Source organism: Gordionus sp. m RMFG-2023, chromosome 1 (genome assembly GCF_954871325.1).
Source record: "Gordionus sp. m RMFG-2023 chromosome 1, tfGorSpeb1-WG-v2, whole genome shotgun sequence".
Lineage (NCBI taxonomy): Eukaryota > Metazoa > Nematomorpha > Gordioida > Chordodea > Parachordodidae > Gordionus > Gordionus sp. m RMFG-2023.
The window spans coordinates 85,688,726-85,760,814 of record NC_088775.1 but is presented as its reverse complement, the minus strand read 5'-3'; the positions used below and the strand labels follow the sequence as shown (position 1 = coordinate 85,760,814).

The following is a 72,089-nucleotide window of genomic DNA, read 5'->3' as shown; positions in this document are numbered from 1 at the left end:
GATAATGTCTCAACTGTTAGTGAATGACAGATCATTAACCTATTATTTAAAAAAAAAACAAAAAAATTTTAAATTATGATGCACATAGCGAGTGAGTGGTGTGATGTTTTTTATAAAAATAAACCAATTCAATGACCTGAAGAGATAGAATTTCTAGGCGCTGTCAAGCTTTTATTTTTTTCTCTCATTTTTCGAGTCTGACCGGTTTTCATTTTATCCCGGACCGGATATTTCACTCGACGTGGATTCGATTTTTAAAATTATAGTCAATTTTATGACCTGATCCTTGGCACAGACACATCGAAAAATTAAATATTTGGGGTCGGCCAAGCTCGCTGTCATAAATGAATATATATAATTTTTTGGTTATAATAAGATGTGATTACTTATTGTCATTACCGAAGACTTTTTTTTTGTTAGAATGGGGGAAATTTAAATAATCCCTATTTTCATCACCTTACACCTATAAGTTATCCACTTTTTGAAGCCCTTTGGCTTTGATTTTTATAAAATTAATTTTGGGTTTTACAAGAATTAAAATCGTTATTTTAAAAAAATTAATTAACTTGCACTCATTTCTCTAAAAAATATTGCTTCTAATGACATATTCTGTTTATTCCTTGGGAGATGGAAGAAGCAGGGATCCAAACCGAAGCGAATACGGTTTGCTTCATGTTCAGATAGAAATAATGATTCCGGATTCAGGGTTTGGTTCGTAAAAAATGATGATATCGGTTTAGTTTGAACATCTAAAACCCGGGTTAAACTCTTTTATCTTCATACTTACATTATAATTATGTACAGGATTTTTTCAAATTTCATTTTAAATGACCTTATTTTAATATTAACATCACATTAATATATAGAAATTAATTTTTATAAATAACTCAAAACAAACGATATATGTTATATGGCGTCTAGTTTCTATAAATAAAATAAAATATATATGTTTTACATAAAAAATTCAACATAAAATTCATAAACTAGATATATTTAAAAAAACTTCTAAGGCCCGACCCAACTCGGCCCGAATTTTCTTAAAAAACATAGGCCCGACCCAGCCCGAACCTGATTTTTTTTTAAAATAAACCCGGACCCTGCTCGAAGTCCGGTCGGGCTGGGTACGGGCTGGGAATACTGTTGCAGATCTCTAGATCAATTGCTCTAATTGTGCCAATAGTCTAAGATATTAATTTCTTTATTTAGGAGTGATTCCTTAGATAAATTAAATAAAATATTTCTTATATTCTCTGATCTTCCTAATAGATTTTGCTTCTTACCATGTTTGTTCTCTAAATTATCCTTCAAGAGTCTGTTGGCTTAAACACATCTTCTTAATTTCTTTTGGCTTTAGTTGTAATATTTTGTTATTTTTAGGGAGTTCTAAAAGATGATTTCTTTTAACGTGAAGAAAGATTTGCACCATGATAGTCTTTCATAACTGTATTCTAACCTTTCATATGGATGTAGCAATTATAATACTCCACGTAAATTATTAATATATTGGATTTAAAGGTTTAAACTGGTTCACAAACATTTTTAGCGGGTTTTATAAAAAAATATGGTTTTCCGGTTTAAAGATTCGGGTTGATTCCTGAGGAAGAATTTTTCTTTATAAGAGGTTCATCCCAATATTATGAAATTTCCCCAGACCATAGTTCCTTTTTTGTTATATATCGTCGCTTGAGAATTAGATTATTCAATGTACACTTTTTGTAATTGAGCAATTTTATAAATTAAGTTATAATTTTCAATATGATTGCATAGCTTTGTATTGGTTATAATATAATTTATGTTATAAATTTTTTCTTATTTTTTTATATGTAGATAGAATAGTAAATTGATAAAAATTTATGTAAAATGTTTATTTTGACAAAATGTAGTTATAGAATAAACTAATTCTCATTGAACGATATTCTGCAGGGAATGAGTTGTCAGACCAACCAAGCCTATGCAGGCTTCTACTGGACAGTATTTTATAAGGATTATAAAAAAAAATATATCGTAGGCTGAGTATTATGCATTTGGACAAATGCTTATCGTGTTGAGAAATATGAGCACTTTTTTCGTCAGGTTATATATTAATAAGTTTAAAAAAGATTTACGATTCAAAATAATTTTGCCAGATATATATATATTTATATACATTTGAACAAAGGTAATATCATGCATTTATAATGTAATCTTGAGAGTGGTGACACAAAATTAAATAATTTATTCCTATTTTTATAAAATTACATTTTTATTTTAGTAATATAGATTTATTTGGTTTATCTCCAATACAAGATCAAATTAAAATACTATAAGACACTATAAAAATTTTTTAAAAAAAACAATATAATTAAAAATACAATTTTATAATTGAGTTCCCAGAAAAAAAAACAACTGAAAAGTCTAATAGTGAGTTACAATATTGTTGTCAAAATAAAATGCAGGAGGAGATTCTAAGAACATTTAGATTGTACAAAGGGTTGAAATGACTATGCCAGCATTGGATTAATATGTTGGTAATATATTTGTTAAATATTTTTATTCATGTATCAATAAAATTCAAAGAAATTTTGTAAATGCACCTTATACAGAATACAGATATAGCCTTACCCTTTTAGCTTTAGACGAATGTTGCCCTAATGCTTCATTTTATTTACCCTTGAAAAATATTAATAATTATTTTAAGCTTCCTAATTTTTTTGAAAATAATAATAATTACAATAAAATATCAAATAGCTTTCATGAAATTGTAATATTATCCAATAATGATAAAATTACTGAAATCGAATTAATGACATTAGAGGGTGCTGAAGATTTATCTAAGGATATATACAATAAAGCCATTTTAATTTAAGAAACAAAACTATTTTATCATAAATTCTTACTTAATTTGAGCATTATTTTTTTAAATAAAAAAAAAGTAATATCGAAAGGGATCAAAGATCCATGTCCAACCTACATGTTTGGGTAGAAGAAAAAAATGTAAAACACAAATATAATATTGGCTAATCTTTTATAAATGTAAATATCCATGTGTTTATTCCAGCAATGGGTTAATTTTTCAACCTTAAATCATTTTTTGGGCGCTGTTTTTAAAATTTAAAAATTTGATTTTACCTTAAATACATTCCATCATGTTTGGAATATCTATTTTAGGAATTGCAGACAATTTTGCTGTTAATCTTTGAGTCATTTATTATAAATATAAATATTTATGGAAAATCTAATATAAATTTTATTAAGTTTAAAAGTTCATGACAAAATTGTCTGAAATTTATAGGGTAGGTATTCCAAACATGATGAAATACATTTCCGGTAAAATCAGATTTTAAATTTAAAAAAAACGCGCTCAAAAAATGATTTAAAGTTGAAAAAATAACATATTGCCGGAAAAAATCATTAACGCTAATATATATTATTTACATGACTATTTTTTTTAATAATATTTTTGGTATTTTTATAGTTTATCTTTATACATTATATATTTTTTATACATTTTATATAATTGAATAAATTTATTTTATAAATCTTATAAAATTTAATTCAAAAAAAGTTACTTCATTTATTGCAAATTAAGTTGTGATTATTTTAATTTTAATGCAAGATATTAAATTTGAGTCAAGTTGCTAAAGAACTTGGATTCTTTAGTTATTAATCCAATTTGATAACTTAATCCAAATATCTATATTGGTTTTATACAGGGACCCGAACCGTTATTTATAACGGTTCAGTTTTACAGTTCAGTTTTACGGTTCAGTATGTAAAATATTATAATGTTTACGTTTTGGTTACGGTTCTTAAGAAAAAATTTATAAAGGTTCAGTTCGGTTCAGCAAATTGTAAAGGTTTATAATGGTTCATTACGGTTAAAAAAAAATTTTTTTATTGAAGAAACCCATCGTCTAATTTATTTTTATTATAAACATTTATGAGTTATTTATAAAAAAATATATAAGATTCAAAATAACTCATCTTTAAATATATTATTTGAACGCATAAGTAATATATTTTCTAATATAAATGGATTCATGAGGATAACACAAATTTTAGTCCCGAAAAGGCCTTTTCTACAGAAACTTGTGTTGCGGGAACCGCCAGTACTATAAGAGCAAGTGTATATAATTCTGTATTCAAATTATTTCAATTTCTAAAATATAAAATCTTTTTACTCCTTCAAAAAATAATTATATCGGTTCGGTTACAGTTAAGGTTCAGATATTTATAACGGTTTATAATGGTTTAACGGTTCGTTACGGTTCACTTCGGGTCCCTGGTTTTATATAATATATATAAAGTTTCCCAACTTCTTAAAAGAACATATCAAAATGTATACAGAGGAAATCTCAATCTTTGTATACCTAATATATAACAAGAAAATATAAGCCTAAATTAAAATTATGAAGTATGAAAATGTACTAAAAACATTTTACTTATCTTCTATTTTTATTTTAATATAATTTCATCCATTATATGAGGAATCAAAGAAACTAGTCAATTTACTTTTATAATCAAAATGTTGTTAGAATAAAAGTTAAATAAATGTCATAAAATATAAAATATTTTAACGATAGTGTGAATTAAGTTATTTTAGCAGTCTTCTTCCTTAAATTATATACAAATCAGTCACTTTCAAAAGAACACTTTTATATTATATTAAAAAATAAATAAACAATGCAAAATATTATATGAAAGTGTATAAAATTTTTTTTTTAGGAAACTATAAGGAAAGGTAAAATTTTTCCACAAAATGCAATAACTTTGACAAATTTAATATATATAATAAAACATGCATATGTAATAACAAATTAAGTGACATTATAGTACAATTGAACAAAAATTAAGGGAGAATGAGTAATAAAGCAATGGAAATTTGATTTAGTGACTTGGACTGCAAGGACCAAAAGTGGTCATAATGACTGGTAAAAATTGTATTGATAAGAAATGTCGATGTACTGATATTTCAATTTTTCTGTAGCTATTCTATATTTAGGTTTGACGAAGCCTTACTGTTTTAATATAAATGCTAGCTACAATCCAGTGGTATCACTAGGGAGAGGCGCGCAGGGGCTCGAGCCCGAAAAATTTGAATAGATCCCTGAAGCAAGATTTTTTTATTGGCTCCTTAATATCCACTTTAACTTAAAATAAATTGTTTTGATTGCCCCCAGAACGATTTCTTTTATAATTCTATTACGTAATATATAGATTTAATTTTATTTTTTAAAAATAATAAGACTATCTAAATTTATTAAATGAATACTATTTTAATTATTAGATTAGATTAATACATATAAATTATATTTTCACTATGTCAGCTTGCAATCAAATTCTGTGTTAAAAATAGAATATCAATATCACTGACTAAATATTAATTTAGCATTAACAGTTGAAGCTTAATTGACTTTTATTTAAATTATTATATGACCCTACTAGCCAAATAAATATAATCATTTATTAATTTAAAATTAACAAATAATACTGTTATAGCCGAGTTCAAAATCACTAATCAACTATATTATGCATTTGTAAAATTAATTACCATGCCTCTTACTAATCATATTTACAAGGTCCAAATAAGTATAGGAGATTTCTTTATAAAAAAGTAGACATATATTTTATAATCCCCTATTATATATAATTGATTATAAAATATTAGAAAAAATGCCACTTTTGCAGATGTATTTGACAGTTATATAATATATTACATCTAATATATTAATAAATTTTACTAATAAATGCTTTTGATAATAAATATAAGTTAGAATTTGCAATAAATTTTTTAACGCCATCTATTTATATTTAAAAATATTAGAAATTAAACATCTTATTTTTATCCACAATGGATGTAATAAATTATATATCTTTTCTTCTCTTTTTTTACGTGTTTTTGGGAAAGCTATTTTTTTCTTATTTACAGTTTCGAGTTAAATTTTTAATACTAGTATATTTTTGTATTATTACTAACTACTATTATTTTAAGATATAATATACCAATACCAACTCTAGGTGGTGCTACAATAATATATAAAATCTTAATTGATTTCATCATATCACTCTGGTTAAAATGTTTCCATCCTTGCCATGTAAATAACTTAAGGCTTCAATATATTTACATAATTTCTTCTAAAAAATTTTAGTGTTTTTGTTTTATTTTTTTATCTAAAATAATAAATTCTGATATAGTTAACATTGAGAGTGACATGGCTATGACTGCATAACTAACATCTATTATTTATGTGGTAATGTAAGTTAAGATTATTACTACAGCTGCTGACATATTATTGCATATTTTAGATAATCAACAATGGTCAACAGTCTTTTATATATTATTAAAAATGTAAAATAATCTTTTAGAAATTTAATATCTCACAATAATTTTCTCGATTACTTATCTAGCTTCCATCATATCATTTAAGAGGAAGCTCTAACCACCATATAGTTTTATGATTTGGATAGGTCGCTTATAATCTTTTCTTCAAGAATTGTTGATTTGGTTAGGTCTATAAATTTTTTTCTTATTAGTTCATTCTATAAAACGTTGTACAAAATGGTAACAGAGAGTTATGTTAGTTTCACGACAATGTAAGTTGCTAAGAATTATATTATATTATGTGGGTTTTAAAAACCATTATCAATTGAAGCATATGTATAAACTAATTAACCTTTTTTATCACTTGTAATTCTTTAGACGCAATTTTTTTTATATCAGCAATCGAAAATATTTTATTCTATAATAAATAGATTTTGTATAAAAAATATTATTTTTAGAAATGTCTTGTATTGTTTTAATTATTTATATGCTAGTTTATCTTGTATGCATAATATAATAAATGACAAAATATGAAATTCAGAATAATTGTTCAAAGTGAGCAAATTTTAAAAATAATATATTAATATAAAACCCGGGCCGGGCAAAAGCGGGCCGAAGACCCACAAATTAAGGGGTATGGGGGCTTTGCCCCCCTCCCCGATATAACTTTTTTTAGTTGGGCTCCCTGAGATTATAAAAGCTAGCGAAGCTCCTGCTACAATCAAAATTTAGAAAAAATATAAGATGATGATTATTATGTCATTGAAATTTATTTAATGATTATAATAATCTAATTATATTAATTAAAATAAATGATCTGTATTAGTCTCGGCATTTTCATTGTTATACCATTTTATAAAATTTTTTAATATTTGTCTATCTAATATTTAAAATAAAATATTAAGCCATGCTAGAATTTATATCAATATAAGTTTAAATTAAAATTGTGAAGAATAGAAAAGATTACCCTTCTTGTACCTTAAATTTAAATTAATGCTAAAAAAAATACTAGTAATTTACATTGAAAAGAAAAACAACGAAAAAAGCAGAGTTGTACAAAAGATCTTCTTTGAAGATTTTTGAGCGAGATCTAGCTCAAAAATTTGAGCAAGATCTTTGAAGATCGTAAAATTTGAAGATCTTTTATTTTTTAAAAATTTTGTGTAACGATCTTCAAAGTAGATCTTTGAAGATCGCTGCGATCAACGATCTTCAAAAATCTTCATGATATTTATTTTTTTACCCCTTTATTAAAAGCCCAGATGTTTTTCAATTTTCATCAAGGCAGGAGGAGAGGTATAAAACATAAAAGAAATATTATATTAATAAAATTGAAAAACATCTGGGCTTTTAATAAAGGGGTAAAAAAATAAATATCATGAAGATCTTTGAAGATCGTTACACAAAATTTTTAAAAAATAAAAGATCTTCAAATTTTACGATCTTCATTGAGCAAATGTACAACTCTGGAAAAAAGTACTCTATTTATTTCAACACGATGAGCTCATGTCCAAATGAGAGTATTATAGTGTTCTATATCAAATTTTTTTGCAAAATGTATTTTTTTCTGATAAAATTAATCAGTTAGTTTTGTATTCTTCCTTATCTAATAAAATTGAAAATATAATATAGAATAATTATTTGTTTGAATTACGACGTGTTCTCCTATACTAAAATATAAGGAATATATATTATTTTAAATGTCTCCTGAAAAATTATAAAAAAGGGATATAACTTCATTTATTTTTCCGGTCAAAGATAAATTACGCTAGGTCTAGCAAATTAAATATTTGAATTAAAATTTTTTATTTTTATTTATATGAAATTTTGAAAGATTTTAACTAATTAGAAAAAATGAAATATGTTATTGTTTTGATATATGAATTACCCATTTTTTAATATAAAAAATATGAAATTAAAGTGCCGTGTAAATCTATTTTTTGCTATTTGCTTAATATTTAAGTTGTCTGGGTTACTAGTTATATACCTTTAAATAGATTATTCTGTTCTGTCTGGGAAGGGCAGAAAAATTTAAGTCCCCAAGATTTAACCTCAAAATTAGTTTCTAATAGCTTGTTATAGAATAAAAACAACTAAAATAAAATATATTGCCACCCCCTCCCCCAGATACACTTTTGACCTATCAGCTGAAACCATGTTATGGGCCTATAATAAACTCAAGAAACAATCAAATATCTATCGAAATAATATTTATATTCTATGATAGTTAACCTTGGCTCTATTTCCAAAAATTCTAGTTCTAGTGCGTTCTATAAGCTTTTGCAATAAACCCTCTTAAGCTACTTCACTTAAACCAAAGGCCCTAAATAAAAATTCTAAAAGTTAATTTCATATGTATATCTTCCCTCTATATTTTCTTTCATTAGTGTAAATTAAATATATTTCGTTTTTAATATTTTATTTAATTTTTATACAAATTCATATTGGTTTTTAATGTTTTTATTGATGCAAAATAACAAAGTTTATCTATGTATTTTAAATAATGGATTATTATTTTTTTATCTTGTTATTTTTTAATCATTCGATATAAGGTTGTTAGTATTATTCTTTATATACAGGGTTTAGTACTAGACAAAAATTTTTTTTTATTTGTAATAATATAAACATAATTTCATCTATTAATGTCAACATTAGGTAGGATTGCAAAGCCTCTAAAATTGAAGGGGTTGGCCGCTTCATATTACAAAGCTATGGTTTCTATTGGACTCGTTTTATCCGGAGTGTCAGGTTGCGTATATTGGTATTACACTGGCCACAAAGCAAAATTGGAATATTCTGCATTTTATGAGTTTATTATTCTATTTTAACATATAATATTTATATAATTAGAAATTATAATCCAGATAGGGATTACATTAGAATGAGAGAAGCTGGTGTATTTCGAAGCGTACCCCCTCAAGGACATTTTAAAATGAAGATTGAAGAATAATTGAGTTAAAAATTTGTCAACAATAATTTAAATTAATATATATTTTTGGATGGTCATGTTTAAATACTGTAAAATTAAAAACTTGATGTCAATTTTATCTTATATTTTGGCACTTCTGTATAAGAATAGTATTTTGCCTATCTATAAAACAGTATTTATTCTTTAAGGTTATATGATCATATAATTTATTTAACTCTTATTCTTGCAAAATGGGCTGAAACTATATATGTACTTTTATTTAGATTATAACTTAAAGTTCAATGGTAATATACAACAAATAATGATAATATTTTAATTACAAGAGGGCATATTGATTTCTTTAATGAATATCTAAATCATTACTACACAAAATTTTATAAAATAATTCATAAGAATTGGGGAAAATTATGCTAACTATTATCTTTTTGAATAATTAAATTAATATAATATACTAACCTTTTATTCATGTTTATGAAAAAGGTTTGGACCTCTATTTGCCAAATCTTGAGGGTTGCATAATATTGGCTAAAATCTTAATTGGGCTATTTAATTAAGTAATCGTGATTATCAAACAGTGACAGTTTACTTTGAGCCTACTAATGATGCAAATCATAATCTTAGTGATAGGCAGTTATTATAATCTCAGGCAACCATGGAGCATGAATTATATGGTGAAAGTCTTGGTAAAACATAAAATCATCTAAAAATAAAAAGGCTAAATTAATATATATAAACTGAATGTAAATAATTTAATTCCACAATATTCTCTTTCTTCAGAAGCAACTAAATTTATCTTATCCAGTACAAATAATAAATAATGGAATTTACTATTTTGATTTGTATAATGATGATTATTCGTGTGAAGTAGTAGTGTCAATAGGAGGCACAGGGCCTAGAGCCCCCTAAAAAATTTGAAAATTTTTTAATGCCCAAAATGTTAACTAAAAGGTACTTTTGAAAATAATTTTTTAATATTTTTTTTGAGCCCTCTGATATTCTAAAGGCTAGTGAAGACCTTGGATTAAAAGCACATAAATTGAAGTTTAATATTTTATTTTGTAAAAAGCATTCAGAAGGGGGGGGGGTGGCAAAATCTCTAATATATGAGTTTAGTACAGAGAATGCAATATGATAGATTATTTCATTGTAATATTATATCAGAAAGCCAATTTGTTGTGCATTATGCAAAAAAATACATATGAAAGGAATGCAAAAAGATATGGTGCAAATTAGAGGTCCGCAATGAGTGAGTTTTTAGCCAAAAAGGCCGCCCAATCATTCTTTTAAATTTTTTAACCCGCCCACCCGTTTATAGCTTGAACCCACTTAATAGTTATTTTAAAAATATTCACCCATCCACTATAAATTTGTTTAACCCGCTTAATGTTTAAAAATTATTTTAATGACTGGTATGCCTCTTTATTCATTTTAATGTATTTTTCATTAAACATATAATATGCCAAATAAGACTATCATTTTTAATAAATTTGAAGTCAGCTATGTTTTCACCTGCAAAATATTAAAAATTTGCCCCAAACCTGCTCATTACTTAAAATTTTTTCTAACCCATCTGCCTCACCAAATGCACCTGACCACACTCGCTCAAAATATGAGCCGTCTAAAAACCCGCCCATTGTAGACCTCTGTGAATCCACGTGAAACTTGCTTTTAATAGTTAAAAAAAATTATATAATTAACATTTTATTTAATATTGTTTGAATTTTTTTTCAATCCTGTGTAATTGTAACATGTTTTGGTGTTCCTATAAAGGTACAATTATTTTCTAGAGCACTAATACTAAAAATATTTAAAAAAAATACGATTAAGAAATTTTTTTAATAAGTTCGATAAAAACGGGTTAAGGCATGATTGCCCTAAATTTACTAAAGCTTTACTACATAAGTTTTTTAGTAATTTTTAAGAATTAAGGTACAACAAAAAAAAATACCGTTGCAACAGCTGATTTATTAAAAATTTTTATTCGTCTATTTATAATCACAGATTTGACAAGTTATAACTAAGAGAGATTAATTTTTATTAAAAATCATTTTTAAAATTAATCCTAACCCATATCTCTGATCTTTATTCCAACTGTTTATTTTCAGATACTGGCTTTAAATAAAATTACATCCAGTTAAAAAAATTTCCTTCAGCTAAACATCCCTTGAGTTAAACTATCATCATTTATTTTATAAAAAAAATTCAAGTGATTGCCAGCCATAGAATGGCAATTATTTTAAACCTGATTTAACCTTTTTATTAAATTTAGATTCTCCCATATCTGTAATAACACATGGATTTGACCTCCAAAAGTGAAAATATCCCCTTCCCGTAACCCCGAATGTTTACTTAAATGTTTTATATAGCCAGCCAATGCTATACGTTAACTATTTATGTAATGTAGTAATCGTTATAGTAGTTAAATAATTATCTTTTTTATTATATGACAAAATAGGGTATTGCAGAGATAATTATTAATTACATTCTTTTTTTAAAATAAATATTATATAAAAAAATATATATGTGCACATAAAAGATAAAATTTTTTCTAAATATAAATGTTTTGTTTCCCTTGGTTTCCTCGAATTAAACTCTTAAAAAGTTCAACCTCTTTGAGCAAATCATCCATTATTTTGGAAGGGTTCAAAATTTTGATCAGTTTAAGTTGGGAGGATAAATAATATACGAAGGTAAACCTCGTTTATCCAAAAATTCATTGTCAGTTATCGTTTTGCCATGTTGGTGAATAATAATATAAATATATTGCCCATAATAAAATCATTATTATGTATAAGGATTTGTGATCATTAAAATATATTAAATTTTTTTTATCATTGAGTATAAATACGCGTTGTGCTGTGACTCGTGAAAAAAAGGAGTAATATATTCGTTTCAAAAAAAAGCTATGCAATTTGTTCAAGGTTTGTCAAGGTTCTAAACATTGGCTTATAGCTTCGTTGAAAATGTTATTCCAATATGCAGCTAAAACGGGATTCTTAAATTTGAGGCTGCACATGGGCCCGTAATAAGTTGAAGCATTTGGCGCGTTTCTTAAATAGTTTTTCAACCATACCGACGAAGCATCGTATTTTAGAGTACGCTTGAATAATATAAATTTTTTTTTTAAAAAAATGCATCATTTATGGTTCGTGAAGTGAATTAGATTCATTTTATAAATTTTCTTGTTATACTTTCTAAATTCATACTTTCCCCTTTCTTGCTTGTAGTTAAATTATATCTAGTTACACTCCTTACTTCATTTATTCCTAAAAAAGGAGAAGAATTTTTTTTTACCAAGATAGAATCTCGTTGATCTCCATCTTCATAACTATTGAGATCTTTCAAAAAAGCGTTCTCGTCGAAGGCGGATATAGAAACTATCGAACCCGGTTCATCTAAACACTCGGATTTGAGCTCGTACAAATGAAACACTTTGAATGGTAGGATACCGGGTTGGGGCAATTTAAAAAGGTAAAAATTTCCGGACGTCTCAAATCTACCAGATTTTTTAGGGAACTGATGATGACAACTCGAATGTGACGAGGAGAAGGCTGAGGGTAAAGTAAGAAGAACGAAGTAGTAGCCAATGAGATTTTGGGATCCGTGATTGGAGTTGCTCTGGGCACCGAATGCCGGTGGATCTTGGTCCGAATATAAGAAATCGCTGACTAGCTGGCATTTTTCTGGATCTAATTGGCAACCATTGCTGTTAAAATATAGAGATATATGCCGTTATTTCTTAATCGTTTTTTTTCTTTCTTGCAAGAGATTACTCCAAAAGAAAAGAATCAAATATATATTTAAAAAAAATCATTCTTACATTTCCAACCAGTGTTGTGCGATATCAAGGTTATTCTCGACATCACATTCGATCATATAAATGATAGGATTTCTCAAGAGAGTTTCCAAAGTATCACCCCCTATCAAACTTAGTATACCTTTAGGAGAGTATAAATGATATGAAAAAAATATATTAATTATGATCATAGGAGCTTGTTTTTAACCTTCCTCTCCATTGCCCACTCCATTCCCATTATTTAAAATTATTCCGGAATTTATTATATATAAACTTTGCGCGGAGGAAGCGAGAAATTCCGAAAATCCACCCAATGGCTTTATGATCGCCCCTATCAGACCCTTACCAACTCCGGTTACTAAAGATTTAGCGATTGGGGTTATAGTGCGGTTGTTATTGCCAATAATGTGTTGATGAATCAAGTACGGATCAGTATACGTGGCGGGACTTGATGATAAATCGAGTGTAGATTGCGCATAATTTGTTAAAGAGTTTGTTTTTAAAATGGATTGGAGTTCCTTGAACGGAACGTCAATTATACCCGCCAAGGCCGCTTTTATTGGATGGATAAACGTTTAAGATGGATGCAGTTCAGATATTTAAATTAAAAAATATTTGCCATTTAGATTAATTAATCAAAATAAGTTTATTTTCCATTCAATTTTTTTTCTTTCTTTTTTCCCTTTCTTTTTTTCTTTAAATAAATAAACCTATTATGCTGAACCCCAGCCCAGTAAACCCGTGGATTAAATCCCTCTTAGCTTTTCCCACCGACGTGGTGCCCAAATTAGAAAAGCCTTCCGGGTCTAGATTCGTAAGATGCCTGGAATATTTGGAGGAATTCTGGAAATTTGGCGTATGAGAAGAGAGATGATTAGGGGTCAAAATGCATTCTGACATTCTCCTATTGAGCCTCCTTTGGGTTTGGTATTCAATGTGATCCGAATCGAAGGATATGATGTCGAGGTTACGGCTTAAGCTTTGGCAAAAATTGACCATGGAAACAAGTAGGGCTTTACCAAAGGCATTTTTTTAAAAAAAATTAGAAAAAGAAAAAAATGAAATTTTTCGATTTAAAAATAAAGTTATTAATTAAATTAGTTTTTATTAAAAAATATATTTAAAAAAATCCATGTAAGATATAAAAACTGGACGGGGTATAAATGCTCCTATCAAAAATATTATCTTGTATTGTTGGATTTAAGTAAACAAATGTTATGCATCATTTCGAAGAATTTTGTTACACGTTGTTAAAGCCCTGATTATTTTAGTAGGAACGTTATCCGTCAATAACGAAACTTGATTTTGGTTTTTGGGCTGGTTGAATTCGCGACTAAAAGCGTCCTTTAAAGAGGTTACCAAGAAAGCTGGACTTCCTATCAAATCCAATGAACCTATTATCCATGCTATAAAAGAAAATAAAATAATTCACTATAGAGATGTGAAATGAGCTACCCGAAAGTACGTGGGCAAATTGGACAAAATATTTTTTCGAAACGGACCACTTGCGCAAAATACTTTTACGGGTCTGGTTAGAATTTCGTAAATTATTTTTTAAAGCGTAAGAATTCGGCAAAATTATATCTTTTAACTTGATAAAAAAAATATATGACGGGACAGGATAACAACTTATACAAAATTAGTTTTGCCGAAAAAACTTATCCGAAAATCTAGTGGTAAGTTCTGACCGATATCTAATTCATATCTTAAATCGTATATAAAACGACTTTTCAGATTTCTTTCTTTCATTATAAAAATATGCCATAATTAAAAATACCTGCATTTCCGTATAAATCTCGAGCGTAGCGTTTTGCGATCTGTTTTAAAACATCACGCGCGCACTCCCCCACATCTTTCCCACCGACGCTTCCGTAAACAAATTTGGTTAAAGAGAAAGGGGCATCTCTCGAGGAAGATAAATACAACCCGCCCAAGTGAAGGCGGAGCGTCAGCTCCAGGTATAGACGAGACACTTCAAAGCGTGAGATGATGGAGTAAGAAGTTGGGTCAAATAAATTACGCTTAAAAGAATGGTTATATAATTTATCAAAGTCAGGGTGATCACCACGGGAATAATTGGCGGGTATTTTGGATGGATAATCAGATAGATCATTTTCGAAATTCAAAAGATTCCTGGAACAATCCGTTGTTTTTCCAGTTTGATCGTTCGTTGGAAGGCGAAAATGGAACACTTGATGTTCAAGAGGAAATCGATCGTATTGCGAGAGGTAGGAGTTTGTGAAAGTTAGCCAAAATTTATCTTCCCAGGCTATGCTCAGTACGCCTGGAACATTTATGGTCACGAATTCGAAGGCCGTTACGTTAGAAGTGATGTTATCGACATTTTTAATGGTATCGCCATCTTCTGACCTTCGAGTAGGAAAGAAGTAATCGTAGCGGCAAAAGCTGCACTCCAAGGAGACATCAAAGTCGTTTTCAATATCATTCGCGTGAATCATATTCGTCTCCCCATCTTTGCCACGTCGGTCGGTTAAGTTATATTGCCTAGGGACGCTTTTCAAAATAACGGGAAACTCGAAGCCGTTAATATTTGAGCTATGACTCATTCCCTTATCGTCGGTCTCGAATAATTTATCCATTAAAACCGGTTTGCTATCTGGATCAATCATCGTCGCGCACAGGTTCAGGCAGGTGATGCTGTTGACTAGCAGTTTACCGCATAGTAGGCCATTTTGAACTATAAGACCCGACAGATTTATTTTTCCTCTTCGATGGGAACGGTCGACATCATATAAACTGCTAAGATTTCCGACACGTAGCACCAGAACTTCTCTCAAATTGTAATAACAATAAGGGGAATAAGTACCAATAGTATTTAATCTGATGGGAGGTTGTTGCTCTACCAAACACAACTCGAGAGAGTTCGCTTTAAATGAAACACTGTAGGAAGGGCGTGAATCGGAAAATTTAGTTCCTAACTCTTTGGATAAATTAGGAAAAGGAGGCTCAACGTTGGGAGAGATGTATGATACGTAAAGGCGGGAACATGGAAAAGAAAAGTCTAAGTTGACGGCAACGGAACCGATAGAACGAGGTGATAAGTGCAAAAGGTCGAATGTTTTCGGAACAGGTAATGTTTCGCGTCTAGCGGGTGATAGGATCAATGGATCTTCGTTTAAAAAAAATTGATATTTTATTATACGCATATGCGACCTTAGTTAATTTTAAGTTTGATCGTAAAATGTTTCATGAGGGAAACTTAGATTATTTAAAAAATAATAACTAAAGCATTTTCTAGCTAAGATAAAAAATATGTTGATCATAAGCTACTAAGTTCATAAATAGGTCAAAAATGTTTATATAGTAACTTTGGATTAGAGAGAAAGTCAGTCACTTAAGGAGTCCTCTGATATCATCTTCATTCCATTATCTAAGTTGAGTGGCATGTCTACGTATCATCTTGTTTTCCATTTGCCTATCATACGATATGGCTGTTTCCGCATTTCTTTCTTTACATTAATTCAGCAGATCTTAATGACACAATATAAAATACATCGTACTACAAATCACCAACAGAGATAATTTTTGGTAGAAAACTATGAAGCATCGGAAGTAGATTATTAAGATATAATTCAAAAAGAAGAGTTGGAGATCAGAGTATATTATCATGATAGGAAAGACATGATACGAGTTAGTTATTTTATCAAGAAATCCGTATCAGGATAGATTACAGGGCACGAAACAGCTTACGACGTTAGAATGGGAGACAGGACTATAGGTAGACATGTCGCCTAAGAGAACGGATTGAAGACGATATCAAAGGTACGAAAAGGGGATCGCCATCCCTAAAGATTGACAATCAGGTGAGTGAAATGGAAACTTCAGATCGTTTCATTCATATAATCCTATATAAGTATTTAATATATTATGTGTTAAACTTTTTATTATTTTCTTAAAACATTATTTCCATGTCTATTTCTTCATTTTATTCTAATTTTCCTCGAATAATAAGATTACATTATTCGGTTCGGAACTTTTGAATACGAATAATTCATTAATCGCGATTGAAAAACCTGATGTCCAGCTCCATTTACCAGTATCGTTAATAGTTGCCTCGTTTTTGTGTTGTCGCACTTGCTGAAAACCGAACCAAAAAAAGTGTCGAGTATCGCGTAGCAACGTAGCCTCATTTTGTTGGGTCAAGGAGGAGAGATGAGAAGATAGGGGTTCGTAGCTCAAATAAGAAAAAGGAGTCACGTGAAAAATCTCATAAGCCATCTCTCCTCTCTTGGGTTTATTCGTTTCGAATGAATCAAGACTAGTGAAAAGGTTGAAAAGTAACTTGTTTAAGTTCGATGCTTTGTTTTTTATTTCCAAACAAAGAACAATAATTTGTTTTGTATAATATAATAATAAAACAATGTTGGTAGGGAATGTGAATGTTTACAAAATATTAATCCATTTATTATACCATTAGTGATCTGCATCGGGCCTAATTTTTCAAGCCCGGCTAGGCCCAAAATTTTTTTTATAAAGTTTTGCCCGGTCCGGCCCGAAATTTATTTTTTAAAATTTTACCGGCCCGACTCGGCCCAAACCCAAGTTTTTTTAAAAAATTTTTGCCGGCCAGACCCGGCCCGAATTTATTTAAATATAGAAATTAATTCTTACAAATTACTCAAAATAAACGATATATGTTATATGGCGTCTACTTTCTATAAATAAAATCACATATTTTTATTTTACATAAAAAATTCAACATAAAATTGATAAATTTAGATATATTTTAAAAAATTTTAAGGCCCGACCAGGCCAGGCCCGAATTTTCTTAAAAAATATGGGCCGGGCCTACTTTTGCAGATCTCTATACCAAATTATAATATCTTACATATATACTTTAGTATTGCTAAAAGTTAGTATAATATATATTATTTATTTTTTTTACCCTGCCTGAAAGGGTTAACATCTAAATTCAGGCTATGAAACACCATCAAACCCCAGTTGTTTTGGTTAAAAATTGTGTAAGGAATCAGAGGATCCCTAACGAGCGTAAAATATTGAACCGCACCCTTAAAAAGTCGCGACTTTGAAGAATTTTTTTTAGAATGAACAAGATGGGAGTTGAGAGGAGGTATGTCAGTAGAGATAATACATAAACCATGTCCCGCTAAATCGTCATCATTTAGCTCACCTAAAATGCGCTCTATTGAGCCGTCAGAGGTATCACTTAGATCGTCGGAAGGTTTAGATGAAATAGGTATAGGAAAGCTCACCCTTTTTCTAACCACGCGAGGTACATCGTCATCGATACAAAACGGTTCATCCAGATTGTAGGATTTGGTTAAATCGAATATTCTCACAGCTATCGCTCTGCCCATAAATATGGGTGCTAAATGGTTTACGCCGTTTCCTTCATTATCCAAGAATTTCGTGAGTTTTATCAACAAATCTACGCAGTTAATAAATCCGTGGCTGGAGTCGGTTGAATTTAGACCGTTATCTATCGAGTCGATTATTCCTAACTGGGCAGTAGCGTTGGGATATTTAAGATTCTATATATGTATTTTTTTTTAAATAGAGGTTTATACAATTGTTAAATAAGGCATAAGTATTTAGTATTTTTTATAATATTTAGATAAGTAAATGATTAGAAAATATTCTGTTGTAGTATGTGGTTAGTATACGGATATTAATAAATGTAAATACATAATCTCTAATTTCCCCCCAAAACTAACATATAATTCAACTATAAAAATGTTTTATAACTTTATCCCCCTGATGTGTGGTTAAAGCTACGTAAGAAACGGCCTCTATTTTAGTGTTGTCCAATAACTGGAAAGCGTTTTGCGTAATTAGGTGGGGTTTAATCAGAGCGCATTGCAATCCCAATAAATCGCTGGTTAGGTTATCCCTAAAATCATCGTGATTGTCGATAGTATTCGCCGACGGTGAATTCGAGCATTTTCGGGGTAAATCAGGATTACGAAAGAGGGGAACACCGAGCGTTAAGTTGAAGCGGTATTTACATTTTAAAGATATTAAACGAGTACCGCGGGATAATCGAGTCGAAACAAGCGTTAAATGATATACCTTTTATATTAATTAATGATTTGATAAAATCCTATCTCTTCTCTTCTCTCTTCTCTTCTCTTCTCTTCTCTTCTCTTCCTCTTCTCTTCTCTTCTCTTCTCTTCTCTTCTCTTCTCTTCTCCTCTATTCTCTTCTCTTTTTTTCTTTCATTCTTTCTTCCTATATATATTTTTTAAAAAAGCTTTGAAATAACCGCGTATACCTTATCCCCGTTCAAAAGAATTTCGAGGTGAGTAAATCCGTTGTTCCTCAAAACCCCCTTCACATTTTCGGACCCGCCCAAAGTTATTTTGCCTCCAATCTCCGACTCCTCTTCCTCGTTATCATTTAAACAAAGCATCAGGGAACCAGAAAAGTAGATGTGATCAGCTGATGGATCGGTGTGGGAGTCCCTATATCCGATTTTGAAGAAAGCACAATCCTATATATGCGGGCGATAAGTTATAAGGTTATAGGTAACTACGGAAGATTATTAAGATCAAGGTCTTACAAGCCCGGAACCCAAATAAAAAAAAATCCGGGCAGATCGGATTTCAAAAAATAAATTTTACTGCGGATGGGTACAATCTGACATTTTTTATAGTAATAATCGCGTCCTTTCAAAAATATAAATAATATTCGATATTTAAGCAAAATGGATTCAAAATTTTTTTGTGTTTTGGTTAGTATACCATTCCGGTTTCGGTTTCCCCGTCGACGACAATCGATAAGCACCGTTTCGCGGGAAGCTTCCGCATCGATCCAGAATAAGCGGAAAGAACGAACAAATCGGTGTCGGTATCGTTAATCATCAAGGTATCCGGACTCAAACGTAAATAAAGGAGGGGGAAAGGAAGAGAATAATCGCTTTTCACGTTGGCTTTCAAAATCAACTTGTGATCATTTTCCAACATGCTTTTAGCGCGTTCCATTCCAGAATTCAAGGAAAAAGGGTTTACGCCATTGTTGCTATACGAACTTTCCTTAGATGTTTCGTTGTTATTTCCGCTTCTCGAATCGTTACGAAGGATATCTTTGATCAGTATTTCGCTGCTGGCTTCCTTTTTGCCAATTCTCTCGTCGAAGCTTTGGATTTTATCGAAATAGAGGGAATGGCTCATCGAACATTGATAGGGTTCTGAAATCATGGAAAGAGACGACGGGGATGTGTACAGGGGGTAGCTTCGAGCCAAATCTCTTTTATCGTAGGTAAAAACGTATTAAATAATATATATATATAAAATAATTTAAATCAGAGCTATCACATCCAGAACCCAAAGAATTATCATCTTAAAATATAATTATGCTGGTTTTTTTGGCGAAAACTTGTAGGTCCATTTCTATTTCCGTTTTTATATTTTATTTATTAAATGATTATAAATAAAATATTTTGAAAAATTACTATCTATAACAATTGTCAATAACTTAAATTCAAAGTGGCGGGTTATAACTCTTAAACTAACCTATTAAGAAATTTGATAGTTCTTAAAAGTTACTTTAAAAAAATAAAATAAAACGTATTTACTTTGAAAATGAATAAATGTGCAAAATAAGACAAACCCTGATCGTGCGATCAAATCGTGAGGAGTCACCCACTCCAGGTACTCCTGGCATCGTTCTGGAAAGAAGGCATCGGAATTATAAGCATCGATGGGCAGAAATTTGTCTTTTCCCGATAGCGAAACCGGAAAAAGGCCCAAGATCCCCCCATTCAAAACTATTATAAATTGCGTAGCGAAACGCGAATTTCGGAATATAGGGTCGGCGTCGATCGTTTTGTCATTTCGTTCGTTATCGACAATAAGATCGTCAGGATCAAAGTGAGTATCGCAGAATATGTGCGAGGGCAGAGAAAATAAGGAGTTACCGTTGGGAATACTTTTTTTTAAAATAAAAAATAGATAGGAAGTTGCGGTATAATATAGCACATCGTATTCGATTGCGTCGCGTTTTTCCGCACGCTTTAGATGAATCAAATATTTTTACGCGAAAATCCTTGAAATTTTTTTTAAAAAGTAAATATTGTGATTTTCATATATAAAAAGTCTCTCAAGATAAAATCACATATTTTAATTTTCAAACTTTGAATATATAACTTTCGAACTATTTTAAGATTAGTTTTTTTTAAAGAATAAGCTAATCTTATTACTTTGTAAAAAGGTGTTTCTTTTTGTTGTTACTGTATAATAATAATAATATAAAAACCTTAGAGAAATCTCTAAGGTATGGGGTGAAGACGTTCCAAGATTATTTTTCTTCCCACACTGACTATTCGTGATTTTCTCTGGGTCGATCGAATAAACCGGTATTAATGGAAAAGAATCCGGCCAACCTACTTCCTCCCAACCACATTCCCGGGTATCGTTCTCTTCTTTGGCCAAATCATGGGTGGAATTAGGCGCTTTATCCTTTATTCACATTATTCATTAATTTTTTTTAAATAGGATCGTGTTCCTTTCATTTTTGGGGAGTTCCTTCTTTCTTTATTTATTACCGTTTTCGTTCTTTTTCTTAAAAATTTTTAACTCATAAAATTTATATTTATGATTGAAATGTTTCTCAGTCTCTCTCTTGAAAAAAAGAATTAATACCCGATAATACCTTTGAGCTCTCGTTTAAATATTCTATGGCTGGCCGGATATAAATTTTATCGCTAAAATTATGGCAGTCGGCGGTAGTTTGACTAGCGTCATAAGGAGTAGATCGGTCGTCTCCCCCGCTTTTGTGCGTGTTCAGAGCACTAGTGATAAAATTACGAAGCGGAAAATCTATAAGGAAAGGCGGTCCGAACGTTAAAAGGTGCAAATGGTATTTCGAATTCACGTTATAATGGGATAAGATAGTTAATGACACGTGACGAGAAATAGCCCCGTGAGTGGTCAAATGTAAAATTCGCGTCATTTTCCCGTTTCTAAAATTCGCATCTTTTTTTCAAGTTATTTCAATTTTTACAAAATTTTTCCGAATTTTATATATAAATTTTTTTTTTAACCAAAAAAAACTGGGAAAAGTTGTTCGGATATTTTTTCTAAAAAAATATGCAAATCAAAGATCAGAACTAGAGGTAAGGCAATGGATGGGTTATAACCGGAAAGCCAGCCCAGTTTTTTTAATAATTAGCCGCCCCACCCAGCCCATTCATCCGCGCACAACGTTCTAAAAATTATTTTTATTTTATCTTAATGTATTTCTTTTACTTTAGACTTAGAAAATATGAAATAATAAATATGATTTGTTAATAAATAAGAGTCTCCGCTCTCACCTGCCCATTGTTTAAAATTCTTTGTGGGTGGGGCGGGCTATAAGTCCACCCATTGTAGACCTCTATCCGGAACCTTAAAAAACCGAAATCAAGACATCGGAAGATTTTTAAAAAAAACCGATTCTAGCCTAATTAATTTATTACTACACTTATAAATTGATTGGCAAATTAATTTACAAGCATAATGTTTTAATTATTTATTTATTTATTTTAAAATATTAAAAGGAACAAACCCGTTAAATGTACATTTTCCACTAATTCGCGATTACCCTTCGAATCGTTCGCGAATATATTAACGTAATTTTTCGTGACCATAACATCTTTCACGAGGGTAGAAACTACGCCATTAGGGTAACAAATCACAGAGTTCTCCAGTTTGTTGTCCGAATTCTCGCGGCAAGTGACGTTCTCGGCCGTAGCCGAAAAGTAGAGCTCGAATTTGAAGGGCGTGAAATTAGCGATCGTTGTATTCGAGAATATCATAATCTAAAAATTGTTAAAACGCGTAGGTATAAGCATTTTATTCATTGTAATTTATTTTTTTTGTGTCGTCCATTTTAACTTAATTACGTTTTTTTAACGAAAGCGTTTCATTTGTGTCAAAGTAACCCCCCCCCCCCAACATGCACTTTTTAAACTCAAGGAAGTCACTGAAATATTTTATTCTTAATCTTTTTCCTTCCTTGAATTCTGAATAGCTGTCCAAACAGAACGTTATACACAGGGTATCTTTTGCCACTATCATATGTCATAAATTATCGTATATAAAAAACGCCCCAAAAAAGGTGTCCAAGCTGATTTTATGAATATAAATCAAAACGAGATAGGAGGCAGCTTAACTAGATAAAACGACGTATTTATATTATTACAAATACTTTTTTTTAAAAAAATATATAATTCGGTATAAAATTTTAGATGAGAAGCCATGATATCACTCTTTTGTAATAGTAATTTTCCAGCGTATGTAAATTATTCTCTTTTTTTAACGCTGCGGAAAAGTAGTCGCAAAGGGGAAAAGATAGCTAAAATGACCTCTAACAATGGTATTTAAAAAAAAAAAATAATGACTCCATTTGCAATTTTATTATAGTATACCTTACCTGCGTTAGATTCTCGGTTAAGAATTTGGTTCGAAAGATAAAATGGGAATCGTTTTGAATGAAGGCTTCATCCGAAGAACTATCACTGGATTTCGTATTTCCCCGTGTACCATTATTATTTGTTGTGGCACGCACATTTCTAATGATCAAATTGGCGCGGACCCAGAGGGTTCGATCGTGGCTTATTAGCAAATCACTCTTTTCGTGACATCTGAAACAGTTATAAGAATAAATAATTTTTCCCATATATTTTGTTAGTGAAGAAGAAGAGTTTAATATTTGGCTAGAAACCCGGCCCGGGAACCGACCTTAAAATATTTCTTTTCGGTAACGGTCGGTGGGTGGGGAGGGGGAGAGAGCCTAGGTTTCTGATTAAAACAATACTAAAAAAAGAGAGAACTTATAAATATGTACGCGTATGAGATCGATGTATAGGCTCTTAATTTTTTTATCTTGGTTGTTGTGGCGTTGGCGGCATATAAGCATGGAGATCCATTGGCGCGAAGATTTTTGTCGGAGCCTACCAGTGAAGCATCGGGAGATTTGATCCATAAGGTCAAGGAAGAAAAGTTCGTAATGATAAGAGAGTAAGGAATGATAGATACCAATTTCGCTTGGTCCTGCCAATAATGATTTTAAAAATAAAATAAAATGGCGATATTACTCGTCTTTATTGTTGTTAAATGATTCCTTTTGAGCCGATTTTTAAAAACGGATAACTCAATATTTTATTAGGAAAATTATTACGCAAGCCTTAAGATTTTGCTCATAGGTGGCACAAAGGTTTGAACATCTATTAACGAAATCTCGAGGCTTAGACAATAATTATTCAGGTTAAAATATTGAGTTAACCCTTTTTAAAAATAGGCTCAAATCGAGCCGTTTAACAACACTACTCGTCTTATCCTAAATTATTTGAACAAGTTTTTATTTCGTTCCTTTCTCTTTCGCTTCTCTTTCTTTTATTTTTAGTGCTCGAATAATCACCAGTTATATGTTATTATCAAATAGAATTCTCGGTAACAAACATTATCACTACTTTACTGTACAGTTATCCTATCTAATAAAATGAAGTATATCCGTTATTACACTTCAAACACAAAACTGTGTGTTTTTCAACATTATTATTTGTCTTAAAATAAGATTATTATTTCTTATTTATGGTTAAATGGAAAGATTATTTTTACAAAACATAAAAATTTAATCGAGAGATAATAGGTAGCGGCGTCTTCGCGGAAGAGAAAAGCGTTTCAGCGCGTCAAATTGGAAAAATTTATTCGTGGAAAGTTTTCGATATTTGTAAGTGTTAAAAAAATCCGTTTTTTCTGGGAAAAAACCAACAAAATTTTCTGTTAAATTTCTTTTTTTTTTACAACTTGCAATCTATATGGAAAATAAAATCTACTAATATTTTATTTCAAATTTTTATTTATTCACAATTATCTTAAATATAATCTATGAATATTTTGTTGTTTTTGTCGCAAATTTTTTATTGACGCTTGCCAATGATTGGTGATTTATTAATTAAAAGTTAATCAGTCATGGTGACTTTGTGGTCTGCGCCTTTCGCCTAATTTTCTTATCATCATAACACAGTAATGTCATTTAATCGACGTGTAAAACCGTAAAATGACGCTACAGCTGACTCCTATGTATATTATTAAAAGCATTTAATACATAAATCGCCAATCTAGTAGTCTATACATATCATTCATTGTAACTAGCTCATTCCTATTAATGAATTTATTTTTCAATACGGCATATAACGTGATATCCAAAGAGCCATATGAGGTGTCCCGCCAAATCTTCCAAGCTTCCCAGTACCTCATGAGTGAGTGAAAAGCCTGAGGAGATAGGATAAACCTGACCGAAGGTTCGTGAGGTGTGTTCTGTTGGGATTGATTCTTTTTAAGGGAACCAGACGAAGAATTCATTACGTTAGTAGAAACGGCGATATCATCGCGACCGAACCCCGAGGAGTCAGAAGAGTAATTAAGCGCGAAGCCTTTGGATTCGAAGATCGGAAGCTTTTATATAGAATTTAAAATAAATAAATAGTTAAATTTTTATAATTCATGAAAAAATTTGGAAACGGCAAAAAATATATCCCCGAAATTTTAAAATGTTTTTCGAGTCGGGGGGAGGGGAGGTGGGGGGTGGCAACTTAAAATATTTTTGGTTCGGTCCGGAGTTAAAATTTACGAGCTGGGGTCAAAAAAATCTTCATGCGCTGATTCAGACCGATTTCTAATTCATATTTAACTGACAGCTCGAATTAAATATATGTTGAGAATTGAACTATAAATTGTATATTAAAATATAAACTCTTCTTCTTCTTCTTTGAATATTTATGGAGAAGTAATCATCGATTTAATTATTCAAAATTACCTTGTGGGTATTGTCGAAGGATCGAATGAAAACGTCAATTAAATCGATACTTATGTCACGGGAAACAAAGCCGTGTTTAAGGGTAGTATTTTTGCATTGAATTTCTAAAACGTCAATCTGTTCAGCAAGGCCTATATCTATAATACACAAATTTTTCAAGAAATTCTATAACTCTTTCTTTTTATTCTAATCCAATATTTTTATGAGATAATATAAGATCTTTTATAATTAAAAATAAATGGCTACCTTTCAAAAAACGTTCGCCTCGTTCAAACCCTAGATATTTATTGGACCAACGCTTGGGGTTTAAACTGTGATCCGCGAGGCTGAGGTTTAATCTTTCCACTGTAAAATCCATTTCGCTCCAATCGCTACAATTTTCATTTACGTTTAGGTATTCGCGAGATGTATTTAGCGTGAGCGGGTAAACGGAATCCAGGGTAAAACTACCAGCCAGTGCCAAGGGGGAAAGGGAATAACGCGTGAATTTTGGTTTGAAATCAGGCTCGCTAAACGTTGCGTGTAAAGAGATAATTTTAACAGATGCCTTCCAAATCTCAGCGTTAATGAGGTGCGATTCGCAAGAACCATTGTTGAGATCTATGAGCTGGCCACAATACAAAATGACTGGAGCAGAATGGCCGAAATCAATATTGTCGGTAACGCGTTGATGATGATGCGTGGTTAGAAAGCAGTGATTATCTTTGGCGTTGTGAGCTTTTGCTTGGGGGTATTGATGGTTGTTGATAAGCGAATCCGTTATATCGAATTCGACCCACGTTATATAATTTCCCTCACCACTACTATCACTATTCTTCCCGGGTAATTTAGGGATTCCGGAGGCAAAGTATTCTATTTTCAAGGTGATTGCCAAATTTCTGTCTCCCGTATCGATTTGAGTGGCAGCCATTTTTGACTGACTAGAAGATGTCAGTTTTTCGAGGGACGGAACGTCAAAATATTCCATGCAAAACGGTAGAGGATTTATTCGAACCTGATTTTAATTAAGATTAGAGCAAAATTTATACATATGATGATTATAAATATATGATTTTGAATGATGTAGAACAAAAGACCTTATAGCAATAAATTCACCCACCCCCCTTCCTATTGAACTCATATTCGAATTTTACACAATTTGAGCAAACCATTTTTTCTTATAATTCTCTAATCCCTTAAATATTTTGATTATTTTTATTTATTACTCTAGAGGACATTCCCGGCCTGGAACAGTTAATGTTATAAGACTCACCATTTTGGAAATAGCAGTTTGCTACACTACAACCAACTTTTATTAAAAAAATGTCATCAAAACCTATTTTTAATTTTATATTACTTAACCCCCCCCCCCCCCCTCTCCCTAAATGGCTTTCGCATCCGGTCTGCTACATATCTTAACTACAGTAGCACGAAAGGAAATGAGTTAACTTCAAGAAGCTTGCCGATTCTTCCTCGAACCCAGACCGAAGTTTAAAGTGATTCCTCAAAGGATTATATCGAACTAAGGTCACAAATTCTACTCGAAAACAACCATTTATTTTGCAAGAAAGAAAGAAAAGAAAATTAAATCCTGATTGGGCTTTACCCTTGAATTCTTATTCACCCGAATTCGGGGCTTAAATTTCAACCTCCTTCAGGGTTTCATAAAATTCAACTTCAAAAAAAAAATATTATTTTTTAAAATTGGTATATACCATAGACAAATATCTCGGTTCTGGATACCTCCAGCACATGCTAGATATTGCCTCTACCCTAGCGCCTCCATTTTCCGCGAAACCTTTTAAATCTTCATCGAAGACGATTTCTAAAACTTTAGGAGTCAACATCCTTTCGTCGACCGCATAATTGGTGGTATCATATGACTTATCGAGATCGCATTCACTTGATTCCTTCTTTTGAGCTTCTATTCATATTTTTAAAAAAATTGATACAATTTTATGAAAATTTTTCAGATTTTGATTGACATTATTATCTTTCTTTCTTTCTTCAGGGCATCATTATTTATTCCTCCTTTATTACCTCTTCATTTATCTATAAAAGCCATCTAGCTCCTTAATGCGGTAGAGTATTCGCATGACAGCAGGAGATATAAAAATTTCGGACAAAAAAAAAGGATATCAAAAAAACACCTGTTCTTTAATAAGGTAGTTTTACCATTAAATAACTAACTGAATGTTTTCAATAGTTTTTATCAAAAATTTTTTTGTCTCTCTTTCTTTTTATAGTGTGTTCCATGACATATAATAATACCTAGACTAACGATGCATTTATAATAATGCATATGAAAGCGTCGTTGAATGAAAATCAGCTGGACCCGCCATTTTGGTAACCCTTAGTAATTAATCTAATTTTAAAAACTAATATTAAATTGATATCTTGCCTCCTAATTATCTCGATGATAGGGCAATTCTTTAATAAAGTTTGCATCAGACATAGGAATACATTGGCCTCTAGTCCAAAATTTTTAATAATAATATGGGTAACCAAAATGGCGGCCCTAGCTGTTTTTCATCGAAGAGGTATTATTATATGTCATTGAGTGTGTTGGATGACCATTTTTTTTGTAAAAAAATAATGTAACCTTTGGTAATATAGCTGAAACCATTCTTTTCGTCCCTTAGATCATCCTTAAATTGGAATAAATCCGCCAAAATGTTTTTTGGGACTTGGGTTGGAATGGCGTTCTCTTTGCCCCGATCCAACAAATTATGAATTTCACCATAGCTTGAATTCGATTTAAGTTTTGCCACAAGAGTTTGCCACTATAACAAATAACAATATAATATTCTTCCCATTAATTTATTTTAATAATCGAGATGGAATCGATCACTAATTATGATTTACTCGCGGTATTTTTTTTTTCTTATAGTAATTTTAATCATTTATTATTTATCTAATTCTTTTCTGAAATAAAAGATTAACCTTTTCCTTGAAATTCAAATCATTCAATTAGAAAAGTAATCATGGCAAATTGATTTAAATTAACTAATAATAAGCAAATATTGTATGATCTTAAGGCAATTTATCTATTTACATCTCTCAAAATTATATTTTTGGTCGCAAATGACTATCCCGTTTAAAAAAAGTTATACTAGTCGTACAAAGAGAGATATGCATTGATACCCTGCTCAGTTAAGTCCGATTTCGGTCCATCCGAAGGCTGGATAGATGATTGAACTTTTCGAACAAGCCCCGGACCCTTAACATATGGGTCTCTACTCTAATAATAAATTACTTGTTTCAAGGCCTTGGTCAAAACTTTGTGTAATCCTTTCAATACAGCGTAATGTTCCTGGCCAAATTTAAAGTCGGCTCTTCCAACGGATAACCTAATCTTCGCTCTACAACCTTCTTCCATTCCGTCATTTCCTCGGATCACATTTTGCGGTGGATTTAATATTACTCTGCTAACGTGCTTTGGCTTGTAATTTAATTTACTTTTCCCGGTTCCTACTGAGTCATCGTAGATAAAATTTATTTTATCAACGTTATAATGATGAGTATTGTCGAGGAATTTGGCGGAATCATCATCCGTAGTTTCAAGTGATAGAGGATCGCGATCAGCGAAAAAGATAGGAATATCCTGAGGTCTCATCCTTTGACAGCTTAAATTGGATACCAGGGCGAAAAGTTTCAAATTTCTAAGGGGCGTTGACTGTTGTTGCAACGTAGGACAGGACATTGAGGTCGAGATCTTTAAGAGAGCGACGCGTAACGTGGATATGTTTAGCGAGCTAAAAACTAAAAAAAAATTTATAATAATTTTATAAATAATTTAAGGACATCAATACCTCTAACGAGAAAAGGGATCTTCGATATATGTATACATATAGCAAGAAATTATGTCAAATAAATTCAAAAAAATTATTCAGAAAATCGAAGTGAAATCGGTATTTATAATAATCAGGTGACGATAATATTACATTCATATTGTAAATGACGCCCAATACTTTTTAACGCCGCGGGTTCGATCCTATTGCCGGAAAATCGCATATGGAATAGCGTTACGGATACGAAATCGAACCCCGAATTTATGGATTTGGGAATTGTTTTCGCGGGAGCGTAGTCGCGCTTTGAAAAGGAGAACACCAAATCTATTCTTTCAACCGATACATCGAGTTTATTGGGAAGGGTCGTGACATTAAATTGATCGTTTGACGATTGCATTTCGTAAAAGTTCGACAAAGGGTACAATTGAGGGATCAGTGAGATTGCGCAGTTCGATATGGTGTCTAAGGCAAACGAGTCGATATTTATTTTGAGTGGAGAGTTGATTTGCGCGGTTAAATGATGAGCGGAATCCGTTGATATTCGGTAATCGAAACTTAAGGCGAAAGGTGAAGAAAAAACGTCAGAGTGGTCCCCTTTTGGGTTCATGGAAATGCGGGAGTCTCCTCTCACCTGACAATTTAGCAAAGGAATGGTGTTCAACACCAAGGTCAAACGTTCACACGTGATCCGAGTAAATTTCTTGGAAGAATTAAGGTTTAAGTTTTCGATGTCTAGATGGAAGGATGCTTGAGTATTATCAAGTGACGTTGCCGGTACTGGTAGTTGCAAATAAAAATTTGGAACGAATACCTTGTAGATTAGTTTTGGTCTGGGCTTAGTCTAGTTTTAATAAATATTAATAAAGTGCGGGTGACATGGAGAAATCGCGATTAAGGCTACATTCCTAGCTGATGTGCAATAACAGATTATCGTGTTTATAAAATCCTCTTAACGAAATGTTTTTTAGAAAAATCGAACGGCCACACTCGTTAAAATTTTTTATAAACTAAATCAGCTGTGTGTCTGATAATAGCGCCCACTCTGAATCGACCTATTTTATAGAAGAAAACAACTCGCCGCCTAAGAATTAGAATATTCTATCTTCATATTTTTGTAATTTTATAGAAAGAGCAATTTAAAAAAAAATGAAGTTTATATTGTTTTCAATATTTTATAAATATTTTGTATTTTTTAATGCAAATGAAAATAGTAAAATTATAAAAAAAAATTGATTTAGGACACAACCTTATGTAAAAAATCATTTTTTGACAAAAAGTAGATATAGAATAAATAACCTAATTCTCAGACGACGAACTGTTATAATTATTAGGCACTTTAATTTTGATGCCCTTATTTTATATTTATTATCAAAAAACATATCGTTAAAAAATGAGAACTCCCCAAATAAATTATTTATGAAAGTGAACATAATTGTTAAAAATCGCATTATTTTTACTCTATATATATATATTATATCAGAGACCTGCAGGTCCGGCCAGAATACACGGGCTAGGCAGGCTTGAAAATTTTTTTAAAAAAATATCCGGGCCGTGCCCAAATATTTGAAATAGCCATTATTAGCGATGAAAATCAAAAATAAATATAATATATTTTTAAAAAATCCGGACCGGGCCGTGAATTGTACCTCTGCAAGTCTCTAATATATATATATCAAAATAAATTCCTAACTAATACATCTGCACTGCATTATTTAAAATCACAATTTATCTATTTAGTATTAATGAGATATAAAAACATTTTTTTCTATTAAAGATAACCAATGAAATAAATAAATAAATAATAATAATATTAACACACAAGGCTTAGTAATTATTGGCGATAATAACATCACGTTGAGGTTTATCAGTATCTCATCAATAAATATAAAATATCAACTTAACTTGATTTTATTTAATCTTTTCCATAACTATAATAACTAAAAACTTAAAAAAGTTAAATCAAAACACACTGATTTTAAATTACCTTTTCGCTGATGTCCGGCCTGATACCTATAAGATAAACCTCGAACGGCACACAATTAAAAAGGGTATTTTGTTCTATGAATCGCGTTTCATCGCCGTTATCCGACAAACAATCAGATAAAGCTCTCGAAATATCCACGAGGAGAGTGTAACATTCCAATAAAGCACGCGTCTGCCCATCCAAGATTACCAAGAACGTGGATGGATTAAGATTGGCATTATCAATGGACCGGGAGTCGCCGCGTTTGATATCCACGTTATCGCTTAAAAATTCAGTATGACCGCAAACAGCGCTTAAGAAGTATTCCAAATATTCCGTATCTTTGGGGTATTTTGAGTAACGGGTGATCGATGTAAGATTAAGTCTTAGAACATTCAAACTTAGCACGAGTGACGATGAGGATTCCAGTCTATTAAAACGAGAATTGGAATGGTAAAATGCGGAGACACGGATATCCTTGACCGTCATTTCGAGATCAATATCCCCGTTACTATTGTAAGCGAATTTATCAATCAGCCGGGAAGCCACTTTCAATGAAGATATTTCGAGGTCGATTCCGATAGGTACGTCGCTAGAAATATTTTCATGGACAGTTTTATTCGAGAAAACATCGGGTTCTTGCAAATTGTGGTGCACAGATAAATTTAAAGCGAAACCTGTCTCCATATCGATTTTTTCTACCAACAACTCGTGGCCCCAAAAGTGGAGAAGATTCGGATTGTTATCGATTACGACGTTCCGTTTGACAAGACGAAATTCGCGAGGATTCGCCATCTTGTTAGCTGCAACACACCGCAATTGCCTAAATAGCATCGGTAAACAGATGTTCACGGATAGCAATTTGCGCGTCTTGATTATTAATTCGTAATACGTGGATGTATCACGTTTCTGTAGAGGTTTGCCCAAGGTCTTGACGCGCTTGATAATAGACAATTCCAACAGATTGCGATTCTTATCTTTAGAACTATTCACCGAAGATGCTAAAGTATGGTTCGCACGTCTGATATATAAAACGAAATGAATGATAAAATACTGAAATAATTTAACTTGATGAATTTATCTTATAAGGTGATATCTTAAAGTTTAATTTCTTTCGTTCTTTCAACTTTGGCATGCATCATAAAACTTTATTTGTATACTCTTTTTCGTTGCAAGAGCTCGAATAATGAATCCAAAAATCTCCGACTTTCATATCAATTGATCGATAATGGTTAACGCGAACGAAAACGGCTGTTCCGTGCAGTATCGACGCATCAATGCGATCAAATACGCGAGTTTTCAGATTTAGAGTGAACCCGGGAATGTTGAGCTCCCAGTTAAATACATCTGGTTTTGATTGTCCTAAAAAATCTATATTTTAAAAAAAAATTAAGTTAAACTAGACGAATTTTTTATATCTTTATTTAGGCTGTGACCTAAATATATTTAAAAATCAAAATAAAATTTTAGTAACTTTATAAAATCGGTGAAACATGACCAAAATCTTTCATTAAAATTTTTTAAAAAGTTTTGTAAATTTTGAAATTTATAATTCCTCCTACTAAATTATTTTATACTTTCCATTTTGATTAATATAACTTAACTGCCCATTTCTTATTATAATTTGAAAAATATAAATTAATATCACTTACTTCTTTACTTTTCCGTAAAAATTTCACAACTATAAACTCTATGCTAAAATTAAATATGATTAATTTATCTAATTTTAAAAAATTACTAAATTTTCGTAAATTCGAAAAAATAATTTAGACCACTATTTTATTTGTACATAAAAAAATAGCTTATTTCTCTTTTTTCGTTAAAGTTAATAAATTTAATAAATTATATTTTTGATATTTAGGTGCTAAGGTCACAACCTTAAAGATAATATTATCAATCAATAAAATATCAATACAGTAATTAATTAATTTACCTAATTTTGTATCATTAGTGACGTAATTAGTTTTGTCCCCAGGTAATGAACGGTGTAACGCCGATTTAAAATTTAGACAAAAATCACGAAACATATCAACCGCCCAATACATAGAGTGAATCTTTATTTTAATTTTTTTTATTTAGGATTATTATTAAAATTAACACTTTTTAATATAATTTTTTAACCATAAAAATCTAAATCACATCTGTCATATTTAACAAATTATTAATAAGAATATGGTTGAATTTTATTAAAAAACCATTTATAATATATATTAACCCCAACAACTCTTATCCCTCAAACCATCAATTAAACCGACTTGATATCTCTCTAACCTATAATCCCTTACATTGTTTAACCTTAAATACATTTCATCCAATTAAAAAAATGTCCCCTGAGATATTTCATCCAATAAAAAAATGCCCCATTTTATGAACCCAAGCAATTTTTCCAAACTTAAAATTTAGGATCTCTTTGGTAAGTTTGTTGATTCCCGTTATATGGACCAGAATATTTAAAAACAGGAGTAGTCCTTAGAGCGTAAAAAAATGCGCGGTATATTAAAAAAGGTTTTCAAGAGAAAAAACGCCTTATGAGAGGAAAGGAGGATCAGGATATCACCCAATTTGATAAGAGTCTCAAGTGTTGAATCCAGAAAGGTACAAACAGCTGAGTTACCTCCAACCGGTGATCCTAAGTGAATTAGTTAATCATGATTAATGACTTTACAATTGTGGGAGTTAATTTCTGGAACTGTTTAGTTGAGTGAATTTTGATTGGCTTTGATTGAGAATTAATCCTAAAGAATAGCCGATCTCTAAAATTATATCGATCGCTTTATTGATCTCATTGGATGAGCTTAAGATTATACCATCATCCATGTACCAAACATGAAGAGCGAATAAAAATTTGCTATCCCCCCTCCCTTATTGGCGCAATATCTTAAAGGTTAAATTTATTATGAGTAGAGGCGGGAGCTAGGCAAAAACAAAACTCAAGGCGATTTTTTCTTTTCCTAAAAATAAACTATTAGATATTAGAGGCAAAGTTATGTTCCCCTTCTTCAGTGAAACAAAAAACGGATGAATGTAGAAGAAAAAGATTTTGAAGGCGTTTGTTCCATTTCTTCATTCCGGGAGGAATTTGTGTCCTGCTTATTGGAAATTGATAATAAGTATTAGAGGTTTGGGAAACCCAACCAGTGAGTTGGGTCAAACATTATTTCATACCTGTCGGGTCATTTTGTCTTTTGCAGGTCTCTACTACCTCAATAATATATATTCTTTCATTATAATGGATAAATTTGTAAATTTTGAGATGAGTTAACTTTACTAATAACCATTTTTATAATTAAAAAAAGTTGCCATAGTTGGGATCTATAAGTAGTTGCTAAACGGCTCGATTTGAGCCAATTTTTAAAAACGGCCAACTTAATATTTTGCCCAGGAATATCTTACGCAAGCCCTAAAATTTTGCTCAAAGATTGCACAAAAGGTTTGAACATCTGTTACCCCCCCCCCCCCCCCTCACCCGCCCCCTACTTCCCCGAACAAAATATATTTTCAAATATACCTTATCTAAATAGATGTTCATTTCTAAATGTCGATCAAACACGCAGGAAATATTTAGTGCATCGCGGTCGCATGTAAGAGTGGCTTTAAATACACAAGGTAATAGCAACCCATCATTTTCGGTCTCGATCTGGCTTTCCGGAATTATAGATGATTGGCATACACATTTGATTGTAAAGGATAAATTTGCGAGGTATTTGAGACCCGAAACTGACAATTATTACGAAGAATATAAAAGAGAATAAAGTTATTTTAAAATTTAATTTACAGTCGCTAAATATTTTAAGGGTGGAGCCAAAATATCTTTGCCTCTAGTCAGAGTCAGGCAGCACCGCGAATATTTGTACCTATGATTATCTTGCAGTTTGTATCTTGACATTTCAAATAAGATACTTATAAATGTATCTATGATATTTCATTTTCGAAATGATCTTCTATCTTATCTTTGTCCCTTCTTCCTTGATGAAAGATACCGATATTTTTTGGGGAATTATATTTATCTAAAAAATAATAATTTTGCCTAACTCGTTGTTTATTTCTTTCCTTCCTATCTTTATATTTAATCAATATTAAGGATTATTTATCTTATATGCAAATTATGCAAATTATATAATTAATGTTTATTTTTGGTTTAATTATAGTTATACAAATAATATAGTTAAGTATTATCAGAATATTTTAGTATATAGTCGTTAAAATATCAATCATGTTTGTTTACTGTTTTTAGGTAATTTTTTTTATAAAAAAAAATCCTTTGAAAGATTAAAAATCTTTTGGAAGGTTAAGTCAAAAAAATAACATTAAGTTGACGACATCTATTGCGAAATTGGTGGCAATTTCGCTTAGAGCCAAGTCTTGTTAATTGTACAAAAAAATAAATATGCAGTAAACCTGTCTAATTTGGACACCGCTGATAGCAAGATTTTTTTTAATCAAACTTAAATAGTTGCCAAATATATCAAGGCTAAGTAAATAGGAATTTGATTTGTGACACAAACATTTTGTCAAATTAAAAAGTTTCCCGAATTATCAAGAGCCCAAATTAGACTAGTTATATATATTTTTTAAACACATATGGTGATTTCCATATCAAATCAACCAAGGTTTTGCGCTACTTTAACAAAACTGGCAGCTACCCAATAAAAAAAAACTTTATTAACCTCTACAATCATGAAAATGATTTTGGGATAAAGGCAGAGTGGCATTTATTTGCAACCACACCTGGTAAAAGTTCCTGCGATATTTTCGGGAGCGTTACTAAACGGTTAGCAGCTCGACCGAGCTTGCAACGTTCATATGATCATATGTTGACAACAAAGAATTTATATTACGCAAGAATAATATCAGAGATATAAATTATGATGAATATCTAATTATGAAAAATCATCTTAAAAACAGGTTTTTGAAAGTATTTCTAGAACATAAAATTTTATACTTTTATTCCCCAAGAAGAAAATAAAATCAAAGTGAAAATTTATTCAAATTCTTTGGATGAATTAATATATGATATATTTCAAAATTTTTATATGATATAAAATTTTGATTGTATTGCAAGTTGTAATTATAGAAATTATTTTGCCACGAAATTTTAAGAGAAAACTTAAACAGTATGTTAAGTAAACCATATCCCCCCCCCCCCCACCTCTTAAATTATTTTTTTTTAAAATAATAAAGTTAGGGCTTTCATCATTAAATTTAAATGATATTTATGTTAAATTTTGCCATATAAAGGGTTATAACTCCTAGACCCAAGTTTAGCCAAGTCTATAATTTTATATAAATATAAGCAGACTGGTATACGTCTACAAAAAAAAATTTTGAAAAAAATATGTGTTTTTTTTCTATGGCCATTTTCGGTTTTGTACTTACGGTTTTTGGTGTTAATCGGGTTTCTATCAGATTTCTTTATATTGCTCTAACTTAATTTATTCTTGAGATATTTGAAAATTAATGAAGTGCATTTTGTTAAAAAATGTACCATTTTTCCTCTCTTTAAACATCCATATCTTAGCGAGTGAATGGTGTAAGGAGGTTAAATTTCATTTTTTTTCTTCTTAGTTATAGTATATACTACCAATATACAAAATTTAAAAAAAATTCTGAGGGGATCGTGTTGAAAATCGACCTTTTTTGGTTGATTTGACATGGAATTACCATATATATTATATTAATCTAAGGTCTCTATTTTTTATTTTTAAAGCCAATTGCATTAAATCCTAAGTAATAAAGTAAGAGTTAGGCGTTTTAATTAACCATTTATCTTTAAAACAGAAAAATGTATTTAAATTATGTGCTTTTATAAATAAGGGAAACATTAACTAAATACCTAAATAATTATTCAACAGGGATAGCTTCGATAGAGATAAAACGATATATTGATCGGCGACGGGCAAAGCTAAAGTAAACATAACGCAACCAAGACGAAGCTTAAATACATATGGTATATATTTAATATGAATGAATGAAAGAAAGAATATGGTTGTGCATATAATTTTTTGGAGCCTGCGTAACTGGGCCTTCAAAAAATTGATTTTTCGAGTTAGACCGTACCCACAGGTCTTAGAATTATTTTTTTAGAATAAAAATAACCAATCTTAATGATTTTATTTTTTAATAATTATTATTAAAAAAAATTATGTTAGTCTGGATAATCATATTTGTCATAATTTTATTTGATCACGTGAAAGCTTAATCTTCACTTTTTTTCAAAAATAAATAACTGGATCAAGTCCGCCGGAAAGATGGCCACCTTATAATCAGGGGGGGTCTCAGGTTCTAGCCAAGTTAGGGGAAAATTTATTATAATCACAGAAACAAATTAGCTATTAGATGCGGAATTGTCTTTCAGTGAAATATTAAACTGACAAGTGACAACATAGGACTTGCTAGAGCAGTGATGATGTATCTGTTACATTCTATCAGTACATGGAATAGGGGTAAGGGAGAGGCTAAGAGACTATTATCTAATTTGTTTCAGCAAAAAAGATAAAAATTTATCCGACTTGAAGTCAGAGGGTTTAAAAAAAATCCAACTTTAAATTCAACGTCCAAGAAGTGATCTAATAAACGCGTTTCCATTTTTGGCTTAGGATTTCGATTGCCCAGACGCCAATCTATAATGATGATGATTTATGAAAAAATAAAAAAAAATAACAATTTTTTCATTCATTTATTTTATTCAATGAAATTACGATTTTATATTTGATTTTTTCCCCCGTTATATACTTTTTAGTAGCCATAAAAAAGGTTGCGTGTTTATGAATTGTTTGAAAATATCGGATAGATACTGAGTATTCCAAAGAACAACGATATTCGCTATTTCGCAATTTAACGATTCTTAAAAGTTATATTTTTTTTTCCACTTCAAATTATGCCATTTATATGAGTAAATAATTAAGGATAATTAGAAATTATTTATATTCTTTTTTCCTTTCCTTTCCTTTCTTTTTTTTCTTCTTTCTTTCTCTCTATTAAAGTGAATACCAATAATTAGTGTTGTTAAACGGCTCGTTTTAAGTCGATTTTTGAAAACGGCTAACACAAAATTATAGCCAGGAAAATATTGCCTAAAGCATCGAGATCTTGCCAATAGATGTTCAATCCTATATTCCATCTATGAGCAAAATATTTAGGCTTGCATAATATTTTTCTGGATAAAATATTGAGTTAGCTGTTTTTAAAAATCGGCTCAAATTGAGCCGTTTAATAACATTACCAATAATATATAACATGAATTTCGTTAAAAAATACAATCAAAAAGAAACATTTTGCTCTCATCTTTAAAATGAATAATAATGATATCCCTTTTCCTTTTTAAAATATCTAACTAAAATAAACTAACCCTTTTGGTCAAAAAATTTCTCGTATTTAAGTTCTAAAGATTTCGAACTAAAATAAACTAACCATTTTGGTCAAAAAATTTCTCGTATTTAAGTTCTAAAGATTTCGAACCCGTTACACCGACTTCCGAAGTTTTTGAAAATGATTGACAGGGTGATTCAAGGCTACAAACGTGTAGAACTTTACATTCTAAAATGAATTATAATTATATATATAACTATCATTGACGTCATCTTATAAGCATTACCTCTGCACTCGTTGGAATCATTACGCATCAAATAATCCATCCCAAATTCTGTAAGAATACAATGGACCTTTTGGCTTTCATACGTTGCCAAATAAATATTACTTTTACGCTCCGCACTTGATGAAGCGTCGTGATTCGCATTACCGTATAAGTGTAATTTACAATTTATCCAATCCGATTTTAAATCCTTTAGCCTAAACGCCATTAAGTTTCCGCTAATCATGGTTCCGATTTCGAGAACAACGTCATCACTCAACATACTCCATGTTGTTTCAAAAAAATGAGCCACATTCGTGACACTCGTTGTTTCCCGGGTCAGCTGATATCCGATCAACAGTATCTTTAGATCACACCCATGAGAATCGCAATAAGTATCATTAACATGATTTGATGAACGAATCCCTTTTTCGAATACTTCCGCAATACCTTTCTTCGTAGGATCATCAGGATCTATTTTACCTTCGCTATCATTGTAACCATTCTTATATAAACCGGCACCGAAGTCATATGTGTTAAGTGTTATATCGGCTCGTTTTAAATCGAATTTCAGCTTTAGATTCTTGAGCTGAGGTAGAGGCACAACCGGTAACGAATATGGAGGGAAAAAGGGAGGTCGGCTATTTAGGGCCAGATAATTGGAATAAGCGCGAAAAATGAGCCGTTGAAATTGAGGTGCGAAGGTTATCGTTAAAGGGATCGGAAATGAAAAATCGTAAGAGGTGGTCTCGGCTAAATAAATATTAAAAAAAATAAAGAAGCGTTGAATTTGCGGGTGGTTGATAATCGAAGTATGCCAGACATAATCAACTTGTAATAATGAATGCTATGGCTAAAATATCTTTTCAAAATTTATCTTACTGGCCAATTTTTAGTTGAGAAATGCAGACGATAAAATCTAACATGTTAAGGAAAGATAACCATCTATACAAGTGTACAAAACAAATGATTAAATTATAATTGCATTCTAACTTATTTTTCTCTTCCCTATCTTCTTTATTCCATTATTTCTTTCTTTCTTTCTTTCTTTCTTTCTTTCTTTCTTTCTTTCTTTCTTTCTTTCTTTCTTTCTTTCTTTCTTTCTTTCTTTCTTTCTTCTTTAAAATTTAAAATGGAAAAGCTATGAAAGTAGAAATCGAGTATGGATATAACAAACGTGAATACGCGGTCTGGATATAAGACACGACGTAAAAAATTGCCCCACGAGGCCCGAATGAAAAATGTTTCTAAAATATCAATTAAAATGTAACTTTCTTCAATTATAATTGATAAGAACCCCTATTAAAAAATAAAATGAACTCATGTCCGCTCCATCGCCGCCATCTTTGTCCATATGAGAATCTCCATTGAACTCCCTATCAAACGATCGATAAGTAAAACGAAAAGATACATTTCTATCGAATTCATCAGCTATTTCGATGGGATGCCAGTCCCTTTTACAGAACTCAATCAATTCGCCAGTCGGGAAAGTGGCACTGTTTTGAACTAAAAAGAGAAATAGCACAGTAAAAGTTAATTAAAAAAATATACATTACTCTGTCTTCCTTAAGACGATTATAATTTATTGTCGATTAACCCATTTCAGGCGTGAATAATTTAAATCGGAGACCACTTTACAAAATATTAAAATTAGCTTAATACCCAGATGATCCTAATATTAAAATTTAAATATATATTTAAGCATTCTAATTTACCAACCCAAGTTATATATTATTTATATTTGAAGCACGAATTTATATTGTAATTTATTAATTTTTAAAAATAAAAATAAATAAATAAGATGAAGGTTCAGTCTAACCATGTTCTGTTATTTGTGATCTCTTTTTAAAAAAAAATTGCTATGCCTCCTGATATGATTAAGAGGATGTGGTAACCATATGGCCCGGATTTTATCTTTTTAGATCCAGCCCGAATTTTAAAAAAATATATATTTATTTTTTTTAAAATTTTTATAGCTAATAATTGCGATTTAAAATGTTCTGTTTTAAATTATACGGCCCGGCCTAGGTATATTAGCCTGGCCGGGCCAACAGGTCTCTGATGTATATATAGTACTAGATGGGCGATTCATTCATTTAAATGCATTTTAAAGTGTCCATACATAGGAGTCAGTTGCAGCGTCCTTTTGTGGCTTGCATGTCGCTTACATGACATTTACGTGCATCAATATTATAATAAATAAAGAAGATTAGTCGAAGTGCAAACCATAAAATGGTGCTACAGCTGAATATATGAACACTTTTAATTAATGAATTGTCAATCTAGTAGTAAATATATACACTACTCAAAATGAGCAAAAATCTTTTTTTTAAAAGAAGAAAGATTTTTGATCAAATTTTTTTACCTAAAAATGATAAAATCTTTTATATGTAAATATTTTATAATTTTCATGCATAAAAAAAAATTTTCGCGTAATTTTTTTCAAACTGTTATGGTATATTGGGAAAAACTGGATGAGCATTATGAAGACATCAGTGGCACAACTACAACAATGATGTATATATACTACTAGATTGACTATTCATTTATTAAATGTATCCACACATAGGAGTCAGCGGTAGCGCCATTTTGTGGTTTGCTTGCCGATTAAATGACATTAATGTTCATTCTTATTAAATAAAGACAATTAATAGACGTGCAAACCACAAAATGGCACTTATAGCCGATTCCTAAATGTGGACACTTTTAATAAAAGAATAGCCAATCTATTAGTCTATTTACATCAATGACTTACACCAACCAATAATAAATGTATGGGGAACAAGAGAGGAGGGAAGGTTTAATTTTTTTTAAAAATGATTTAAAAAAAACCCAAATTAAAATTTAACATAAAAAAATTTAAATAAAGATATATTTTTTGAAAAAAGTAAAATTGACAAGCAGGGATGGAGATCATTCGCCCAATACCTTATCCCCATATGACGTCATTTGGATCACATTGTTAAATGATTTTTCACGTCATCAATTCTCGCTTTAATAGTATCCTCAACTTAAAAAATAAATCGGAAGATCTAACAACCTTCAACATCGTTGGACATTGTTTTGAAAATTATCGATTGATTGTTATCTTCGATTAAACCAAAGTGAGCGTTCGATAAACTGGTTACGAGGCTGATACCCCGATTACCCATAGGAATACGTTGATACGGAGATATTTTATCTGACATTAGGGGGCGCAAGTTTTCGAAACGGACCACCATATTGTTAGCTTTGGCCGTTAGGTAAGGGACGCACTTGATCTTTACAGGATTAGGTTTGCTAATTATACATTTATTTAAAATTTTTATTAGAAAAATGGAAACATTGACAAATCCTAAAATTATGTTATATATATATATATATATAATTTACAAGGTTACTCTTATGTTATGACGAATGGAAAGAACTGGAGATGAGAATGGTTAGATGGATGTGTGGGCTAGATACAAAAGAGAGAAAAAAAATCAAGTAAGGAATTGCGAGAAAGAAGTGGAAGAAGATCTTGGAGTGGTGATGAGAGGAAATATACTGAAGTGGGTGGGGCATGTCGAGCGGGTAAAGAGAATGCACGTTGATGGAAGTAAGGGGAATCCAGGGCTCGAGAATGACACAGGATGGATAAAAGTGAGAACAGTCGATATGAGGAAAATGTATCTCACAAATAGTGAGACAACAAAAAAAAATGGAGAAAGGGAATCAGAGAAAATTGGCTTACCCAGGTAAACCTAAAAACCGTAATTAAACGGAGAGGAACGTAATGGTAGGAATTCAAGAATCGGAAAAAAATCGAACGCCAAGACTATCTCTTAAGCGAGAAAGGTAAGGTAAGAAGCGAATTGATTTATACAACAAAGCTAATAAATACCCAAGCATTTAAAGCCAGGGCTATAACTACGGAGGGGAGGGGGGGGGAATAGCCTCATTCCAAGATTATTATTTCTTCCCCTTTACCTAAAACGAAAATTTTTTGCCGATTTTGTATTAAAAAAAGGGCGAAAAAATTTACTATTCGTGATAATGAGGCGATTCTAAAATCGGTTTCCATATTCGAACCCGGGCGAATTTAATAAGATCGCCGGATCCTTTTTTAAAAAAATATAAATTAGAAGCTAACGTGTTTATTTCAGAAAGGCACAGCGTACGGATACTAATCCGATATCCGCCGGATAGTATTCGATTTTTTAAAAATGGATTTTATATAATCAATTTCGCTTTTTAAAAATTCAACGCGAAAATGAATAAACACAAAAGTAACTTTGCGACACATCATACAAAAAAAACTATGAAAATACGAATTGAAACTAATATTTGCCCTATTCGTAGTGTTGTTAAATTACCTAACTTTCACCATCTCTATCATGACTTAGTCGAGCTTTTAGACTAAAAAGTAGAATTAAGTCTCTAAGTTAAGTCTCAACTTGAAGATTGATTCTAATATTTTTGAATAAAAACATGGCTACACTATTTTATAGTTGACTAAAGTTAGCTAGTTTAACAACACTACCTATTCGCATTCGATTCATATTTTCGAATCGAATAATTAAAAATTCGCATTTGTTCGAATAAATAAAAATATTATTCGAGATTCGCCGAATATTCGATTCGAAAAATAAATTCCTTATAATATTTTTAAAAAAATGGATTATTCAAATTTTTTAAAAAAGATTTATAAATATGGAAAAAAAACGTTAAGATAAATAAAAAGTTCCGCAAGGAACATGTTAAATTAAAAAATCATTTCAAATATTCAAATATTTATTAATAATTTTGAATATTTACGAAATAATTTGATCGAATAATAAATAAAAAAAATTTATTTACTTTCCGTCTACGAATATTATTCATATAAAATTGAATCCAATTTTTGTATAATCATCACTAGATAAATAAATATTGAATCCTGTTGATTAATTTTTTTATTTATTATTGTTGATTTGAATTACCCTGGTAAACCTGGAAAAACGCTATTAAACGGATATCCGATACCGAACCCGGGAGGATAATTATTATAAAGACTAGAAACGGGTTCGGTTATAATTCATTATTTTCAAAATTAATATCGTAAATTAGCATATTATTAATTTTGGGCTAAATATAGAATCCAAAAGGAATATACCCCCTATCGGGTGTTTTTCCCCAGTAAAAAAAGAAAAATTATTGATCAAGGCGTATATATTTAATAAATAGAAACTATATTTTGAAAAAAAATACCTTTCAGTGGCTACATTTTGCACGCTAAAGGCTTTGAGCGTAAGCGTCAAGTTATCGACGGTGAATAACACTTTATGATCCCTCTTAACGTTGGAAACATTGAGGGCTATCTGTTTAACTTGCTCTTGGTTTTGACGATTAAACTGCTGCATCAATCTAGCCTCGTTGTTGGCAATTTCGTCGGTCGCGCCCTCTAAAGATGCTTCATTTTGGTCCTCGAGGAAAATGAAAGAGGCCCAGTCCATCCAATTACCGCCGCCGCTAATATTGGATTGATTATATGCAGCATAAGAGTGATCTGTAAAAAATAATTTAAGAAAACGGAAAAATCTAATATAATCTCTCTAAAAATTGGCGGGATTTTTATAGAGGCATTTCACAATTATTTACAAAAAAATTAATAAATGCCAAAAAGCTGGACATATTCCAAAAAAATTTATATATCTCTTGCTGGAAGAGGAGGGGGGAGGAACAAAAACCTTTCGAGTTAATGCTAAGCTGATCATCCGAGTCGTCTCCCGCTATTTCGTCTAGATCCCCTTTGATGACGGCTGTGCAAAGTTCTATGAGTCTAATCACCAAGGGTATTTGGTGATCCGAAAGCGATATATCCAGATCCTTGATGCCCACGTAAGTGGTTAGAGAGGGTCTAACGGAAACTTTATCGTAGGATAGGACGTCCTTGTAGCAAAAGAAAAGTGTTACGTCGCACTTTCGTACAATGGGATGATGGAAATTGTTAAGACCTGACAATGATGATTTTTTTTTACATAAAAATCAAATTTAATTTATAAATAACACACAACTTCTCTAACTATCTTCCCTAAGCCAATAATGCAATCTCCAAATGGTCCCTGTCTAAGATCATTGATGTGGGAATCTACTCCCCCTGGACCCATCTCCTCATTCAAACAATATAACTGTATGAGGTAACAAAAGGATGACAATATGTAGAAACAGGGGTACCAGATCTCACGATTTCAGATCTTAATTTTGTATCTCCCACCTTTTATCGCACCTTATCCTTCATTGGACATTTATTATAAACAAAACCATAGATAAGATATAATTGGTGTTATCTGATTAATACAAATATCTAAGGACATAAACTTCAGAAACTAAAACAACATTGGACTAAAAGTTCGCCAAAATTGGATATGGGGATTAAACCATAAATTATTATAAAAAGAGAACAAAACAAACACTTTTGAATAAAGGGACAATCATTAATACGAGTATTTATTTATATAAAATTAATAGATTTGAAAAATTAAATAAATAAATTATCAAAAAATTTGTAAATTTGTTTATTAAATTAACTTTGTAAAACACTAAATAAATTTATTACATCCAGCCTTTCTCTTACCATTAATAGAGGATTCTGTAACAAGTTAACATTTAAAATTTCTTGATTTTTCAGAGGGTTATTGTGATAAGAAAAAAAAGGAATATACATAAATACTGAAACAATTTAATAAGTATATACCCATTTTAAACACATCATAGAAATCAGCTCCTCCAAAGCCAGGCACCTTTATGTCTTTACCCACTTTATAGGGAATCTTATCAGTGTTCTTTGTAAGAATACAATCCAAGCTCAGCGAAAGATCATGAATTTGCAATATTTTGTCACGGCGCAATGTTGCACAAGGACTTGTTTCATTATCACTAGTTTCAATTGATGAGAAAAAACTGCCTGCAATGTGTTCCACCGAGGAATAAAAATTTGACTTAGGAAAACTAAAATCAAATCCCTCGTGGAGAGAAGTTGTCAAAGCAAAATTGCCATATTCTGCTCTCTTTATGTGAGAAGTGAAAACCAATTTGTACACTAATTTATCATCAGAGCTAAGATCGGAACTATGTTGTTTAAGCTCTTCACTGCCATAGTCATCACTAGATTCCACGTATTTAATTACGATATTGTTAAAATAATATTTAACATTGCCCAAGATATTTGACCACCAACTTTTGGTTGGTTTTACATTAAGATTGTTCATAAAATTATTAGGATAATTTTCATCTATGGTTTGTGAAACATTATCGTAAGGTGGAGACTGTTGATTTTGAAAATTATCAATGAAATCATTGTCCCTTAAACTATCTAATATGAGATTGTTAGAATGTAAGCCCTTATTCTTGATTACAGTGGGAGTATTAAAGTTGGGTGAAGGCTTATTTGGATTATCTGAGGATGATAAAAGAGGAGTATTGGTAAAAATATTTAACTGTGCATTGTCTTTGTTGTGCTCCAAAACTAATTTTTGAAATGAATCAAATAAATTTTTGATTTCTTCTTGTTTAAAAATATTATTGCTTATTTTATCAGGGTTGTCAAAATTATTCATGCCAGCTGAATTCAGTGCTTCATTTACAATTTGGGGTTCTATTGAATCTGAAATTTTAAAGGTAAACTCTAAGAGATTTAGACTGATTATGATTGAGTCAGTTGATAATGATGTATAGGGTATGCTAACAGTCAATTCATGAACATGCCCATTTAATAGTTTTATGGGGAAATTTATTTCCTAATTGTAAAAAAAGGTTTAATAATAAATATATTCATAAGCTAATTTCAACTAATATAAAAAGCTATAATTGTTAAATTATGGTAAAAAATTAGCAATATTGATATTCATATAAAAATACATTAAATACTAATTCAATTTAATTATTAAAATATTTACTCTCTGTAAAGCATCTAATTTTAGGTCCAAATTACTCAGCCTAACTTGGCCACCCAATAATGAGAACTTTACATCTTCTGGCTTCAGATTTTTAATATAATTATTTAGGTAAGAAAATAACCAAGGAGTAAGATATGATTCAAGTTTGAACATAATTTTTTACTAAAAACCACATTTCGCAACTATTGCGTGTATCATATGGAGACTATTACGACAAATGAACAATTTTTTTTAAAATAAACAGCTGTTAAGATTTGATATACATATATATATAACTCATTGAACCAATTACATTAATATTTACCTAAACAGACGATTCCTTAAAGTATATACATTAGAAGGGGTGTTAAAAAAAATTTACAGATAAAAATACACTATAAATATAAGTATTTAAGATACAGAACAATGATGCAAGTACAAGATAAATTTTCTAAAAGTTAAATAAGATAAAAGATATAGATATTTGATGAAAATATTTAAAAAATGTATCAAGATACAGATATTTCAATAAGATAATTTAAAAAATTGACATAATGTGAAACCTTATATTTTTGGACGTTGTGTTAAAAAATTTAAAAATAATTTAGCAAAACACTTTATTTATTTATATTCATTTTACCTTAATATGTTCACATAAGGTTTTTAATGAAGTATATCATAACTATGATTACTATATAAAAAAGATTCGCTTATAAATTTTATTAAAGCAATTTATTAGGCCAATAAAAACTTCTATAAAAAAATATCTAAAATATATTAAAAACTATTAAAAATATTCTTTTTTTATAATATAAATAATTTTTTTAAAAATTATCTATCAATCTAAGCCTATTTGGCCTTGATCAAAATTAAATTCAACAAATTGACATTTCATATCTAAATAAATTGATGAACATTTTTTATTTACTTCCTTAAAAATGGAATATCATAAGGTATTTCGATGCCAGATATAATTAGTGTTGTTAAACGACTCGTTTTGAGCCCATTTTTAAAAATGGTTAACGCAATATTTATCTAGAATAATATTACGCAAAGCCTGAAGATTTTGTTTTTAGAAGGAACAAAGGCTTGGATATCTATGAGCGAAATATCAAGGCTTAGGCAATATTTTTTTGCTGGCTAAAATATTAAATTAGCCGTTTTTAAGAATCAGCTCAAAACGAGATGTTTAACAACACTAACCTGATATAATCGCCATTTTTAAAGATTCTACAAACATTCTATTTTAAATAAAATTTTTATAATTTTGTTTATGGTATTATTATTATTATTATAATTGGCAATGACATATAATAATACCTAGACTAACGATTCATTCATTAAAAGTGTACATCAATACAAATTAGCTAGAGACGCCATCTTGGTTACTGTAATAAATATTAAAATTTTAAACGAGAGCCTAATTTTATATTATATCTGATGCAAACTTTATTAAAGAATTGCCTGATCATCGAGATAATAAGAAAGTAAGTTATCAATTTAATATTAGTTTTTAACATGAAAATAATTATTATAAAGGTTACCAAAATGGCGGGTCCAGCTGATTTGCTTTTAACGACGCTTAAAAATGCATTTTAATGAATGAATCGTCAGTCTAGGTATTATTATATGTCATTGATAATTGGGAAATATTAATGCAATAAAAAAAAATTTGATATCAAAACTGTTTCATATTATTAAATATTTTATACAATGGTATATAATCCCAGTGAAATCATTTTTATCTTTTAAAATGATATGTGATTATCTTATCATTTATTTCCCTAAGGCTTCTAGATTTGATATTGAATTACTAGAAAAAAAACGTCTACAACAAAGTAGACCAAAATTATTTTAAAAAAATATCAATTGGTTTAGGCCTTTGCATCTAAATATGGAGAGGCATTAAAATTTCGGTGTTTGCAATTTATTTTAAAAATCCCATATTCGAAATCTAGTTGAACCATAATTTGATTCAATCAATTGTGTTTATAGAAAATCAATGGACTAAAGTTTATTTTTTAAGTAGTGTTAGCAAAAATCATGATTATTATTATTATTTTTTTAAATCGATTTTTTTTGATTTAAATCACTATTTAACCAAATAAAAATAATTCATATTTTAATTAAAGAATTATAGGGTAAGATTGTAAAATATCATTTTTTTATAAAAAATAGCTTAATATTATCTTGCAAGTAGAGATATAATGCCCAATGGAATAAGTCAGAAATTTGTTGAAAAATTAAATAATAATATGCTGTAATTTGATATTTATTACAAATAAAGAGCCGATTATATAGGCCTTGGTTGAAAATTTCATTTTGGTATGGGATTATATCTATATAGATCCGTTTGTAAACGCACAATTCATTGCGATTGCCGTATAATTCAAACATCAAATATCACCTATAAAAAACAGGGAACTTAGGCGATATATTTTTAAAACTTTAGGTAAAGCTAACAATCACTGGAGATCCTAAAGAAAATTTAAAACTAAGAAAAAGAATATCTCTCTAGATATGTAGATCTCATTTTATCTCCATCCTCGGATGAAAGCCTAACAACATATCCTTTTAATTACCCCTCCCTGTTTTTTAATATTTTAGTTAATACAATTTTTAATATACATTTTTTTAAATATATATTTATTCTTTATTTTTTTTTTTTTTTACTAAATAACTTTTTGTATATTTTTTTTAAAAGTTTTGAATTGAAAATTTAATAAAAACATTTTAATTTTTTTTTTAAAAAAAAAAAATTAATTTAACATAATAAATTATAATTATATTTTAGGAAATTTTTATTCTTATAGTGTACTGGGTAAAATGAAAAAGCTTGTCCGATTAAGATTTTAACCAAAATAACGTTACGTATGCCTAAAGATTTTGCACATAGCTGTTAGAAATGCTTGGGCATCTCTCTGCCGAATCTCCATCCTTACATAATATATTTTAGCTAAAATCATAATCGGGCCGTTTTGAAAAATCGACCCAAATCGGACCTTTTAACAACACTAGTCGGGATTGGATAACTATCCATAATAATTATAAATTTTAATATAACTCGGAAAAGATGCTTCGATTAAGTAATAACATCTCAGTTTTTTTTTCTGTCATTGTTCGGATTTCTGAAATGACAAATATTTAAAAAATAATTATTCCGAACTTTTTCCATGGAAATTTGCATCTTATGAATATACCATTAAATATTTACATTTAATAAATACCAGAGCCCCCGTTGGTCAGCTATGCTGTTCACTCCCCACCGCGTGAAGGTGGGAGATGGATTTTAGAGGAGCATAGAATGAGAAGAAAGAACGAATAAAAAAAGAAAGAAATAGAGGAGAGAAAGAAAGATATGAAAGAAGAATTCAAAAAAAATATATATATAAAAAATTTTTTTTAATTAAATAAAAATTTGGCTTTAAAGTAGAAATCATTCTCATAAATGGTTTTAATTTAGTTTCATTATTAAATTCAAAAATAACTTAGCTTTAACTTAGAGGTTAAGGTAGACCAAATAAAGAAATAGAAAAGTGCATAATCTCTGAGGATTAAGGTTTAGAATTTTAAATGCTAGAACCCATTCTTCCATTACTGAACAGCTTAAAGTAAATAATACCAGATACGACGCATATTGTCAAACTCCAAAGTCAGGCAGTATAATATATAATGGAGTAAATCTTAGAAAAGTAGCAAAATAACAATTAACTCAAAAAATAAGCCCATGATGGTACTATTTGAAATTTAGCTTAGTTAACTCAGCGCTCAAAGCTCTACAGCATAGCATAGCATAGCAAAAAGAATTATTAGCAAACAACAAAATGCTAAGCAACCCAAAATATTAACTCACGTAAAAGCTAAAGCAATTCAAAGTTACAAAACTAATGTTAAGCATGTGCTACATATAACAGCCTCACAAATCCAAGCAACTCAAAACTTAACCGCCTCAAAAAAATAATTCTTTTACAAGTAACTTAGTACTAATTAGAGCAAAGTTATGAATAAACAGGTGTATCCAAAACTAAGAGGTTCAAGGTCAATCAACTCAAATACCAAAATAAACCAACCCATGAATGAGCAGCGACAGGCTATAAAAGCCAAGCTAAGCTAAAATTCCTAGAAGTATGCAAAAAAACGACGAAAGTAAGATACAACTGCAATATAAAAGCTAAAAGTATGTTTGGCTAAGCAACTTAAGAAATAAACCCATGTCAATAAATCTCTTAAACAGTCTAAAAAAAATTAGTAACTCAAAGTTCAAAGCTATAAATTCTTTGAAAATATTTAAAATGCTAAGCAAAATATTAGCCCATATCAAAGATACACAAAACTTAGCTTCCCACATAGCAACTCAGAGCTTAACTACTCAAAGAAAAGAATTCTTTATAGGCAACTCAGAGCTAATTATCAAAGCCAAGATAGACATAAACAAGTAACCAAAATCATGTAGTTCGAAGTTAATCAACTCAAATGCCATATCCTACTATTTAATGACTGAGGAGCTAAATGAGAAACTTAAAGCTAACACAGAGCCAAACAAGCCAAATGCCTAGAAGTATTGCAAAATAACAAAGCTTATGTAACAACACAACAACCGCGAACATCAAATCTTGAAACATGTTTAGTTAAGCAACAAATATTAAGAGAAAATTAACAAAGTATATTAAACAGTTTCAATATAAAACTATAACATAGAAAGATTAATGATAACAAATCACACAGATTAGGCAACGCAAAACAATATATCAGAAAAAAATCTAGAAAAATTGTTCAAATCATAGTTTCACAAGGTTAGGCCCTCAAAGCTTAATTACTCAAAGTCAAGGTCTTCACTATGCGCAACTCAAAACAGTACCGGAGCCTGATATGAAATAACCCGTCATGAGGATCTATGCTAAGCATCAAAAATGCCAAAAACTTACCTGATTACCTTGCACCTAAAGGACCAGCAACTCAAGGCTGGACTCAAAGCCAAGAAGCATACCCTCTATTCCTGAAGCTTGGCTAGCCAGGGGCTTTCCAATACGCTACTCAAAGCCATGTACCATAGCCTTACATGAATAGATAAGTAATGCAAAGTTGTGAGGATCGACGTTAAGCAACTCAAATGTCTTAACTTTCCACCGCATTTCTCTGCAGAAGCTATCTATGAGGCTAATAACTCCAGCCGAGACAGCATACTGTTAACCCCGTCAAAGTTTAACCACCCAAATTCAAGGGCCTAACAATACGCTACTCAAAGCCGTGTACCATAGCCTGACATTAATAGACTAGTAACTCAAAGGCGTGAGGATCGAAGTTAAGCAATTCAAATGCCTAAACTTTTCACCACATTTCTCTGCAGCTACAAGCTAAGAGACTAATAACTCCAGGAGAGACAGCATACTATGGACCCTGTCAAAGCTTAACCCCGACAAAGCTTAACTACTCAAACCCAAAGACCTTACAATACGATACTTAAAGATATATACCATATACTGATATGAATAGACAAGTAATCTAAAGTCGTGAGGTATTAACAATTAAAATTTCTAAACTTTATCTGCAGCTACAACATGAGAGGCTAATAACTCTAATCGAAACGGCATACTGTTAAACTACTCATATCTTAGCAGTATAATGAAACATCTAAATTCATAATAGCGCATTTCTAACTAACCCTTAATAAACCCATGACTTAACTTTTCAAAACTTAGCCTCACAAAGCTAGGCAACTCAAAGCTTAACCACTCAAAATCAATGGCTCTACTATACGCAACTCAAATCCAAGTACCATAGTTAGGATAGGAATAAATGATCCATAATCTGGAGAATTTAGTTTATCATTTCAAATGGCAAAATATACCATTCCATCAATGTGCAGCAAAAAGTTAAGAAAATCAAAGTTAATAACTAAGAGCCTCGTAGCATACTGTTAAACAACTTAAACAATATCAACAAAAATTCTTCATAAAGTAACAAACTGCTAAAGACCTAAAATAATAACCCACATCAAAGCTATTGAAACTTAGTTTTATAAATCTAAGCAATCCTCCAAAAGTTCTAGTATAGGCATCAGTTTTTTAAAAGCCAAATTAATAATCAAAGGTAACTAAGCAATTATATTTTAAAAATAACTAGGATAAAAAAGTTTACTTTCCATCTCCTGGATCACACAATATTCATTTCTACAACAATTACCTCATTCTTAAATATTTTTACGTAATTTATATTTTTCGCAAACATGATAGCTATAATAAAATAAATTATATATATTTATAAAATTTACTTTAACTGCTTATAATTTCCGAAATAGCCTATTATTTTCCCCGAATGAGCTCTATATACCCACTTCCTTGAATGATTTTTTCTTGGTCTATTAATTGTAAAATTCATCATGAGATAAAATGTATTTATTTTCTTTACCATTTTATGTCTAAGGTGATGATTGTTTTTTATACCCTTAAGATATTGTATTACAAAGTGATCTGTTTTAAAAAAAAAATTAATCTGAACAATTATATAGTAAAATGATTGTTAAGATACTAAATATCAGAGATAATGATTTTTATCGTTTGAAAATTTGTTATGATATTACAGTTTTTACGTTTCAACAATCAAAAAATTATAAAAATCAAATGAAGGATAAAACAAAACTTCTATTTCTGAACATCTCTAAAATACTGACTCCTCATTAGTATGCAACCATTGCAGTTTAGTTAGAAATTTTTTAAGAATGTTATGTTAAATAGAGATCTATCTATCTTAGAAATATATTTTTTAAGATTTTAGTTTAGCATATTTTCAAAATTATTTTTTTAAATTCATAGATTTTAACTATTTTCAAATAGCGTCACAGATGAGAATGAGAAATGATATATAATTTACCTTCATTACTTTATTGTAAATATATCTAATATTATTATAATATCTTTTATATAATAAAAGGATTATCACATTTTTCTAATATTTTTCTGGATAAAATATCGAGGTAGCCGTTTTAAAAATCGCCTCAAATTTAGCCTTTTAACAACACTAGTTATACCCTATCCCAAAATATATTTACTACTCATATAATATTAGAATCTTAACTTCCACCTCCCACCCCAATGAAATATTAAGACAGTTACTATGCTTCGTGTAGAGACTCTGGAAATAATTATTATTCCTTTATTCACATATTTTTAGCTAAATAAAGAAAAGATATCCTGCTCATAAATGACTTTAAACGACTTTCAGCTCCTTATTTATTTTATAAGTTTAAGTTAAATTTTTACTAAAAAAGAAAAGGTTTTTTTTAAAAAAAAACCATGGGTGCATTTAAAGGACAACAACCAGTCTGTTGCGGAGTGTGAAGTTAGTCTAAATATGTTATTTTTTTAAAAAAATAAAGTTATTTATTAATATATTTATTTGCCTTTTTCTTTGCTCAATAACTTTAGAGTTGAAAAAGGTATTGCTTAATGCATGCGTTATGTTACCTACTTGTTTTCGTTTTGAATTCGAGTATCAAAGTAGGGGAGACCAGGGCTAGTCGGCGCAAGGGGCTTGTCGGTTCAAAGGATTTTATTTTAAAACCAGTAAAGATTAAAAATTGAAATTTAATTCTAAAATAGAATTCTATAATATCCATAATTGGGGATGAAAATAATTTATAATATTTCGCTATTTAAATTTTTAGTTCAAAAAATGACTTTTACTAAAACCTTTCTAGATAAATAATTATTAAATATTTAAAAAATATAACTGTATATATTTAGGTAGATGTTTAGGTATTTTGTAAGATCTTATATGATCATTATTTTCGGAGCTATGATGATTTTGAGAAAATTTGCGCTGACTAGCCCTGGTCTCCCCTACATGTTATTTTTTGATAAATAGTATATTTGATCATCTCTAAATGTATCACTAAGTGTAAAGTCCACATTCTGTAAATTCCAACATCTTAATCTACAGAACTTTACGGTTGAAGTCAAAGGCGGATATCGTGATGTGTTAGTTAAATTGGCGCGAGAAGGAGTATAAATTTGTGCTTATGTCGCCTATTAGAATTAAATTATATTAGTTGACTATTTTAAATTTTTTAATAAACACTATCTAATTAAACACCAGGCTTAAATGAAGTCAAAAGGTGGTTTTAAAGAACTTATAGGTTCTCACTAAGATCTAGATGAGATTATATTTATATTCGTTAAAATATTTAAAAAATTAATTCACTAAAAGTACTATTAAAATAGTGTGACCAGAGATGAGGCCCTCTTTAATAAAATAAAGTCGATTAACTTATGCCTATGTAAGATAGTCATATGCGGAAATATTTACCATTGGAGGGAGAGGCATGGTCGTTGTTAAAAATGAATTATGAAGAAAGAAAAATTCTATTTTTTTAAACGTAATAAAATTAACCAATCCGCTCTTTCGAAATTAATATACATCTGTTACAATAAATCATTTCATCAAAAAAAAATTTAAAAAATAACTACAACACTTTAGTCACATTTTATGCGCTAACGAGATACCCCTAAAAAATAAAAGATTAGATGAGAGAATTACCAAAGGAATTAGTGAACTACATCGGGCCTAATTTTTCAAACCCGACCCAGCCCAATTTTTTTAAAAAAGATATGCTGGCCCGGCCCGAATTTACTTAAATATAGAAATTAATTTTTATAACTACTCAAAATAAAAGATATTTGTTATATGGCGTTTAGTTTCTATAAATAAAAATAAATATTTTTATTTTACATAAAAAATTGAATATAAAATTGATAAATTTAAATATATTTTTTAAAAAAATCTAAGGACCCGGCCCAAATTTTTAAAAAAAATATAAGGCCCGACCCAGCCTGGACCCGATTTCTTTTTAAAAAAATAGGCCAGGACCGAAACCCATTTGGGCCGGTTCCGGATTGTAGATCTCTAAAAGGAATTAACTACTTCTTAAAGAAATAAAGGAGGGCATTTCAACATTATTTGTAAAGCAGCGTAATCGGTTAAGCGCTAATTTGACTGAGGAAAAATAGGCTAAAATTAATTATTCAATAGGCATCGGTAAAGTAGCTCAGCTTTACGCAACATTAAGCCCAGCTTTGATTATTTATCTATATATATTACGTAACGCTATAGAAAAACGAACTAGTTTATGAGTAAATAATTTTTTAAGTTCATAAATATTAATGGACTTCCGATATCGGAATGAGCCACTTGTATTTCCTTTATTATCTATGTTACTCCTAGATATTTGGGAGCTCGCAAATAGTTTTAATTACATTTTGAGTCTATTGTGAGATTATCTAAGTGTGCCCTCGATGGCCGTATTATGATTGATTTGTTGTAGTTTTTACTTTAACCAAGTTTTTAGATGTATGAATTTAGGGTTTTTAATTAGATTATGAATAGTTGCCATTTCTGTTTATGCAATAGGTAATGGGTCATCAGTATAAGAGATCATTTTATAGTATTGATTGATTATTTCTTAATTATTGTGTCAGATATAATTTTGTTCATAATTTTGTTAAAAATGATAGACAAAAAAGCCCATAGCCTAACCTCACTCTATTTTGACTATTTTTATTTATTTTTTTAGTTGCATCAGGCCTTAGTAGCTAATTTGATATACTAAAGTCTAATATGATAATAATGTTAGCGATTAAAGAATCGTGATCTACCCAAAAATGATTCATTGAAAAAAATATATCGATTTCTATCATTCGGTAATATAAAAATATCTGTATCTGGATTTTATTTTCTATAATTTATACATTGCCTCACATTTGCAATCTATATTTCGTGAAAAGATTATAATTCTCAAAGGATCATTTGTCAACCATCGTGTAGATAGAATGGAGAAGTTACAACTTATTATTTTCTCAATTGGAAATTCTAGGATAGATGTTTGTCCAATGTATCTCTTTAAATGCCTGTAACGAAATCCAATTATAATAATTGTAAAAATCATAAATTAAAACAATAAAAAAATAAGTAAAAATATACAAAAACCTAAAAATCTAACAAAACTTTAAATTTATACAATCAAAGATAAAAAGTTTCTTCCTGATCGATTAACAATAAATCGACAATTTACCTAATATAATAACATTCAAGTTTAATAATGACATAATTTTAATGTATAACCTACAAAATCAAAATGATACTACTCACGTTATACATGTAAATTCCTTACAAAATCTTATTTAACTATGACAAGTCATAACAATATGCTAATAAGAATTTTCTAAGAGCAAAATTCTACCTTTTTACTATGCATTTATTTACCATAAGAATAGGTTCATTATTTATTGACCCCTTTGTATAATTATTTATTTAGGGACCCTAACCGTTGTATAAAAAGATTATGATTGACGGCCAGGGCCAAAATAGTAACGATTTTTGAATAAATTTGAAAAAAAAAATTATTGTTTACAAAATAAATTTTTTTAAAAATAAATATGTGATTTGATTGATTTAAGAAAAAGGGAAATTATATATATCGCCGCCTGGAATTAGATTATTCTATCTCCACTTTCTGTAATTTTACAGGAGAGCAATTTTAAAAATTAATTTTCTATTGTCTTCAATAGGATATTTTAACCTAATTTAACTTATTTTATATTTTTTTGATTTTTTATATGTAAATAGAATAGTTAAAAAAAAGTCATTTTTCGACAAAAAGTGGATATAGAATAAAATAATTCTCAGGCGAAGATATTTAATTCACCCCCCATCTCCCATGCCCCCCCCCCCAAGGAAAAGTAAATTTCCCCATTAAATGGTCCTAAGTTAAGATAACGGGTATTCAATATAATTGTAAAAGATTCGTTTATTTATAAATTATCTATTTAAATAATTTTATTTACTAGATTTACGAATATATTTTATAATTAAAAATCAATTAACCTTTAAATTTAATTATACCCTCCCAAAATAAAAAATAATGGACATAGGGTGAGACAGATTACAATAAAAAAAACAGTTTTAAGAATCCCATATAATGATTCATAAGGGAATAATGATCCAAAAATTATGACGGTTATAACCCATATCGAATTATACCATGGTCCACGATTTCCGGAATGTTATTAAAGTTTATCTACATATATATTGGTTAGGAAACTGGTCTTGCAGGAATGTCTAATTTATAAAATCAACTGATTCGGTTTAATTAAATACATGCAAGTTCTGTTTCCACCACTAGTATTAGCCTATGGATCTAGCCTCTAGCCATTTCACTTCCATTTTTTTTTAAAACATATGCATCCTCTTTTAATAAAGAAATGATTAGAAAGAATAAAAAGAAATTTGTCTGAATAAATAAAAGGAGAAAATCCTTAATGGCATTGCTTACTAAGAATGATATATCATATGTTAAAAATATCTCAAATTGATCATCTGATTATGAATTAACGATATTTTGAGGGAGAAATATGAAAATTGCGGGAAAAATACAATTCACTTGGCTTGAGGGTATGTTAAATCGGCAAAAAATTTTTTTTTTTAGAATTTTATATTCATACCATGAATTGAAAATTTATTATTAAAATTTTATATCAAAAAAAAATTATAATAAAATTGGGAAAGGAAAAAAAAATGTCTAAATCTTCTATTATATTATCGGTAAAAAAAAATGCTCATTATATTATATATAAATTATATAAAAAATATTTATTCAAATTTATATAAAATAATAATATCAATCTTATTTGGTGGATCAAAGGCCAGATCCCTTCAACCAAAAATCGAATATTAAATAATTTTTTTTTAAAGAAGTCATCTTTGCCATAGATTCTATGAAAACAATAATTTTATTGATATAAAAAAAATTGCATTTTTTGGGTAACATTTTGGCTTCAATAATGTAATGATATAATTTCCCATATTCGATCTTTTAGGACGACATAAATATTGCCCTATTATCCAATTAGTGAATGACATATTCTCCCCATTGCTTTATTTAGACAGTCTTGAGGTATTATTTGGTGCATTGATGAAGGATAATCCAAATTTAAAAATTTTGAACCTTATTTTTTTAAATCTAATGGGTTAGAATGGAGAAGCAAATATTTAAATTTTTTAAAACATTTTTTTTAGGGACCAAATGAAATCATTTTGTTCAACTTTAGATAAATTTATTTTAGTCACTTTTAAAATATGAAAAATCGGATTTTATCGGAAAATATTTTTATATCCTATTAAATTGTCAAACATTTCTTAAACTACGAAAAAATATTAATCTAATTTAAAAATGTCACAAAAAAATCATGGCAAAATGAATGGGTTTATTTCTCTACCATGGAATATACTTCCGGTAAAAATTATATTTCTCACATTTTAAAAAAAAACCACCTTCTCAATGAATGATTTAAATCAAAAAATAAAACATTTTGTCCGGAAAAAGGAAAAAAAAACGTACCAACCTCTAAACGTTATTCTATTTTCGTAAAATATTTATTTTTATAATTTGCCACGCAATTCTCTTTTCCCTCAAGACAAGACTAATTATTATATATCTTATTTTTATATATGTAGCAGTGGGATATAGAATTCAAGTGAATTTGGAATCCCCCTCTAACTTAAACCGTTTTAGTAATGGCGATTTATAAAATTTAAAACTATTGGATTTTGGATCAGAAATCAATTTATAAGCACATGGAGAAGTGACCTATATCCTTAGGTTTATCCCATTAGGACAGTTTTTAAAAACGAATCGATTAAGATTTTAGCTAAGAATAATATTATGTAAGCCCTTACATCTTTTCCTCGTGGAAGGGGCAGAAAGTTTTGGACATCTATTTATTTAAGTCTCGTGACTCCACATAATCGTAATCGGGTTTTTACAAATCGACCCGAAACATACTTTTTAACAACACTACTATACCTATATCGTGAATTTTAGACAAATTTGCAGTAAGATTTTCATTATATTTTTTCCCCCTATTTATATGAAATAAATCTATATAAAAAAAATTAATATAAAATTTATCGGCAAAAATCTCTGAAATTCGCAGTGTGGGGGTAATACCCCTCCGCATAATGTTTAAATGAATATATTTTTCCGATTAAAATCCGATTATTCCCCTAAATTTTAAAAATCGTTCCCAAGTGAATGGTTCAAAATTGAGAAACTTCGAATCCGTAAATGTTCCATATTCCACTCAATATATTTTCTTAAATTCCCTAACTGATTTTTTTTTGTTAAAACCTAACCCTTTTAGAGGAAAAATTTGGTAAGGGAACAAATACATGTTTTAGTTAAAATACACCATTGATTCTTGTTATATAATACAAAACAATGAGAAAGTTTTTTTTAAAAAATTGTTTTTCGTTATTAATTTTATTTTCTTTTTTAATATAATAAAAATTGTAGTTAGCAATCAGCTTTGTCTTATTAGGAATTCTTCAATCTAGGATGTCAATTCAAGGATTTGGTGGCCAAGATGTCGAAGCATTCGACAAGGGGGATGCTAACGTGATTGACGCAGCGGCATTCCTAGAAAACTATAGGAAAAAAAGGCAAATCAAAATAATTAAAAAGAGGCAAATGGCTAACTATCCCAGTGGGAACCAACAAATGATGCCCAATAACCAAGACCAAATGATGCCCAATAACCAAAATTATGCTGGTGGAAGATATAATACTGATAGTCCTATGGATAGAGATAATACCACTCCTAGAAATTATGGATAAATGAATCACACTTTTAAATATCCATGTGTTTTTTTTGAAGATTAATTTTAATAAAAATTCATATAATCCTCATTATAATATCTAATATATAAATATATACTATAGAAAATTAATAACTAAAAAAAAATTACGATGAATTAGCATTAGCAAAATTTACTAATATTAAACTCTAGAATTAAACGAAAATTTATTTTTAAAATTATTTGGTTTATATAGTTCATTTAGCATAATATATTTGTATTATTACTGTAAATCGACTACGTACAACAAATATAAACAAAATAAAATGGACTTTAAAGCTTATCAATAATCTTACGCTTAAACCTTTAATTATGGTAAAAGTGTAAAATCACTGTTATAAAATATATTCAAAATTGAATAATATAAATTATTTTTAGTATTTAAAAATGCATTGTAATATATATAGGGGAGACCGGGGTAAAGCGATTGACGGGGTAACAATGTTAACGCGAATAACTTTTTAACCATTGAGTATAAAGACCTTAAATTTGGTGTGAAGATGTATTTTTATATCTAATTTCTTACCTATGTTCATCTTTTAAAAAACTTACCTGGTTTTATATATTTTGTCAAAAAACTGTTTTTTACCAAAAAAATATAAAAATCCTTCTCTAGTATATTTTGCTTTTAGTAAAATTTACATATCCTCAGGATTCAAAATTTGGCACACATGTTCCTTAATGTATTAGCTATAAAATAAAATTTATCTGACATCTTTAGCTATATTAGAAGTTACGCAATAACGATATTTATAATATATGTCACCTAGGGGTAAAGCTGTTATGGGTAAAACGGTTAAAATATAAAATTATTCACATTAATTTTTCATTAATTCATTTATTATAATTTTTATTGTATCAATCAAATAATGAGAAATTATAAAAGAAGAAAAACCATATACAGAGATGTAAATATAATAAATGAAGCCATAAAATATAAAATAACGAATAATACTTCATTAAATTTGTCTGCTAAAAAATTTAACATACCTTATACAACGTTGAGAAGGAGATGTAAAATTGGTATTAAAAGTTCAGATCATCATAAACAAATATTTACAAATGAAGAAGAATCTAGATTGTGTGACTACATATTAGAAGCAAGTAGGTCATTTATGGGATTAACGCCTAAACAAGTAATTAAATTATATTGTTTGTATTATATTGTATTTCATAATTTTAATAACTCAATTTAAATATCAATTTTAATTTGGTAACTTTAATAAAAATGCTCAATTGAAATTATATTGTATTTCATAAATTTAATAATTCTCAATCTAAATATCAATATTAATTTGGTAAATTTAATAAAAATGCTCAATTGAAATTATATTGTATTTCATAATTTTAATAATGCTCAATCTAAATATTATTAATTTGGTAACTTTAATAATAAAAATGCTCAATTGAAATTATATTGTATTTCATAATTTTAATAATGCTCAATCTAAAAATCATGTGGGGCAACAATTTCAGATTTATGATATTCCAGGAGTGTTAAAAAATGAAATACCAAGGGCAGTGACATCAAATAATATATTAAATGGTTCTTAGCATGTGGCATATTTCCTTTAAACCCAAATATATTTACAGAACAAGATTATATCTGCTGTAATAATTCAAATGCTAACTCAAATATTGAATTTGAAAATAATGATGAAAATATTAGAGTGACTCAAAATCTTACAGTGACTCAAAATAATGATAGTGATTTATCTATATTATTGAACGAAAATGTTCCAGATGATATTGATGAACCTTATCATGATATGTTACCATCATGCTCAAAAAATTATAATAAAGTATTCAATCCTTCATCTATAATACCTATTCCAAAATTATTCAATATTTCATCGGATAAAATATCTAAAAAAAAGAATTCAGAAATATTAACATCATCTACACCTTATAAAAAAAAATTATTAATTCAGAGAAAAAAAAAGATATCAAAAAATAATTGTTTATGTGTTATTTGTAATAAAAACTATAAAAATAGTCGCGAGGGCGATGAATGGCTAAAATGTACAATGTGCCTTGAATGGGCACATTCTAAATGTGCTAATTATGATAATTATTTTACATGTCCTTATTGTATCGATTAGTTTTTAAATAAAAATCATAAATAAATGTTAAATTTGTAATATTTGTTAAATAAAACAATAAATATGTGTCAAATATTATTTTAACCACTTTACCCTAGTGCTTATCCATTTTACCCTGTACCCAGGGTAAAATGGCGAAAATGAGTAGTTTTACATAACTAATCATAGCTCCTAAAATATTATAGGTAGAGGGCTACACTTTTTTTTATCTTGTAGAAGAGAGATGGGGCTACACATTGATCTATAATTTGTTGTGTTTGACTCTTGTTTAAAATTTTTATGGTAAATATGCAAAATGCCTAATCGTTTTACCCCGGTCTCCCCTAATATATATACACCTTTTACTTGGTTAAGGGTATGTTAAGCTAGAGGTTATGTTAAGTTTAAGGTGGAGTGATGATATATATTGTCAAATATATTTGATCCTGAATAATTTATAAACTAAATTAAATTAAATTAAATTAACCTTGTATAAATTATCTAATAAATTTAATTATACAAACTAATTCATTTTATCTTGGTGGTTTATGTTTAATAAATTATAAATTACTATGTAAAAAAATAAACAAGTTTAAAATAATGTCGAAATCATTAGTTTCTTCATTTTGTTTATTTTTTTCCCATTTTATACTTATTATTCTCAAGTTATAAATGTTCTTTACAAAGGAGAATGGCGGAAACCGTAAAAAGTTACTGCCTTGCCACACAAATGTGTTTTGGAATTATGAGTTTTAAATAAATTAATCATCGAAGTTTTAGAATATTCATGACTATAAATAATAACCCGCTTTATAAGAGCGCGACTTTATAAAAAACATGTAACCTCAAGCTATAATTGTTAGAAGAAATAACAAAATTTAAAATTAATTTTGAATTTTTTCTTTTAAATTATAAGGAGTGGATAGGGTTTTTCAAAGGCAAGCGATGATGATGCAGCATTTTTAAAAGGGTAAGCCTCAGTCAAACTTTCAACCATTGATGCAATCGAATATACTGATATCACAAAAGTCTAATATGCATTTATCATTTGCCACGTGACATGCCAGATCCGCCACTTATTAGGTCACGAAACAGGTGTTAATTTGTGAGTAGAATTCTAAAAAAATATATTTTTCTGATTTCGTTAAAATTCGTAAAATCTAACAATCTTATGGCTGCGGAGAATAGTGTACTTAGATTAGCCCTCGCCCGCCTCAGATAGCTGCGTTGCAATAGATATAATCGATTTCTAAATTTTGCCTCCTTAAGATTACACGGGCAGAGAAAAGGATAGTTTTAATTTCTAATCTAAAACGCGTCATTTTTAATGAAATTTCGTATTGATGGTGTTGGTTATTTACAATATAAGATAATGCTAAAATTTAATAACTCTAAGACCCTCGTTAAAAAAATGGGGGGTGCATAGATTTGAAAAATTATTCGTAAGCGGGCCTTAGGAAAGTGATGAGAATGGGGGGGGGGGCTTAGAGCAAGAAAATTTGATTTTTCAGGTATTTTGAAACTGCATTATACAGCATTAAATTGAATTCCGTAATATACATAAAAAGAACAGCTATCATCAATTGTAGCGGTTGATATATTTGAGGTAGCGTAAAACATGAAAAAGGTAATATACAGTTTCTAAATACGCCCACTTGGAAAATAGAAAAAGGTTAAACGTCTATCGAGGGCGAGTACGCAGGAATTTGCTATTGGAATAGGAGGGGAGGGGGGTTAAAAAAGGAAAGAAAGAATTCTAGGAGTCATTAAAGAATATCTTAGGTTCCATAAATTTATTAAGACTAGTGACTATAAAATATTGACAATTTCTAATAAGGAAATTCAAATTATAAATTGATCATAAAATATTAAATGTATATTAATAAGCGTAGTGTAGTTATAGGGCTGGTTTTGAGCCGAATTTTTATAGTTAGTAAGATAGGCCCAAGCCGCGAGATTTCGCTAGATGTCTAGACCTTTGTGCCATTTATAGGAAAAATCTTTGGCGTTATATTTTCCCCGATAAAATATTGAGTTAGCCGTTTTTAGGAATGGGCTCAAATCGAGCCGTTAAACAACACTAAATAGGTGTAGGGAATCATTAAATAAATGTCTCAAAAAAGTGTGAATTTTTTTAAGCTTTTAAAAATTTGATATAGAAATTTAAATTATATTTTTTTTAAAAAAATGTTGGAAATATAGATTAATGCACAAAAATATTCTTATTTACAAAATATTCATGAAAAAAATATGGCAAATCAAAAAATGGGGAAAAAATATAATTAAAAATCATATTATTATAAAATTTATAATCTATTTCAATCAAATCCCTATAAATATTAGAAGAGCTACTAACACCAATTTAATCTATTTTCAGAGTTAGTACTTTACCTTTGTTGCTAAATGGCTCGGATTTTTTAAAATAGCTAACTCAATATATTATACAGAAAAATATTACTCGAATGGCATAAAGATTTCGACATCTATTAACGAAATCTCGAGGCTTAAGAAATATATTTCTAGTTTTTAATTCTTCAAAACTCTGGTGGAAAAAATGAAGTAAGTGCTCTGGTGGGGGTGCAATAGATCCCAATTTCTAATGTATATATCCGCATTTATATTCATTAATTCGTTTTAACATTTGGATATAAGATAGAACTAATCTTACATTTTATAAAATTTTTATTTATTATGCTTAGATTAAATATGACGAGGATAATTATAACTTTTCTAAAAAATTTCAAATATTAAGTTAAAAAAATAATTTATCTATCATATCATCATTATAATTCATTATTTTGATCTTTATTCTTCAATATAAAACAAGATTTACACTAATACTCAAATATAAAAAAAATATGGCTCAATATATGTTAATTGAGACATGATAAAGCATTTATCATATAAACTAAAAATATGATCCAAACATTAAATAAAATTTCCATATTTAGCAAAAAATATTTAGTTTTCTTATCCAGACTTCTATGACACATACTATGCCTTCCCCTTGAGTGTATGATTCCCATTTTGTTATTTGCCTAATATATTGCAAAATAGATTCTTTCAAAAGGTAGGGCATCTGGCACTTTTTGTTGCACTTCCAAGATACTGAAAATTCTATATCATAATAATTATAACTGTTTTTATGTAATATCAATTTTAGCATGCCTGGGGTCCTATAGATATCGAATCATGTTACAACACTGGTTCTCATTAAAGAAGACCATATTTTTTCATTGGTGGTAGGAAAATGTTTGATAATTACTTTACATTTAGATAGGGTCTAAAATGTGTTTGAAATTATGTGAAACATCTATAGCATTTTTTTTTTGAAAAATTGCCAACCCATACTTAACATTTTATACCATAGCTTGTATTCAGCTAATAATTCATCATGGGATAACTTTAACAATCCTCATAATAAAAATCTGGCATATATTTTTTTTTCTCTAACAATATTTGGGTGAGATTTGGAAGAATTTTGCGGTTAATAATATTTGCACATTTATAAGTGCTGTCCGATGCTAGATTCACTGGTTCTCATTAAAGAAGAAAATATTTTTTCATTGGTGGTAAGAAAATGTATAATTACTTTACATTGAAGATAGGGTCTAAAATGTGTTTGAAATTATGTGAAACATCTATAGCTTTTTTTTTGAAAAATTGCCAACCCATACTTAACATTTTATACCATAGCTTGTATTCAGCTAATAATTCATCATGGGATAACTTTAACAATCCTCATAATAAAAATCTGCCAAATATTTTTTTTTTCTCTAACAATATTTGAGTGAGATTTGGAAGAATTTTGCGGTTAATAATATTTGCAGATTTATTAGTTCTGCCCGATGCTAGATTAATCAAGAACCATTCATTCATTTATTTGTGAGGTGATTTTATAGAAATGTTATAAAATCAAATTTTGAAAAAAATATAAAGCTGCCTATCATATTTTCTATGAGGAAGGAAAGGGTGAGGTGGGGGGTGGTGGTTAATCACTTACCCCCTCTCCCACCCTTCCTTCATCTAAATATTTTGTAAAAATAGGGGAGAGTGGAGTTGCGCCGCCGATTATATAATATCTAACTATATCTAATTTTTCTTTTTTTTTATCATCTGAAAATTATTTTTTAATGTACCCAAATTTGAGAAAATTTTGGAGATCACATTCAAAACGAAATCTTGGAAAATTCATTATCACCCTTCAATGCTCGCAAATAGGTCGGGATTATTTTCCATAAAATATTTCGGGTAGCAAAGTATAAAAATTCAAAATTTTTCAGAATGTTCAAATATTTTTTAAAATGAAAACTTACAAAAAATATATTTAATCCATATCACAATATTTTACACATTTTCCTCGAGGCATTTATTTTTGGTAATTATTTTTTTATTTTATTTAAAATGTATTAAAAAGTGATAGTTTGCATGGATTCTTATTACACTATTTTATATATCTTATTTATGGGAGCCAAATATAAAAAATTGTCACTAAAAAAATTTAAAAAATTACAATTTCAAAAATTACCCAAAATTTTCGAAATATTCTCCTCCAAAACTGGTCCAAGAATTTTACATTTGTCTTCTGGACCTCTAGATATTTTTAGTCGGGTTATTTTAAAGCCGAACCTTCAGGCAGCGCAATTCCTGCTAACTCTACGCCATTGAAAGAACTTTTTGATTTCATAATCATAATCTGACGTTATTTTGTTGATTCATAAACAAACGTGTTATTTTTACACAATTACACAATTGTAAGTTCTAGATAAATGACATCATTTATATTAATTTTGATCTGGTTTATTATCCTAAATTAAAACTTTTTGGATAAATATGATAGACGATTACATGAGATATCTCTGGGACAATGGCAAAATTCGTAATCCCGATATCATGATAAAGGTAGATGGAAAAGTTTTTCCAGCTCATACACTTCTGCTCAAAGTTCACAGGTTTTATTCCAAATTTATCTTTAAAATTTTTAAAAAAAATCATTTTTCTTTTATAAAAAAAGCAATTATTTTGAAACCATCATTAAATCAACGCCCTGCGCAAGGTTTTACGAAATACCAGCTGATACGAATATTAAAGCTGACATATTTAGCATTCTCATCCGTTTCATTTACACATCGGATCTCGAGATTTCCGATGTTCTGACTTTAGAGAGGGTCTTGTCGGCATCCGAAGCTATAGGAATGGAGGAAACTAAATATTTGTGTAATTGGTTGATGCAGTTAAATGAATAAACGTGATCTACCAATAGGCATATAGTCTTGTTTTAGGATATTATAATTATTTTAACTTATTTCAAAAAGAATATATTTAAAAATTTTCAAAAAAAATACTTCGAGCATATAATAAAATTGATGGGCTAATGTTTTTCACATCTAATGATTGTGTGGACATTTAAATCCAATTGTAGCTATATATATTTATAATGTTGTAAGGCCTTATTCATAGTTAGCGCGAGTTAGCGGGAAAGAGCATTTTGTATATTTCGCCGCGAATTTACGTTGTGAATAATGAGGGGTAAGGTTTCAGATACTTTTTTAAAGTAAATTTTTAAAATTAAATATAGGAGGGTCCTTTTAATTTTTTGAAATGTCCTGATTTTGCAGTCGGTCGTATTCCGGCATGCATGGAGCATATACATACCCTGCCATTTTCCGACAAATTTTCTGCGAGTTTTTGAATTAATTTTAATTAATATTAATTTTTGATATGTAGATTTTTTAAATATAAATAATTATTTTTTTAAAAAAATGCATGAAAATTAAAATGTAGTGCAATTTGGATGAATTATAATTATAATTAAACAGGTTATTTGAAGTAAGGAGTACGATTAAAGATTAAAGCAATGTGGTTTTTTGGGTTAATTGATGATTTGAGAAATATTGGGTAGGGTTAGATATTATAAATCATTTTTTATTGATAATTTGTCAAATCTGATTAGTCATATGTTATAAATAGACGAGTAGGAATTTAAATAAATCAGCTGTTGTAAAGTCAATTTCCTTGAATCGGACCATCATAAACAATTCATGGGCGAAAGAGTCTGAAATTTCACAGGGTAGGGGTATTATATTCATGTATTAATAGAAGTCCTTCAAACCCAGATTTTTCGAACTTAACCTCGCGCCACAAATGATCCGGCCTTCAGCCGTGAGAGGTGAAAATGAAAGTAATGGGGAGGGCTCCTTCCGCTGCAAGAGGAGGTGGGGACGTTTTTCGGCCCTTTGCGGTTTGGTGAAAGTGAGAACTATAAAAATATAACCAAGTAAAGAAGAAATGGGTTTATGATTGGTATGAGGCATTTTATTTACCAATATTTTTTTCTGAAGAGCATGTGTAGGTCTGAGTAATTATTGGTTATTTGTATATATTTTCTGTTTAAGCGATGAAGATTCGCCATTACCTATTTGATAGATAATGACTCGTTGCGGACTTACATAATTCTGCGCAAAAGAATGAAATATTCCTAAAAATTAGTAAGGGTAGGCCAGACTTGAATCTTGATAATAACCCCCCTCTGGATTATTTTAGTTACATAAGAAGTGAATTTGATCCTTGATAAATAGAACCACAAATTATATATATTTTTTATATTCCAGCCCTGATTTAAGATATTTGAGCCTTATTTACACAATCAAGGTTAATTTTTAACATCTTTTCAATAGATAGACCATAGGTGGTAATAGAGTGGAGGACTTTTAAAAGGTTCGGTTGGATTATTTTTAAAGGTAAGGAACAATATGGAAATGATGATGGCAAGTTTTCCAACTTATTTTAATTGACCACATTAATCAATATTTAAATCTCTTGAGTTATATAAAGTGTATGTGAGAAATATACTATTAAAGTGACATTGCCTTTCACCTCCCAAATGTCAATATTTTGGTTGTCACTTGACACATATTTCATATGTTTCAGTAATATGATTCAACTGAGATTATGAACTATGTGTTTATTTAGTATTTTTTTATTACTAGAATTGAGTATTTTGTTTATAACGGCGGAGGTTTACGCTAATCACCTGTATCACAGAGATGGGAATAGGTATAAGCCATCCTATGAAGGCATGGAGTAGAGTTATGACTAGAAGGATAGTATTTAATATTATTCTCTTTCTCATGTTAAGTTCTATTACTTATATATGACTTCTATTTCTTTCTGTCTTTCTTTCTTTCTTTCTTTCTTCTGTCTTTTATTCTAATGGTGTATAATATTAATATTTTTAAGACAATTTACAATCCCTAATAATTCCCAAAAATAAACGCCCTGAGCAAAGAAATTATGGGAAATATTTAGAGAGATAGAAAAACAAATTTGTTTAGATCGTGGTTATACATAGGTAAAAAAAAAATTTAGGATAAGTTTTAAAATGCATTGTAAATGAAAATAGCCAAAATATTTTTATTGCGTTAAATGCTTTAATTTATAGGACGTGAAAATGTATAGGTAGGAAATTTAGAAAAAGGAAGTAATTAAAAAATATAATAATGAGAATATGTACCTAACATTGTAATTTATTTTCTCTCTTGACTTAGGAAGAGGAATTGTATAATGCGGATCGGCAAAAATAATAATATATATATACAACAAAACCTAAAGGCAAAATTTCCTGAAATTCACGTGATAGGTATTCCAAACATGATGGAATACATTTTCGGTTAAATCAGATTTTTAAATTTAAAAAAAAACGCGCTCGAAAAATTAACACATTGTTGCTAACATATATACACAACAAAACCTGTTTAATTTCCAACCTATAGAGTTATCCAAATTTATAAATATTTTTTTTACTTTCTAATAGTAGTTGTTAGGGAATTTGATTAGGACCTTAAAATTTTGATCAAATCAGAGAGTTGCCTGAACTATTAAGTGCTCAAATTAGACGAATATTACAGTATAGGTTTCTTCTTTTTTTTTTAAAGGTTATAAGTATTAAGAAAAATATAATTCTATAGTATTGTTAAACCACTCGATTTTTTAAAAACAGGTAACCTAATATTTTAGCTAAATATGCTTATAGCTCGTGTTGTTAAACGGCTCGTTTTGAGCAGTAAAATAGGCTAATTCAATATTTCATCCAGAATATATATTACGCAAGCCTGAAGATATTGTTTCTATAAGGAACAAAGGTTTAGACATCTATTAGCGAAATTTTGAGGCTTAGGCTATTTTTCTGGCCAAAATACTGAGTTAGCCGTTTTTAAAAAATCGGCTCAAAATGAGCCGATTAACGACACTACTCATAGCTGGCAGAAAGGTTTGAGGTCTGAGTTTATATTATTTTTGCCATATCAAGATTAAAACACTAAAATTTGGACAACTGTCTTGGTTAAAAAAAAATAGGTCTCTATTGGCACCCAAATTAGACAGGTTTTACTGTAAAAAAGATAAAAACAACAATGCTATCCTGTATAAAGCAAACAACCATTGGAAATGTGGGTATTTAATTTCTCGTTATTGGTAAATGGTTTTTTTTTATTAGCATTGTCTAATTCTCAGGCGACAAAATATTAAATTGCCCTCAAGTTGGGTGTAATTTTTATTTGTTTTTTTTATCTACATTGATGAGCAATTTTCAACAAAATAAATTAATGAATCTAATAACCAATGTAAAATACGATACTGGCGGTGTGTATATTTACAAATAATAAGAAAATTGGGTAGGGATCTTTATTGTATATAAAGATTACCATAGATATTTTCATTGCCTTCGACAGAGTAGGCGTCAAATAAAAGGGTATAAGACGTTATGGAATTATGGGCTAACCTCATATTTACGGTTAATGGTATATTGTATTGTTTTGGCCCATAAATAAGAAGGTCTAAAAGAAAGTTGTATATCGGCCGCCGCGTTTAATAACCGGAATATATTTGGCAGAACCCTCCACAGTAACGGTATTAGCTATTTATTATATCTTAGAATGATTTACAGCTTCGAATACTATTCGAGCACATGTATATTTAGTGGCATATAATAATGGCAGCCTCCGCGCCTTCATAACGGGGGGGGGGTTAGCCACCTTTAAGGGGGTCGGATAAATTTATTGGGGGGTTATCTATTAAATTTTATCAAAATTAGCTAAAATTGGACAAAATATAATGCTGTAAAAATTTTGCTGATTATCGACCAAATCTATATATTGCAAACAATCATAGACATTATTTTTCAAATAAAATTGCGATCCTTTTAAATGTAATTTAAAAGGGTTAGACATTCTCAGTAAGCTCATATTCATGCCAAACAATATGCTATAATAATGCATTCATTGTAAATGAGGGGGTTTTCAATTGAATTCATGATCTAAAAATAACTCTTTTATATTC

At 29.7% G+C, this 72,089-nt stretch overlaps 1 protein-coding gene across 1 annotated transcript; it reads right to left on the bottom strand.

The window, feature by feature from the left end:
* Window positions 1-11,697: 11,697 nt before the first annotated feature.
* Window positions 11,698-47,160, bottom strand: LOC135930865 (uncharacterized). The gene is made up of 40 exons (XM_065467662.1): window positions 47,008-47,160; window positions 45,807-46,848; window positions 44,800-45,066; window positions 44,321-44,618; window positions 42,150-42,388; window positions 40,430-40,615; window positions 39,134-39,862; window positions 38,950-39,075; window positions 38,272-38,382; window positions 38,080-38,159; window positions 37,373-37,472; window positions 35,048-35,256; window positions 33,473-33,593; window positions 32,700-32,910; window positions 31,561-32,560; window positions 29,757-30,417; window positions 29,042-29,547; window positions 28,388-28,568; window positions 27,501-27,709; window positions 26,053-26,800; window positions 25,807-25,943; window positions 25,176-25,445; window positions 23,833-24,038; window positions 23,419-23,629; window positions 22,552-22,804; window positions 21,658-21,980; window positions 21,262-21,464; window positions 20,617-20,934; window positions 19,749-20,253; window positions 19,280-19,498; window positions 18,754-19,077; window positions 17,933-18,539; window positions 17,061-17,345; window positions 14,804-16,156; window positions 14,271-14,432; window positions 13,737-14,039; window positions 13,301-13,579; window positions 13,051-13,168; window positions 12,525-12,936; window positions 11,698-12,330 (listed from the first exon to the last, which is right to left on the bottom strand). Exons 1-40 carry the CDS (start codon window positions 47,158-47,160, stop codon window positions 12,157-12,159), a joined length of 13,839 nt encoding a protein of 4,612 aa, XP_065323734.1. The 3' UTR covers window positions 11,698-12,156.
* Window positions 47,161-72,089: the final 24,929 nt, after the last annotated feature.

Bases quoted from the DNA above. Each gene is read 5' to 3' on its own strand.
- LOC135930865 (XM_065467662.1), bottom strand. From the start codon at position 47,160: ATGTTCAAACTTGAATCATATCTTACTCCTTGGTTATTTTCTTACCTA. The intron at 23,630-23,832 runs GTACATATTTAT...TAACTGTTTCAG, and splicing joins TATACATCGATCTCATACGC to ATGTCACGAAAAGAGTGATT. The intron at 16,157-17,060 runs GTTTTTCAATCG...TTTTAAACGAAG, and splicing joins TAAATGGAGCTGGACATCAG to ATCCATTGATCCTATCACCC.